The sequence below is a fragment of the Zophobas morio genome, unplaced genomic scaffold (assembly GCF_036711695.1).
Source record: "Zophobas morio isolate AGI-343-1 ecotype UQ-CSIRO unplaced genomic scaffold, CSIRO_AGI_Zmor_V1 ptg000133l, whole genome shotgun sequence".
NCBI classification, from domain to species: Eukaryota; Metazoa; Arthropoda; class Insecta; order Coleoptera; family Tenebrionidae; genus Zophobas; species Zophobas morio.
This window is the reverse complement of record NW_026972238.1, coordinates 50,656-111,603: the sequence shown is the minus strand read 5'-3', so window position 1 is coordinate 111,603 and position 60,948 is coordinate 50,656. Positions and strand designations below refer to the sequence as shown.

The following is a 60,948-nucleotide window of genomic DNA, read 5'->3' as shown; positions in this document are numbered from 1 at the left end:
ATTTCAAAAAAAAGTTAAAATATTCTAAAAAAGTTTAAATTAGTAAATTATTAAATAAATCCTCTTTTACTTTTCTGAAGAAAATACTTGAAGTTAGAAACCAAATTTTGAGTCGTTTGCCTTAAAAAAATGTTTAAAACTTTGGACCATTTTTAGGTAACACCAGTCTTCATACTGAGTATTTTGGTTGGATATAATTTTAAAAAATATAAAAAAAAAAAGAAAATTTTTTGATAATAAAATACAAATATATAAAAAAAGTCGATATTATATATTAATTTATTTTGTTTATAATAGAAACAAAAGATTACCGCTAAAAAAGGTCGTAAATTCAGAATCCAATTTTATTAATGGTAGTAGGCAAAGAGTGTAAGGATGTCTCGCTTGAATTAGAAAAAAAAGCAGAGGGGGTAACGGGGAATCGAACCCCGGACCACTCGTACCCAAAACGAGCATTATACCACTAAACCATTACCCCTCAAGCTCCACACGAGGTACATCTTTATATATATATAACTGTGTTAGATTTTAGATAATTTTACTAGAGCACTGACGCAACTCAATAAGTAAGCATTCTACTAAAGGATACCGAAAGAATTTAAGATACTAAAGCAGTGGAAGAAAGTGAACCTTATTATATTCTCATATTATTGTGGCGATCTGAACTGCAAAAATTTATTATGGAATAGCAGAATGGGGAATCCTAATGGAGAACTTTTCATCAAGTACGCCGAAGGGCTTAATTGTTTGAAGTCCAACCAACCCGATATACATTCTTAAGCGAGGTACCACTGATGTACTAGGCATTGCAATTATAAAAAATAATTGCTCGAAGTTAAATAGAAGATTTTATATTAGCTCTCATCAGATCGCCTATTTGTAGTTCTTAAAAATTGCTCTCCAGAAGTCGGCCCTCCGTCTTTATGTAAATTCACCATTTGAAAACTTTTTTAAGATTTACACGAAAAACTTAAAGACCACCTCTGACCTAATTCGCCCGTTCTTCTCAATGATTCAGTAGCTAACTTTCAAAGCACGATCAGTGAATTATTAGAAGTTCTCTACAACTCTGAAGTAAAACCTTCTCTGATAGCAGAAGTCGAAGTTCTCCTTCAATCCAAAAAAACCGGGAGAATAAGCTTCCTATTATCGAAAACAAAAGTAGCCATCGTTCTTATTGACAATTTATTAAACCTGCAAAAAACAGCACAGCTTCGCATTAAAATTGAAACCTGGGACTGTTTACTCCGATAATGAGAAAGCGAAAATCTTAGCTCAGTGTCTTCTATCCCAATGCCCACCCTTAATAATCTCTTCAGGTAGGATAATTACCCTCACACAACTCTTATCCTTCTCTGTAAGCAAACAACGCTAAAGAAACACAAAACCTTAATGAAGTACAATCAATTTTTAACACTTTAACTAAAGTCGCCAGGACCTGATGGTATAACGAACTTCATACTAAAATGGTTACCTGAGTCGGTCGGTCATAAAAACTCTTACTCTTATAATTAACGCCACTCTTAGTTTTTCCCTATTACCAATTGATAGTAAGTGGCTACTGTTATTTTTCTACCAAGTTTAAAAAACCCTTCCTCAAACCTCGCAGACTATCACCTTCATAAGTCTACTATCCTGTGCTGGCAAAGTAGCAGAGTCAGTTATACTCAAGCAACTACTGAAGTATCTAGAGCAAAACCATAGCATTCTTGAAAACTAACTGAATTTCAAAAAGGGTTATTCAACTACGCAGCAACTTTGGGGTCCCTCGAGCACCTGGTAAAGAGAACTGACAAAAAAACTCCACATGTGCTGTTCTCAGATGTTGAAAAGGCTTTTGATAGAGTTCGGCCTGCGGATCTCATAACCAAAATCACCATCCTAAGAATACCATATTACCTTCTCTCCCTTGTTGAATAATTTCTGCACCGTAGAAAGTTTTTTACTGTAATAGAAAAGGCCTTCTCAAGTTTAAAGGAACTCAGGGTAACGTACCACAAGGTCCCTTACTTTCACCCATCTTCTTTTCAATTTACCTGGCAGACATATCCAGACTGAACCAATACCTTAACATTTTTATTACAATTCCCTCATGACAAAACAAGCTTTGCTATTTTAAAGTTAGTTCCGCTAACAGTAAAAAATGTGCAAGCGCATATTAAAAGGACCAAACTCTGGTTTACCCAGTGGCATCTTCTGTTACCCTCCAAAGAGCGCAGTCATAATTTTTATTAATAGATGTGAAAGAGTAAATGTTCAACAAATCGTCATTAATGGTACGCTAGACTCCAGGCGCTCTAACATAAACTATCTTGGCACCATCATAGACAACAGACTCACTTAATGCAGCCATAATGGGCTTATCTCGAAAAAGGCTAAACTAGGGATCAAACTACTATACTTATCTGCCATTTCATACACCACAAGCCTCAACTTTATCTCACCGCTATCAGACCAGGGCTGACCTAACGTCTGTGGCGGAGTTATGGACACACTAAAAATGACTTAAAAAAGTCAAATTACTGGTATATAACTTACATTTTAGAAAATGAACACATAACATAGAGAAGTTAAAAAAAGGGTAAAGACAACGGTGTTGTTTAAGAAAAAGTATATGAGACAGACATTATTATAAAACTACCTATATATAGCTTAAGGATATATAATAATTTAAACTACATTGGCATACTCATCAATCATTTAAGTTATAAAAAGATTATTGAGGGTATTAAAAAAGGAAGCTAATCTAATAAAATAACTACTTTTATTTCAATTTTAAAAAATTTTTTTTTTTACCCCATTAATAGTTATCACAAAAGTAACTTTTTTCGAGATAGTAAATTCTCCAGCAATAAAGCTATGTAATCCTCACCCAACATGAAAGATATTATATATTTTTTATTTTATAATATTTATTATTATTACAGTAAGACATGATTATTATAACAGACAAAAAATTTGAAAAAGTCAAAAAAATTATTAAATTTAAAAAATCATTAAATCAGTTACATTATTTTATACTTCCTTTAGTTATAGTTCTCTAACATTTTTTATTGCTTAAAAGAAGAGGAGTGCATTAAAGTCAAATTAAGTTTAAGTTTTTTACTGTTGTAATTACTTGGGTAATACTATATAGCTGACAAGGCTCTACCTGAGCAATGCTGAATGTTAATTCTGAACATCTCTTATAGGCAAGTTGCGCGACTCAGAAATTTAATAAATTACGTAGTAATGAGATTTATAAATAATTTAAATATAAAAAAAAAGCTGCATTTGTTTATCGTCGTCAATTATAGTACTACGAATTTTATAAACCCCTCACTGCTATGCTTTTTTGAGATCCAAGATTTTGATTCTATTATTATATACTTGAAATTCTGTTTCTATTCATACTTAATTACACTTTGTCCATTGACCCATATAATTTTAAGCTCAAAGTTTTTTTTCTCCTAAATTACCTACTATTTACTAAACTTCCTGGACCTCTATTACTTTTACTGTTATAATCTACAATAATTATAGGCATGCTTAATGTTTTTATAAAACTTTTGAAGCCTCTTCATTTATATACTTAAAGGCCAAACCCTTACTATTTTTTTTTAGTTAAATCAATATAATTATAAAAAATTGTTTTTTGTCTACATAAATAGCAAATAAGCTATGTGTTCATAAAAATAAATTGTATATTAGACGCTAGTGGTAAATATACGCATATTGTAGGTTATGGCCTTTAAAAACCTTCGTAGAGGACATTACCTGCGAATTCAAAGTAAATTAAACGCACCCATAAAAGCGAAAAACTACCTTACCGCACATGTAAACCGTGAACTATTTAAATTTATTTTTATAGTTAAACTATTTAAAAAAATGTCTATTAACTGCATAAAAAGTTAAGAGCTTTCGTGATAATTATAATATACACTGGCTTAAAAAAAATCCAGAATATTTAATTAGAATAAATAAAACAAATGAATAAAAGTAAATTGGATAAGAAAAATTCAATAAGTGAAGATAAAAGATTAATAAAATGGATAAAAATACCAATATAAAATATAAAAAAAAAGAGAAAGAAAAGAAATTAGAATTTCTACTTGATCTTTCTTTTTTTAGCACTGACCTACTTCGGCTGGTCTTCTTGAACCGGTTTATCTGAAAACACCTCTTTGCAGGGGTTAGAGCAGGAGCACCCACCAGCAAACTCCCTTTAGAACTATAGTGACTTCCAGGAGGACTTAAAAAGCGGAAAATATCGGGCCCGGGCTCCCGTTTCGGCCTGGGATCGTGGGAAACCGCTAAAAACCACCACAGGAGGAGGCGGCCTTGAGCTCAAGATCCGAGGCCACCTGGAGCGGGCACCATTGTAAGCCAAACCTCCCAGATTATGAGCGCCCACCTAGAAGAGGCGGGGGGTCTAAAGATTTTTTTTCAACAATTTAATTTATATATTTATTGTTAATAAAATCTAGAATTAAGATCCCGTAAGAAAAATTATTAACGCCAGAATTTTATAGCTTATGTATAACTGGATGTAATTTTAATTATAAAAAATATTAAGATTTCCAAAATAATTGAACAGTAAGAAAAATTATCTTATTTTTTAGACTTTCATAATGATAATACTTTAATTTTCATTGGTTCTTTTTAAAGTATGGCTGGACAAAATAAACTCAACACAATTATAATGAAAAATATTTTTCCTATAATAATGTATGCCACAAACTTTTTATATAATATATATTGATATCGCCAAACTTTTATAGTAATGCAACTAAGTGGATTGGCTTATTAGTACCAAACTTCTTTTCAAAATAAATACAATACCATATTTGGTAAGAAGACGTAAATTTACCATTAAAAAGGTGTTTTTATAAATCCTTTAGAAAATATTAATAAATATAGAAAATAATATTTTTTTTATTATTTCCACAATTTTTTCAAAGACATATTTTTCTCAGAATCTTTTTGCATGACTTTACTGACTGCCATTTCAAAATCTTCCTGTGTCACGTGGACACGCCGTTCCCGTAAAGCAAACATTCCCGCTTCAGTACAGACGCTCTTAAGAAAGTTTTATTATCATTATTATTATTAAGCACGTTAAACGTAAAGCTCTACTAATTATTTAATTATTTATAGTATTAGAAATTGGGACAATTTATATAAAAAATGTATTGAGTCAATTAATGCATATATTATGAAATCTGCAACAAGTTAATTAAAGTGGTGCATAAATTTAGTAATACTGTACTACTCATGTAGATTTCTAAACAACATAAAAAGACATTAATTATTTAAGACTATAAATTACTTTTATTTCGGCGCCGCTTGCTCCAGGCATCGAATCAGCAATTTTGGACAAGTCAATGCCGCGAGTTAAATTCATTTTTTTGGAATGAATTTTTAGGATATCGAATCGGGCCTTGAAAAATATGAAAATTAAAACATTTTTTGAAAAACAATAGTATAAATAGTGATAGTGAAAAGACTATAAAAATATATTAAGCAAAAAAATATATATAAAAGAAAAATTAAATATTTAACAATACAAATATATTATTAGAAAAACAGAGGTTTAAACTTGTTGGGAGGTTGGCGCCAAAAAAATTTATTAAAAAAACAATAAAAGCACGTGGTGAAACCCTCTCGTATATAAAAAAATAATAGAAAAAATTTTGCAGGTGTGCAGCTAAGAACCATTTAAAAGAGTTTAAGATATATAATAGTTTTATATAAAACTTAAAAAATAGAAGAACTAAACTTTAATAATAATAATAATATAAAAAATATTATTATTAGTATAAAATTTAATAATAATAATATTGACAATATAATAATAGTAACAGCGTCATTAGGTGCAGGAAACTCAATTTTTCTATCAATCCGACCAGGACGGAGGAGGGCCGGATCCAAAATATCAATTCGATTGGTTGCCATAATAACCTCGTGTATAAAATAATAATGATAACTATAATAGTAATAGTAATAATTACTTTAATATTTTTAGTAGCTTCAAAGCCGTCCAATTGGTTAAGAAGCTCGAGCATAGTACCTAAATATAGTGAGAGTAATTAGTAAGAGTAATAATAATAATAATATCAATAATAATACGTTGAACTTCGCTATCGCCATTGCCCTCGCCACGGCTCGATCCAATCGAATCGATCTCGTCCATAAAAATGATGGATGGCGCGTGGTTTCTTTAAGTATGAAATATAATAATAATAATAAATAGTATTAATAATAAGTATAATTAACAACCTCGCCATGACAAACAGCTCTCTTACCATGCGCGAACCTTCTCCGATATACTTTTGCACCAGTTCCGAGCCAGAAACGCGAATAAACGTGCATTCGGTGTGATGGGCCACGGCCCTGGCCAATAGGGTCTTTCCTTTTAATCAGAAGGTAATATGAATGGATGACAAGGATAATAAATATATATATATTAGACCAGTGCCGGGCGGGCCGTATAATAAAACTCCCTTTGGTTGTGCGATACCTTTTTATAATAATATTAACAATAATAATTCATATATTTAACTTTCTATAATATTTATAACTTATAATTATAATAAAATAGTGAAAAGTTTAAAAAGAGTAATAATAATAACGATAAACCAAATATTTTTCTTATCATTATTATTAATTATTTATAAATTCTTTTTTTATAAAAAAGTAAAAAGTTGTAAAATATTAGTGATCATAGTGACTATAAACTAAATATTTAACTTTTCAATACTTCCATTGCATTTATAATTATCATCTAATAAAATGTTAAAAAGTTCGTAAAATAATAATTCGCATAAACAAAATTTATAATACAAAACTTTATTATTATTATCAATAATAAAACTTTGAAAGTTATAAAAATTAAAGAAATATTCAATAATATTATTAACACATAAACGTAATAATAATTATTTATAAAAAAAATACAACTTTTAAGAGTATAATAAGTAAAAAGTTTATTATTATTTAAAAAGATATCAATATATACATCTTCAAACTTTTTTATTATAGCTTTTTTAAGGAATATACCACTTGTTAAGTATATAAGTAAAAAAGTTTATTATTAAAAATATATATTAAACTTTTTATTACTTTTATTTTTCATATAAAAGTTTATAATTCTCATTTATATAAAAAATACAACTTTTATATTAAATAATTATAAAACATTTTATATTCTTTTTTTTTAAAAGTTTATTCATTTTTCTATTATTTACTTATTACAATTTTTTCTTCTTTCCTTACTATTATTAAAGTTTATAATTTTTTTACTTTTTATTATTATTTTGCAAAATATATGAATTAGTATAAAACTTCATTAAAATATATTATTTATTTATTATTATTCTTCCTTCTTTCCTTAGTATTATTAATAAATTTTGTAATAACTTTTACTATTTATTATTATTATTATTTTCGAAAATAAAACATTTATGATTTATAAAATATTTCCTATATCTAATATGTTTATTCACTTTATACTATTTTTCCTTTTTTGGGTTAATAATAATAATAGATAAATACAATAAAAATAAAAAAAACATCTTCAATATTTTTATCGGAGATAAAAAGTAAAAATAATAATAAAATCAACGCAATGAAGAGCAGACAAAATAGACTTCATTATTATAATAAAAAATTATAAAATATAATAATAAAAAAAGTTTATATAATTTAATAATAATAATTACAATTTTCTTTACTTCATATGCATTTTTATTTATTATTACAAAAATTATCATTTGAATTATTTAAACCTTTTAAAAATTGTCATAAATTATAACAATTATAATAAACAAATAATATCTTCAAATTTTATTGTCATTATTTTTATTATAATAGAAATAATAATAAAACCGAGCGCTTCGAAAAGTTCCGGATGCTTCACCGGAAGTTCAATAACTTCTTTTATTTCTTTTATTTGCTTATCAAGTCCGCCGACCATTTCATATGTCGAATCGGGAACCTTAAAATTGATAAAAACAAAATAATAAAACAATAAAAGTAAATATGAAATAAAAATAATTATTATATTTTCCTCTTATTTTTTTTTAAAAAAAGTATAACAAATTTTTTTATTCTCCATTATAATAAAATTTACTTCTGATTATTTTATTATTATAATGAAATATTTTTATATCTCTTATTTACTGCAATTATATATTATTATTATATTTTATTGAGTTTTTATAATTTATTGTACTCTCCACTGGATTAATTTTAATTATTATTATTATTACGATTCATATTTACTAAAAGTAAAATATTCTTCATAGGTATTATTTTATATTTACTTTTTATTATTATTATAATTTTTTTTACGCTTCCGAGAATATTATTATTTATTTTCTATAATAAAAAAACATTTATATGCTTTTTGCATTTTTTTTATATTAGTATTTATAATAAGGAATAAAATTCTTTTTTAAACCCATTATTTTTGCTATTATTAAAATTACTTTTCATATTTATTTAATAATAAAATATTATGAATTTATACTATTTTATTATACATATTATTTTTTTTTAATTTCATTGCATTTATATTTTATTACTATTATTAAATGTACTTTTTATATTTACCAAAAATAACTATTAATAATTTTTATTTATATATTTATATTTTATAATTATGTATAATTATTATAATAAAATACATACTTTATAATTTATTTTTTGTGAAGTTTATTATTATTAAATTTTCTTTTTATACTTATATAATAAAAAATATAAGTTTCTTATATTTAATGTAATAATTTTTATTATTATAATAATAAAATATTTTTTTGAACTTTTCATTATCAGCATTATATTTACTTTATATATTTATTTACTAACTAAATAGATTTTTCTTATTCATGTATTTATTATTATTTACTACGTTAATAAAAAAAAGTTTTATCTATTATTTACTGCATTTACTATTATTATATTTACTTTTCTTAATTATATTATAATAGTAATCGTTGTATTTATTTTTCTATAAAATTTTTTATATTAATAATTGTAATTATATTTACTTTATTTTTCTTATTATTAACTATATTACATTTATTAATATTTTTTTATGGTAATAACTATTATATTTATTTTTTTTACTTTTTTATATAATTAATTATTTTATATTTGCTAATTTTCACTTTTCTGTAATGATAATAATAATTATATTTATCTTTTTATATTTGCTTGATATTTATATTCATTTACATTTACTATTTTTAACTTTTATTCCAATAATAATAATAAGCAATTTTTTTATATTTTACAATAATAAGATTGATTATATAAACACTTTCAACTTTTACGTACGATATTAAATTTACTTATTATATATTTTTAAAGTAATAATAATTATACTTAATTTTTAAATTTTTTTATTAATAATATCAATTATGTTACATTTTTTTTACTTTTATACAATATAATTAATTATATGTACTTTTTTATTAATTATTTATAATTAAATAAAAATTATATTTACTAATTTTCACTTTTTTCTAATAATAATAAAAATTATAATTATTTCTTATTACTTTTTTTATAGTAATAAAAATGATTATATTTGCTTTCCTTTCTTTAGTAATAATGATATTATTAATAACTAGGAAACCTTCTCCACCATCATTAAGCTTACAAGAGGATCCACTTTCTTAGGAAGAATCTTATGAAGTGTGTAGCTATCATTGCGTAGAGCAACACGAAGGTTAGGAGTAATCTTTAATAAAAGTAGTAGTAATAATAATAATTTTGCTATAATTAATAACATCTAATCAGATTTGATATAAATCGTGTGCCCAATACTAATAAGAATAAATCACTCTAAAATCATTGGCGCTTGACAGATGAGAAAGTTATAACAGGAAGAAATTTAAGAATATAAAACGGTATTTGGTCGAAACGTTTTCATTATCCAATAATTTATCACTTTTTGGAAAAAATAAAAAACTGTTGTGACTTTTTCATTAATAAAAGAAAAACGAAATTTCAAATTTTGTAAATAAATTTTTTCTATAAGTTTTTGTTTATTGATAAATGAGAAAAATAATATAATAACTAAAACTTTAAAGTTAATTATAATTAATAACTTGAAAAAAAAAGAGCACCAATACTTATAATTAAATTTTTAATAAGAAAAACTTAATTTTTTTAAAATTTATAAATAAAATAAAAAAAAGATCTTAAATAGTTACTATAAGTCCAGAAAATTTTATATTTATATATTAACTTTTATCAATAAATTTAAATAAAATATCTCCATTAAAAGATATTGTAACAATAAAAACTTTAAAAAATAATCTATAGTTAAACTTTTTCCAGTTTACAAGAATAAACTTTTATATAAAAATGTAAAAGAATTTAGTATTATTATTAATAATAAAACAAACTTTTACTATTATTTTTATAAAACTTTTATATAAAAATAAAACTAAATTTGAATTAGTAATGATTATTATATTAATAGTAAAATTAAAAAATAAATTTTTACTATTACTTTCAAATAATTACTAAATTTATAGTAATTATAAACTTCTATAAATTTAAAAAAATTACTATTTTTTTAAGTTTTAATATTAATAACAACTTAAATAATAATAAATTATAAATAACTATACAGAAAATTTATAAAGTACATAATTATTTATATTAATAACAACTTTTATATAAATAATTTATTAATAACATTTTATTTAATAAATTTAAAAAAAAATCAATATAATTATTAATTTAATATAAATAAAATATTTCTAAACTTTAATAAATTTAAAATATTATACTTTTGTAATGTCGATGGATTTTTCAATATCAACAACGTATTTTCCTTCAGGATGAACTTTTACTAAAACTTTTGATTTTCCTATAATAATTTTTTTATATTATTTTAAAAGTTTACACAAAAATTAAAATCAAAAAAATTAATTATTAAAAATAAATTGAAACAATAATAATTCATAATTTTTCCCAAATGCAAGGCAGAAATTCAGGGAAAAGGTTTTTATTTTTTTCGTATTTATAAGAAAACAATAATTTTTTATAAATATTACTGCTTATAATTAACAAAAAGTTATAGTTAACAACAAACGAACAAAGAACTTTATTAAAAATTAACAATTTCTTAAGGTTATTAAAAAAAATTGACATTCTCATTATTAATGCTTGTACAGAATAAACCTTTCCTTTATAATTTTTAATAAGAAATAAGAGTTAATATAAAAAATATATCTTCAAAAAAATATGGTAATTTTGGTAAAATTAATGGCGACTACCAATAGCTTTTACCACTTCACCCACGTAAGAACCAGGTTCGTGTAGTAATTGCAACTCTTCTCTTAAATGACGAACTAAAAAATAAGCAAAAGCTATGAAAAACAAAAGCTTGAAAGCATCGTTAATTAAAAAAAACCTTTTAAATTTAAAATATTCCTTTGAGCTTCCAAACGGCGTAAATTCTGGAGTTTGGACTGAACAGCAACCTCAAGTTCCTCAATCTTTTATGATTAAAAAAAAAAAAAAGTAAACGTAATTTATTTAGTAACAAAATATTATTAATGGAACTGAAACACATATAGAATTTACTATAGAATTGTAATAGTTTTGAATGCCATCATTAGTAACAGTTTTATTGTAAGAAACTGGTAAAACTTCGCAGCCGGCCATCCTCAAAAAGTAAAGCTTAAAAAAAAGTTTAGAAGTTTATATACTCTCCCTCCCTCGTTAGTGTTTAGCGGCGCCGTCTTAAAACGTGAAGGGCTTATATTAAAAAATATATATATATTATTTTTATTATCATTATTATTATTATTGTTCATTCAAGTCAATATTTTTATATTGAAAATAGAAGCAGTTCATTACACAGTTATTTGATAGATTATTTTAAAAAACTCCTGTAATGTTTTTATTTTAGATTTTTTTTTTGTTTTAATCACAAATTCTGCACATTCATCTGCTGATGAAATTTAGCCAAAAAAATTAAAGTAACCTTTTTGTGTTTATCAGTTAGTTGTTCATGAAATTTATCTTCAACAAAAACTCTGTCAACTTGGTTTTTACCTTTAATATTTATTATTATTGTATACTTTTTCGAGTGCTGATGCATATTTAATCAAATATAAAAGTAAACAGTTTCAAAGTTTATTTTTTAAAAGCGCTTTAAACTTTTTTTTAATATTTTTTATTATTGCTGAACATTGTACTGCTGTTGTAGTTTTTATTGTCAATTAAGATTGGTAAAAGCTCTATCAATTTTATTATAATATAATTAGTTGTTAGTCAATTTGAGTTCTGTTGTACATTTAATTTAAAATAAAAGAAACCACTTCATGACTTCATTTAGTTATTTAATTAATTTATCTTCGATAAGGACATTGTAAATTTTATTATTACCATAATTATTTTTTTAGTCTTTTCTATTTTTTATGCGCGTTAGAATGCTGTTGTACATAAAATTAAAATAATAGTCACCTTTTCATGAGTTCACTTCGTCATTTAATTAATTTATTTTTGATAAAAGCTTTGTAAATTTTATTTTCAATGTAATCTTTTTTGCCATTTTTATTATTATTATCTCCACATCAAGTCACCATTACATAAACAAAACATTTAATTTTTTTATTATTTCATCTTTGAAAAAAACCGCTGTGAATTTTAATTTATTAAAATTATTTTTTAATCAATTTTACATAAAATTAGAAATAAAACTAACCATTTTATGAGTGATTATTTAATTATTCAACAAAGTTATTTTTAAAAAATGATGCGACGGAATTTCTTTTATTATAATCTTCCATTATTATTGTATATTAAAAAGCTGGTGAATATTGAATTAAGAGTAAAAGTAAAAAAAATTCAACAAGTTCGTTTTCAGTTATCTATAAAATTATATTTAAAAAAAGTTCAAGCTTTTTTGGAAATATTTAAACTTATTTTTTATTATATTCTTATTTTTTTTGGTACACCTTCGATTTTATCTTGGTCAATGAAAGAAAAAGTAATTTTATGTATGCGTTCTTTATTTAGTTATTTAAAAATTTATTTTAAAACTAAATTTTGATTTAACAGGAGAGCTGTAAATGTTAGCATTTTTTTTAAAAGTTTAAGCATTACAGTCATTAAATAAAATCTTTTTCAAGGTAAATGAATATTAGGTCTTTTTTAAAAAGTTCTGGAATCTACGAAAAGGTTTCATGCAGTGACAGGCCAGCTTTTAATAAAAACGGGCAAGAGTTATATTCTTTTTAACTAAAACTCTTTTTTTTGCTCTTCAAAAGTATATGTATAATAAAGATATACTAAATAAACATGTCATAATTAGAATAGGCTAACTTCTCTCCAAGAAAAAGCAATTTAAAGTTTTATTTAAATAATTTATAGGATACTAAAAAAAAAAATAATAAATTAGAGGTCGTATATACAAACTCTTTTATAGGTTTTTTGTTGTAAAGTTTTATTTAAATAATTTATAGGATACTAAAAAAAAAAAAATAAATTAGAGGTCGTATATACAAACTCTTTTATAGGTTTTTTGTTGTAAAGTTTTATTTAAATAATTTATAGGATACTAAAAAAAAATAATAAATTAGAGGCCGTATATACAAACTCTTTTATAGGTTTTTTGTTGTATAAAACTTATAATAATCCTACTCAGCTTTACAAGGAATATCTAGTTAGATGGCATAAGCGTTACAAATTTATATAAAGTCGTAAACAAGTTTGTTTATAAGCCCTTTGCAATAGAAACTTTTAATAACCAAATTCAGCCAGACTTGAAACAGTTATAGTAGCTTGTTTAATGCTCTACGCATTACAAAAGTTATTTATAAAAAGTTAGCTTACTTTCTTGTGACCAAAAAAGGCAATAAAAGTAAACTAAACACTATAAAATAAGAAATGTAGTTATATATATAAAAAACCCTTTCATAATAATTTTTTTTTCTTTCTGAAGTATAATATTTTTCTCTGTTAGAAATGAGTTTTTTTTTTTGTGTATAAATAGCTGTAAACAAGCTTACTAAATCCCATTGCAGTAAAAAAAATTATAGTAATGAATATAGTATAGCTTTACATGAAATAACAGTAACTTGTTTTGTACCAAAGTTATCTATGAGTTATAAGTTTACTTCCTTACGACAAAAAAATATCAAACAAAAATAATCTAAAAACTATAAAGAAGAATAAATTTACCTAAACAGTATTCTTTCTGAAAATTGCTTTTCTCGGTAAGCAATGGTTTCTTATATAAAAATAATGTTACACGTGACATAATCCACTTTAAATATATCAGGCAGAAACTTTTTTTGTTTCAATTTTTAGATTTATAAATAATAATGCTTTACTTTATTGGTTTTTTTTTATTATTTTATAAATTATATTAGAAAAATATATATCTTTTTATTTTTTTAAGGACTTGGACTATCTTCTGTAAAAGATATTACTGTTAGAGGGTTAGAATTAGTAAAAAGTTGTGATCGGGTCTATTTAGAAACCTACACCAGTATTCTCGGTTTTAACTAGTCTTTAAATATATATAAAAATAATCTATAATTGTTAAAAAATAATAATAAGCAACAAGTATCTAGTTAAAAAGTACTTTTATATATTTATTTTTTTTAATATTATTCTATATATTGTGTTGATTTATTTATTAGATCATCTCAAATATTTTTTAAATTTTACTTTTTATTTTTTTTAGGGGTTCAAAATGAATCATTAGAGGAATTTACTGGGAAAAAAATTATACTTGCAGGTTATTTTTTCCATTTTATTCCAACAACAAATTTTTTTTTATAATTTCTTTTTAGATCGTACCCTTGTTGAACAAGATTCCGATCAAATTTTAGAAGATGCGAATGAAAAAAATATTGCATTTCTAGTGGTTGGAGATCCTTTTGGGTATTATTATTTTAAAAAATTTAATATTTAAAATAGTGATCGGTTTTAATTTTCTTCAGGGCCACCACCCATACCGATCTTTGGATCCGCGCTAAAGAAAAAAAAATTCCCGTGAAAGTATAATTTTTACTTTTAATTTTTTATATAAGAAAATTTTTTTTTAATTATGAAGATTATTCACAATGCCTCGATAATCAACGCTGTTGGTTGTACGGGCCTGCAACTTTATAGATTTGGAGAAATTATTTCAATGGTATTCGCAGTGGCGATGTACACTCTAATTTTATATATATATATATATTTTTAATTTTTTTATAAATTTATTTTTATTTTTAGGTTTTTTTCACTGAAACGTGGAAGCCAGATTCTTTTTATGATAAGCTTAAAGCTAATCGTGCTGCTGGCCTGCATACTTTATGCTTATTAGGTTTTTGGATTTAATTTTTTCACTAGAACTTTGTGTAATGCACTTTTTATTTTTTTTTTAAATTTTATTTTCATACTTTTGGAGATCTAAAAAGGATTTTATTTTATTTTCTGTTATTTAAATTTGTACATTTTAAAAAAAATTAATTTATTTTTATATTATTTTTTTTTAAATTTTTTTTGATAAATCTTAAAATAAATTTACCTTAATACTATATTTCTTAATTTTTTAAAATTTTTTTCTTTGATCTAAAAATAAAATTATTTAAATTTTTGTTTTTCATTTTTATTCAAAATTTTCTTTAAATAGATAAAACACTATTTTGTTTATTGTGGCTTAACTTTTTTTTTTAACTTTTTTTTTGTGGATTCAATAAAAATTATATTTACATTCTTTTATTTTTTATAAAATCTTTTTGTAGATGTTAAGGCCAACACTATTTCGTTTTTGTTGCATAAATTTTTATTTTTTAATATTTATAAAATTTTATAATATCGAAGTAATTAATTTTCTTTTTGTTTTTTTTTTTTTTAATTTTTTTGATCTTAAATTAAACACAACATTATATTCTCTATTTAGTTATTTTATTTACATTTTGATTGTTTATTTTCATTTTTTTTTGATTATAAAGTACGTAACAATTTTTTTTAATTAATTATTTTTTGTAGATCTTAAGGTAAAAGAGCAAAGTGTTGAGAATCTCTTGAGAAATCGCGTCATTTTTGAGCCACCTCGTATAGTATTTAAGCGCGTCAGCTGTAGTCAGCGAGCCTATTTTAATTTAATTTTTTAAGGATTTATGAAAATTTCAGAATGTATTGAGCAGCTGCTTTTTGTGGAGGCCGCGCGTAAGGAAAACGGTGAACTCTTTGCTTTAGAATTTTATAATTTAATTTAAATTTTTTTTTAAAATTTTAAATTCCTGGTGGACAAAAGATATTTTTTTTGAGTGAACTTTTAGTTATTTTGACTTAATTTCTTTAATATTTTTACTTTGTTGGTGGAAAAAGTTTATTTTAATTTTTTTTTGGACTTTTAGTTTTTTTAATTTTAACTTAAAATTTTTGTTAATATTTTTACTTTTTTGGTGGAAAAAAGATTTTTCTCAACTTATATGAAGTGGACTTTAGTTTTTTTGTAAAATATAAATTTTTAAAAATTTATTTCATTTTTAATTATTTTGAAAAATTTTAAGAGCGTTGCGCCTCTATTTTTTTATTTTATTTACTTTTTAAATTTTTTAAAAATTTCTTTAGATTTTTTTTTGAATAAAGTTTTTAAATTTTAAGATTTTTCTTTAAAATAAATTTTTATTTTTTTTAATTTTATTTTCAATAAAAAAAATTTTTTTTACTTTTGCGCTGCTGATTTTTTTAAGTAAACTTTATAAACTATATTTTTTTAATTTTATTGGATTTAAATGTATTGGAGATGATTTAATTATTTTATATTTTAGTAAAAAAAAAATTTTTAAATTATATTTTTAATTATAATGTACTTAAGACGTCTAAACTTTCATACTAAGCACGTTTTAGAGAAGCTGCCTTTGGTCACAATATCGATAGCCTGCGTGACTAATAAAAATAATTTACTTGAACTATTACGCTATTAAATAACCAATATAAACCAGTGAATATAGACAGTTTCAATGCCGCAGGAAAGTTTACAATGAAAAAAAATACATATAGTACGGCGCACTTAAGACTTTAGGAATCCACTGCGGAGTTAAGAGTGTCCTAACAGCAATCTTTTATAATTTTCTTGTCAACTTTCTCGCTGCGATAAGAAATACAAAAGTATCATAATATAATAAAGTTATGATAATACTTTAAAACATAATAATAACTTTTACATACAAATAATAAATTTATATATACATAATAATAATAACTAGAGTGTAAAACTTTTTAATAAATATATTATTTTTTTAAATATTTAATTTTTTTTTTTCGTTGAACTGTTAAGGTTAAGCGTTTACCCCTTTTTTTAAATAATATAATTATTATTTTATTTTTATTTTTTTTATAAAAGTTTATTAGCGCATGCATTTTTCCTTATAAAAAAAAATTTTATTTTTGTTTTTATAGAGAAAAATATTTATTTGTATCTTTAAATAATATTAATTAATAATTTTTTTTAAATTTAATTTTTTTGTATATTTTTTATCACGAGTTAATTTATATTTTTATATATATTTTCAAATTCTTATTAATTTATTTAATTTTGTTTATATTTAGAAATATAATTTTTTTTCATTATAATACTTTTTATCTTATGTTTTGTATAAATTATAATTTATAATTAATTTATTTAATAACAATTTTTTAAAATTTTTTTGGATTATAATTATTACCGTTTTATTATATTTTCTTAAAAAATTTTAAATTTTTAATATTTTATTTATTAATTTTTATTATAATAAATATTTTTTAATATTTTTATAATTTATTTATTAATGATATTTTCAAATTTTATTTTTTCTCGATGTAATTAAATATTATTGGGATTATAATTATGATAACCGTTTTATTATTTTTGACTTTTAATAATAAATTTTTAATTGGATTATAATTATTATTTCCGTTTTATTTTATTTTTTAATGTAAATATTAAAATTTTATATTAATTTATTTATAAATAATATTTAATAACTCTTAATTTTTGGATCACTTATTAAATTTTTACATATAAATTTTTTAATACATTTATAATTTACTTATTAATTATAACTCTTCATATTATATTTATTTACGATATAATTTGTGTATTATATTTTATTAGTTTATCTAATAATTTCTTTACATATTTTTTTTTATAACTATTATTACTGTTTTTGTATAATAAAGTTTTTGTAATTTATTTGAAATGCAATTATTATAACGGTTTTATTATAGTTTTTATATAAATTTCTAATTTTTATTGATTTATATATTTTAATTTTATTATAAATATTATTTTTTTTGGGTTAAATTATTATTACCTTTTTATTTTATTTTTTATTTAATAACTTTTATATAAACTTATTTTTTTGAATTATAATTATAACGGTTATATTACATTTTTCTATTTAATTTTTTTTATATAATTTATTTTTTTTATATAAATGTTAAATTTTTATTGTTATTTAATAGTTATTGTTTAAATTTAATTTTTTGAAGATATAATTTATATTTATATGAATATTTATTTTTTATTAATTTATTTATTTATTAATAATTTATTTTTAAATTTAATTTTTTTTTTTGGATTATAAATTATTATATTACGGTTTTATAATATTTTTAATATAAATTTATTAACTTTTATACATTTATTTAATACCATTATATACTAAAATTAATTTTATTTAAATATAATTATTACAATTTTTTTTGTTTCCATATAAATTTTAAATTTTTATTGTTATTTTTCGATTTTACATATAAATTTAATTTTTTCTATTATAATTATTATTAAAATATATTTTTTTTATAAATTTCTAATTTTCATTACTTTATTAAATTTGAATTTATTTTTACTATTAATTTTTTTTCTAGTTACAATAATTATTGCGGTTTACTTTATATTTTTATATAAATTTCAATTTTATAGGTTTATTTATTTTTATTCAATTTTTATATTTTTTCGGTTTTTAATTATTATTATTTAATTTATATTTTTATTTAAATTTTAAATTTTTATTTGATTTATTTATATAGCAATACTATTTTTTATTTAAGTTGTTTTGGTTTATAATTATTCTTACGATTGAATTTTATTTTTAAATAAATTTTAAATTTTTTAATGATTTATTTATGTAATAATAATTTTTCTTTCTGTTTACAATTATTATTGTTTTATTATACTTTTTATATAATTTTTATAATTTGAATTTTTTTTTATTACAATTTAGTTATCTTTTGAAAAAATTAACATTTTCATTATATCTATACAAATTCTAAATTTTTCCTTTTTTATTAAATGTTGATAAATTTAATTTTTTTTTTTTTGAATTATATTTATTACGATTTTATTTTTTTTCGATATAAATTTATAATATTTACTTTATTATATTTAATTTCTTTTGAATTGTAATTATTACGCTTTTGTTATTTTTTTAAATGAATTTTAAATTTTTTATATTAATTTCTTATGTATTATAATTATTACGTTTTTATTATTTTTACTATAAATTTTAACATTTTTACTTTATTTAAATTTTTAAAAATTATAATAATTTCCTTTTTTTAAAATTTTTACTTTTTAAAATATTTTTTTTGAATTATCATTATTATTATTTTCTATACAACTACTAAATTATATGTTATACAACTATTAAATTTTTATTAATATACTTTTACTAATAAAATTAAAAATTCATAAAATAATAAACTAATAAATTTTTTTATTTCAATATCAATGAATGCTTTTCTAATTATTTTTTTAAAATTTTTAAAAAAAATTATTAAGTTACTTTATATTTCTACTTATTCGTAATGAAGTTATAATAAAATAATAATAATAAAAATATATTAGAAATTTTTATAAGAATAATATTAATAAATATAAAATTATTGAGTTTATATAAATTTATTTTTTTATTATAAAAAAGTTTACGAGGAGGAGACTTTTTATAAATGATATTAAAATTTTAAACGTTATGAATAAATAATAAATACTAAAGTTTATATAGAAATTATTAATATTATAAAAAAGTTTACGATGAAGAGACTTTATGCGTCGGCGTTGCGCGCCTTCAAAGTGACTCTGAACAGATTATTTTTGCTTCGCTTGGCGAACTGAAAACGATCGACTTCGGATCTCCTTTGCATTCGCTTTTGATTACTGGTTTTTTTTTTATTTTTTAGAAATAATTAAAGTAAATTGAAAATAAAAGTTTTTATTAAATTTTAATACTATTTTCTAAAATATTCAAATTATTAAAAGTTATTTTTAAATATCATCAAATTTATAAGTGGAAAAGTAAAAGTTATTATAAAATTATAATACTTTTTTAAACTATATATAAATCAGTAAGAATTATTTATTAAAAAATAATTTAAAGTAAATTTAAAGTAAAAAAGTTATTATAAAATTATAACACTTTTTTTTTTAAAAACTATATAAATTATAAAAAATTTTTATTAATTATGATTAAATTTATAATTTGAAAGTAAAAGTTTATATGAAATTTTAATACTTTTATAAAAAATATTGAAAATATTTAAGTTTATAAAAGTTTTTATTAAATATAATTAAATTTATAAATTGAAAAGTAAATATTTATATAAAAATTTAATATATTTTTAAATAATAATTAAATTTTTATAAAAAGTTAGTGAATACAAAATATAATTATAAAAAAATTTCATTTTTTTAAAAGTTATTATAAAATTATAATTCTTTAAATAATTTATTAAAAAAGGCAAACATTTTTATTATATATTATTACTATTTGAAAAATTATTTATTAAATTTTGTTACTATTTTAAAAAATACTTAAATTTTTAGAGTAAAAAGCAAAATTATTTATAAAATTTTAGAACTATTTTAAAAATAATTAAAATTTTAAAGTAAAAAGTAAAATTATTAATAAAAAATTTTAACTATTATAAAAAAATAAGTGTATTTATAAATAAAAAAGTAAAAGTTATTATAAATATTAATACATTTTTAATTTTTTTCTAACTTTTAAAAATTTATTGTCCTAAAAAGTAAAAGAAATATAAAATTTTAATACTTTTTTTATTTATTATTATTATAATTTTATAAATTAAATTATTACTAATATTATTACTACTATTGTTTATTATTATTATTATAATTAAGGTTATCAAAGAAATTTATTTTGTTATTATAAATTTTATACTAGAACGTTTATTATTTATGATTATTGTTATTTATTATAAAACTTTTATTATTAAATTTTAATTTTTTAATTGTTATTTTCTTTAAACTTTTTATGATAACTATTATAATAAAAAAAACTTTTATTTATTTTTTTTTAAGCTCTTATTAATCATTATCATTTTTTATTATTATTATATTTTATTATAAAATTTTATTATTATTACATTGACTCTTTATACTTATAATTATAAATTTTTTTTAACTATTTATTAAAATTATTCTATTAGTAAAACTTTATAATTTTTTTATAACTACTATTTATTATAATTCATTATTTTAGTTTATTATTTATTTATTTATTTATTTATTATAAAAATTCATTTATTCTTATATTTTACTATTTATACTTTTTTTTAAATTGACTTTTTACAGTAATTATTATAATATAACTTTTTTTTTTCATTTACTAATTATTATTATAATTATAGCAGAATTGAAATTAATTATTATAAATTTTTGAAAGCATTTATTATTTATTATGTTTATTATTATTATTAAAAAACTTTTTTTTAATGAAAACAGTTTAAAGAAATTTTTCAATTTTAAAATTTTTTTTTAAAGTCAAAAATCTTTTTAAAAGTAAAAGCTCTTTTAAATAAAATTAAATTTCTTTAGTAAAAATTTTTTTTTAAAACTAATTTTTTTCATTTTTTAATTAAAGTAACACTAAAAAATTACTATTTTAATTTTTTTCTAATGGAAATTTATTTTTTGTTATTTTTATATAAATAAATAAATTTTGTAAAAGAAAATTTTTGTAAGTTAAAAAGGATTAAATAAACTAGAAATTACAATTTTATTTATTTTTGGAAAATTAATTTTTTTAATTTTCTAACTTTAAGTATAATATTTCTATTAAAAAAACTTTAAAAGTTAAAGCGGATTATGTAAATATGAAAAAATATTACAATTTTAAATTTTTGTTTGAAAAATATTTTTTTTTTGTAATTTCCTTTTAGGAAAGTTTTATAGTAAAAAACTTTTTAAAACTTTTTTTTTCATTTTTTGATTATTTGATTACATAAATGAAAAATTCTAGTAAAAAACTATTATTAGTAAAAATACGCGGATCAAATAAAATTAAAAATATTAATTAGGAAATTTATTTTTTTTATTTCCTAATTTTAAAATGAATTTTCTAAAACAATTTTTTTAATTTTTTATCAAAAATAAGAATAAATATAAATTTATTTTTTATTATTAAAATAAATTTAATACAGCGAATTAAATAAATAAAATAAAAAATTGTCCATTTTAAATTTTTTAAGAAATTTTTTTTAAAATTTTTTCATTTTTGTATAAAGTAAAAATAAAAAAATCACATTTTTATAATTTTTATTTGGAAATTTATCTTATCCTTATTATTATATAAATGGAATATTATAGTAAAGTAAATATTTAAAAGTAATAAAAGTTGACTTAAATAATAATAAAATAATATATAAATAGGAATTATTTTTTCTACTTATTAGGAGTTCTTAACGAGAATGAACTCGAAATGTTGAAGTATTTTGCAACTGAAGCAACTTTAAGGAAGATTGAAGCTTTAAGAAAAGATCGAATTAAAAATTTTCTACATTAAATTAAATTTTTAATAAAATTTGAGATTTACTTTGTTATATTTTTGTAATAGTTTTATTGGATTTACATTTTAAATAATATTGTAATAAGATTATATTATATAAATTATTATTAGGGAATAAGTAATTTTTTTTAACGATTTCTTAACTTTATGAAATTATATAATTTTTTACCGGTTGATATTATATTTGTTAAAATTTTCGAATTTTTAAAAATTTGAAATTTTATGAAAATGTTAAGTTAAAAAAATATTAATTATTTAATCTGGAATCGTTCGTGACTATGAATTATTAAAAAAAATGATTCTCTTTTAGATTAAAAGGGAATTAATAAATAATCTTTTTACTTATAATCGATAAAATCCTTTTTATACTGCAACAACATTGAAATTGAAAGTTTATGAAGAAAAGATCAAAGTTAGGATTACCCTTTTTACTGGCTATTAGAATGACTCGCTTGAAAAATTTAATTGTGACCATTTTAAAAACCGCTTAAATTTTTTTATAAAAAGTGATTATTATATAAGTTGAATTGATTTTGTTGTTAGTAATTATCAGGGTCCACTTCTAAGATATTATTGAAACAAAAATTAATGAATATTGGATTTTTATTTATAAATTGATTATAAATATAATTAAGATTTATTATTTTTACTGATAATTTTTATGATCCCGAAAATTCGTGAACTAAATATATTGTAGGCAGTATACGGTAATATTTTATAGTTAATCAGGAGGGGGGGGGGGGAAATTTAAAAGGTAGATTGAAATTTGCGAGATTCGTGACTATTTACTTTTACAGTTTTCATTATTATTGAAGATTTCAATAGTAAAAAACAGAAGTAAAAAGTGTGTTTTCCCGCGCGACAAAAGTATTATTATAAAAATGTATATTTTCATATATAAAATAGGATTTAGTAGTGATAGCGTATAACACAAAGAAAGTTTTTTTTATATAATAGAAAATGTAAATGAAAATATTAATGAAAGTAATTATTAAATTAAGTTAAAGAAAAACGAGTACTATAGTAACTGACTAATCCAATAAACTTTGCATAACTATCAGTTGTGTTTCTCTTCTTAAAAATGGAGGAACCATTTATACCAAATAAGAAAAACTCGACATATGAATTTTTTCCTGCGTTTCTTAATGATAATGAACAAGGTTTTTTTTACATCGAGTTTCTCTTGCTACAAAATTGCAATGAGTTTCTACCACAGAGTAGAATCTGCTTCAATCTTGAAATGATCACATAAAAAACAAAAAAAGTTTGAGTCATGATGATATAACGAACTTGATACTGAAGAATGTTTCTTCGGTTGCAATTTTTTATCTTTCAAACCTAAATACTATTATTTAACAATAATAATAACCAAAATTGGTTTTTCATACTAAAAGCTAACTTTTACGGGAGTTACGCGAAAATTTATTAACCTATTAACTTATTTTTATCTGAACAAAATTACAGAAGCTGAAAAATTTTACTGAATGTAAAATTCTGTGGAAATCTACAAAACTTAGCGGTTTTTAAAAAGGACATCCTACAGGATTTGAGGATTGTGAAGATCTTTGATTATATTAACCTATTAGTTTATCTTTTTTAAAACTATACAAAATTATAGAAGTTGAAAACTTTCCAGATTATAGAATTCTGTGAAATCTACAATACTTATTGAGTTTTAAAAAGGACAATACAAATTTTATGAATCGTATTGAGGATAGTGTTACCCGTGGTTTTTTTATACACTAAAGGAGCCCTTGATAAATTCTGGTTTTGCATTCTTTTCTCATATAGAGATCATCTATATAATAAAAAAATTTAAAATTTATAATTATATTCACTTTTTCAAATTTTTTTTTTAAATTTTTATATCGTTATTTTTCATAATGATTATGCCCTTTGTATTTTCAGAAAAATTATTTTATGATATTAATATCTTAAGTGGTGATTTTATAAAAAAAAATACTTTAACATTCTCCCATATTTCAACACCCGGAGCTCCTCAAATCTCTTTACTGTCATTTTTATTATTTTCTGTTATATTTCTGTAAAATATTCGTTGCCCTGCAAGAGTTTTCTCGGTATTATACGCGTAGCATGCCGGCACTTTTCGTAATTTAAATTCAGTGACTTTGTCTATCAATTATGTGTAATTCTATTTTAAACGTTTTAAAATTAGTTACTGAATAAAATTTACTGTTACTCCTATTAATTGACTTGAGTTGCTTTTCTCAAAAATTGCAATGGACTTTTGACTATATTGGAAGCTCTCCGTTGGGCTTCTAGTTAAAAAAAAAGAAAATCTAAATTACAACTTGTCCGAAATTTATTTGGAGGCAAAAAAGTCGATTAAGGAGACTTTATATATACAAAACATTTGTTAAGACGTTATTTAGTTACTCTTTCTTTATGGCACGATCCTATTTCTCTACTTCGCAATTAACAGATTTTAGTTTTTTTAAAACAATCTCTCTTTAACTTTTAACTAGCGCACTTTGGTTTTTGCGAAATTTTTTGTTTGCATTACGATTGTGAGATCAAGTTAGTTCTGCACGACTTTTAACGAAGGGCCATAAAAGCTTATATACGAGATGATCTTATGATCTTTAATTTTTAAATTAACTACATCCCTGCTTAAATTATTAAATAGTAACAAACTTAACGTATTGTGAGCATACTTAAAAAAATTGATTCTTCTACAGACTTTAAAAACACTTACTAGCTCAGATAATTGTAATTATCAAAAAAAAAAGATAGCAAAGCTTTAAATTCATGAAGGATGCTGCTCATAAGAGCTAAGATTACTATAGTTTCATAACTTTATATTGTTTAAATAGTAAATCCATGTTTTTAAAAAATTCTTCTGTGGTTTTACTTGTCAAGTATTTGCTATCAAAATTATTCGTTTCTTTCAACTTTTTTAATTTTCCTAAAGATTTTCATATATTATTTCTAATTTTTTTTGAAAGTAATAATAATAGTTGCTTTAATTTTTGCAGAATTGAAGGAAAGTGCAATGGTCGAGTAATATTTTAATAATACAGTTTGCACCTTTTAAACACGAATCCTTAAAAAAAGTGTTATTTCTTATAATTAGCTTCTAAAATTATACTATAACTTTCCATGTCATCACCAATGTAAGTTTAAAAAAATTATTACCAACAAGGATGGCGACTAATAGCTAGTAACAAGTTTAAACACTTTTCATACCACTTCATTAAAAAGAAAGCCCAAAATAATAGAGATTTGTGATAACTTCTGATTATTTCTTTATTAACAAGCTTTTACTGATTTTACTTATTTTGTGTGTCTGTAATCTTTATTAGCTATAAGGAAGTGACCCAAAAATTCTATTGGATTTTCCGGTCTGAAAAATTAAAATTAAGAACATATTAAAGTTTCTTAAAGATTTACGAAACATACTTTTCTTTAATAATTAAAGTTAGTCCATCTAAAAGTAAAGGGACCACAGTTTGGTCTAAAAATTGCCGGACAGAACTGTTATAGTTGATCTTTGGAATTTCACAATGCACTGGCTTTTTGCTACTATTAGAAATCTCAGTTGCAAATTCCGAGCAGCTTGGTTGAAGTTTAGTAACAGTACCGCCTTCGATTTGTTCATCTAAACTTTGAGCTAATTCTCTCTGTTAAAGCAGAAAAATAACCTTACAAAAAAAAAAAAAAAAAAGTGGAGGCGAATAATAACAAAACGCTATATAACAATAGCCATTATTCGGTGGTCAGAACCTCAATAGTATATTAATATTTAAGAATTTTAAAAGTGAATTTATAAAATACACTATATAGAAAAATAGAGTGATGAAATATCTTTTATCATGTATTAGTTATATTCACTTAGTGTACAATAATCTTTTTCAAGTTAATTTTTATAAATATTATAAATTTTTTACAATACCATTAGAAATAAATATAAGTAAGAATACAGTAAAAAAACAAGTACAATTTCCGCAGGATCTAAGGAGATCATTGGAGCCTAACAACCATGCTTCCTGGAAATTCCAGCAGGAACTAACAATGAGGTAATAGCAAATTAGTTTATGGCAGTTACTGGGAAATAATTTTTTTCTCCCTCACCAGTCCGTAGGGGCCCCGATAAAGGTAATATCTAAGTGGAGCGGGCGCTTGACTTATAAAAATGAACATAAAATAAACATTAAAAAAATCTTTTAAATATTCTATACTTACTAGGAAAGAGGGCCTTATATCATTGCTCTGCTTGTTAAGACAAACGAAAAATACTAGGAACAGTTTGTTTCTTAATGCTAGCACCAATAGCTCGTAATTTACTATTAATTATTATTTAACTTTTTACTGTAAAGTCGCGCTACAAGTAAAAGAAAAAAAGGTTTATTGTCTTTCACTACGCTTAGACTTGGATCTACACACAAAGTTAGATGCGTATACTACACTCTAATTAATTGCAGCTAAAGCAATTATTTTGATTTCTTTTAACTTTCCATATTGACTTACAACCGCATCTTAAAAAAAAAAATGCGAGTTTGCGATTTTCCGGGTATATATATTCTTATCAGCGCGTTATTAATAACTTTTTGACGCGCAATTCCAAAGCAAAACCAAAAAACACAAATAGTGTTTTATTTACTTATGAGTAACTGATAGCGCTGTTATTTTAATGGCCAAATGATAGCTTTGGACTTTTGTTATTAATAATTTATATACGACTTTTGTAAAAGTTAAATACCTCTGAAACCGGTGCAGCTCTTTTCCATTATATTTTTTTAACAAAAAACCATTAACAAGCTTATATTATTTTTAATTAATATACCCTGTTTGTTAGCTCACTTTTTGGTTGATGGCTATTCTCTTTTACATAAAACCTTTTTACGCTTTTCATATTGAATATGATATTGACCCTGCTCTTCTCTCTGAGTACTACTGTCGTGTTCTTGCATAAGTAAGGATTGGTTCGTTATTTGACAAAATAGGCTCCTCCCTTCTGGAAGCCGAGTTACTAAGAACAATGCTTATTTATTAGCTACTATTGAGAAACTTCATAAAGGACTGCAGGCTGTGAAATTGAAGTTACAAAATTTCGAAAAAAACGTCTCCTATTAAAAACGAGACTAAACAACGAAAAGAGCCTGTAGAAAATTCTTCTATTGTAAATATTGCTAATCCTTACTCTACCCTCCAATTTCTTGACGATCCTTGGAAAGAAGTCTTAGAAGAGTGTAAAGGAAATACTTTTAAGGCCAAAAAAAGAATTATAACGATAATAATAACAACTACATTAGTAATAATAGTAATAATAATACAAAAGACAAAGTAAATAGTAGTCAAAGTAATGAATTTAGTAATAATACTTTAGCGAATATCCTTAATGACTGTATTTACCTTAATAGTAAAATTAGTATTATCACTAAAACTCTACTTTAAACAATAGCAAAAAAGATACAGATATGCGCCATAGAGGGCACGAAGATAGCTTTGAGTTAGAGATGGGCAATACTTCTCCTAATACTCGAAATACCTCCAGCGACTCTGAGTCACCTTCCGCGGCTGCGCCTCCTCTTAGGCGAAACAGTAAGATCCCGCCTGTTGTCCTCAGCGAAAAACGAAAGTGGAATCACTTCGTAAAACTTCTGCCAACCAACGGCGCCAACAATACTCGAAGTCTAGGGATGCCCGTCAAGGAATTAAAATATTTCCAGCAACAGTAGATGAGCACGGAGCTATCACTAAGCTTATGCGTGATGAACCCCGCTACTCATTTCACCTACTAACAACCAAAGGGCAAGCCTTTAAAGTTTGTTCTTCCTGGAGTCTATTGCGATCTGGACGTCCAAACCATCTAGGGAGCCTTACGTAAGCAAGGCATGCCGCCCCTCTTCGCGGTCAGGATGCACACTGAGGACCACTCTCGATGGGGAACGCACGAAGCTACCTCAATCGCTGGTATTAGTGCATATACTGATTTGTGACCGACAAAAGCTGTTGGAATTAAAGACGGTTTTCTATCTTCAGGTTAGGGTGGTGGGCTTTGAAAGAGTAATCGAGTAGGACAGTGCCATTGCTGTCAGATATTTGGACACAGCGCATGTTTCTGCTCTGCATCCCCCCGATACGTTAAATGTGCGAGGCCACTTGGCTGCACAGTGCACAAAAGAGCGAGAAAGTCTTGTCAGTTGTGCTAACTGTAATGAAGCGGACACAGTCAATTATCGTGGCTGCAAACATTATCCCCGAAGACCTACCCCACCCAATTAAACTGCTCTACCAACACCTCAAAAACAGACCCTATTAGTGTAACCCCGACAATTTCTCATGCTGCTCGCTTGGCCACAAGGACAACTCCTTAGACGCCCCCTCCCAACAACGGCAACCAACACTTCGACAACTTTCAATATTAACAACTAACCTGTCAACAATATTAGAGACGAAAAGAGTTTAGAATCCGTTTCCAGTGGTTTTTAGACTACAAGTGCGTCGTCATATCCCTCTGTTCTGATGCAGATGGCGTTCTACACAGGTAACAAGAATTGCAGGAATTGATGCAACGCGAAAGAATTGATCAGTTTGCTATTAGTGAAATTCCTCTCCTTCCCCACGTTCCATTCAACCTCAGCAACTTTTCGACTAACGCCAGGATCGCCTTGGTAAGATCAATGGGCGCAGCTAATTTGGTTAGACGAAACATTCAACACAGCATGATATCTTTGCCAGTCCTCCAGCATTGAGGGGTGGTTGGTGTTCCCGATCACTTAACCAGCCAGGGGCCCTTGTCGGTTACAAGTCCCCCATCATGCCTCAGATTTTGACGCCCTTTTCATAACTCGTCCCTCACTTATCGTATGTGGGGCCTTAACTGCATGCATCCCGCCTGGAAAAGCCGTGTCGACAACCTAAACTGTCGAATCATCGAAATCTTACACCGACAGACGCGGACTGCGTGTCTTAAAACCACAGTACTCAATGCACATGGCGAGAGAGGGATAACAGAAGTATTATCGCCGTTTTGAAATATATTTATATTCAACGGTAATTGATGCTCTTTACGAACTCTCGTCAGCCATCTGCTTGATGGACTACGAAAAGGAGTTACAGAGGTCATATACCAGAACTTTGAAGGACTGGGTCCAATTCTCTGTTGCCCTTATAACCTTGTCAACATTTTCCGTCTTCATTAAAACGCCCGCCACCACAACACATGAAGTTGAGTTCCACTCTAACCGCTTACCTGATGAACTGATTCCCTTATGCCCGCAGCGACGACGGCTTATTCGAGTGATCACGATATCGCGACGCCCCGAAGATAAATTAGCGCTTAATAGACTACACCGGCGCATTGGGGAAGAGCTGTTGGCGCACCATAATCGATTGTGGGAAACAAAGTTGTAATATATCGGAAAATGACTGTGACGATCGCGTCTCTTTCTGGAATTTCATAAGAAAGCATTACCTACTATGTGAAAAAGCAATTTTGTGGCGGAAAATGATGCTGACAAGGCGACAAATTTTGACGATTACCTCGCTACCCAGTGTCTGTTGCCAATTATTTAGTTGCTGATGAAGTGTTTTGTGAATCAAACCTCCTCGCTGATGCCGAGGGACAGCTTGAGCCAATCACTCTAGTCGAAATCGTAGAGATTATTAAAGCTTAGCCGAAAGGTACCTGGCCCCGACGGTATCGCCAACGTAAAACTAAAGCAAATACCAATGGTGACTGTAGGATGCCTATGCTGCCTCATCATCTCTACAATGGCTCTCGGCGCCTTCCCATTGCGCTGGAAGACGGCAACTGTTGTGATGCTCCCGAAGACACCACGACCAGCATCTACTCCAAGCAAATACAGGCCTATTAGCCTCTTGTCAGCCGTTGGTAAAGTAGCTGAGGCGGCCATACTGCGCCTCTTGAAAGCATTTGTTAACGCAAGCCACGCCCTGCCAAAGTTCTAATTTGTATTTGGACAAGGACCCTTCACTGCCCAACATCTCCGCCGCTTAACAGAGTGGGCGACCGTGCCTTCAATTTAAAGAAGCCAATTGGCGCAGTCTTTTTTGTTGTAGAAAAAGGGTTTGGCCGAGGTTGGCACGAGGGCTTGCTTTACAAATTACGCGCCTATCCTTCCTACTATTTTTTTTAACGTGATCAAATCTTACCTTGACGGTCACGTCTTTAATATACGAGTGGGCGATGCGCGCTCACCTCTAAGACCATTAACAGCCGGAGTCCCACAAGGATCTCTTTTAACACCCTTACTCTTTGCAATTTACCTACGCAACGTGCCACCGCCTCACGACCCCACACGCGGATTGCCTTATATGCGGGTGACACGGCGATTTACTCCTCGTCAAGGTCATCTGCCCTATTGCGCCAGCATTTGCAGTACTACCTAGCGACGCTTCCAACTGGTGTCGTCGTAAGAAAAATTACTATTAATACGGAAAAGAGCAACACCTTTTATCACAAAGAAGCGCGCTAAACCACTACCGCCGCTGACCATTAGAAATAAGGTAATTCCTTGATGTCCTCAGGCGAAGTACCTGTGGCCATCTTTGACAATAAGGTGACGACCGCACGTAAACTATATCGCGGCAAAGGTTAGGGCGGCTGTTCAAACCCTATCTTTTACTTTGCGCTCGAAGCAAACTCTCGCTGCACGACATGCTTATATTTTTTGTGCATCCGACTGATAATGACAAAAGCGTCTACTACCCTGGCCTACAACTCATCGGCAATAGTCTCTTCGCTTCAAGTGTGACAAAACAAGCTACGCCTTATGACGGGCGCGCCTTGGTTTGTTCGCAACGATGCGTTAATGAAGACCTCCAGAATGAACCTCCGGGTAACGTTTTTCGACTCAGTTTTATCGCCAACTACTATCGGCTTGGTCAGCACACTAATCGATTACACACAGATGGAGGGCAACTACGAAATCTGACCTGCGCACGCTATTGCCGTCAGCGCGATGGACTCTAATACATACACCATCATGCAAAATTGTTTCAATGTTTTGCATTTTTTCATTTAATATAGTATACTTTTCAATAACGTAACGGATTATTTAAAATTTATGCACAGTAAGCTTCTATGTTCTAGCTACATTTTGTTAATAATTGATCTTAATTGGTTAATATTGGAAAGACATTACCGGGATCATTGCTTGTATCCTCTTTGGCATACTGGTAATCAGATTGTAACATTGATCCAGTGTTATATTTTTCCATTCTGATTGTACACGTGTCTAAAGCTTGTCCAAGTTAGCAGGAGCTGATTCGTATGATCCCAATTTTCTCTCCAAGATTCACATGCATGCCCAAAGGGAATGAGATCAGGAGATTGCGAAGGCCAGTCTAGCACTTGGAATGACCTTAACTGGAGCCATGATCGTACCGATAGTGCAGTGTTACATGGGGCATTATCCAGCTGAAAAACCATTCCAACAAGACCATGACAGTACCAATCGCCTGTTCTGGGTAGGTCAAACTTAATGACATCCGTATACGTGCTTGCGGTGGTACTCCCTGTCACTTAGATATTATACAGGACCAAATCATAGTGGGTCCCCCACCTCCCCCCTATTTTTGAAGCTATTTGTGCAGATTTATTTGCACTCAATCACTTGTCGTACAAGTCGAGTTACATCCCGATTTTCTGAGATCTTTGGACGCCCAAGTTCACTGCAAGGACGTTGTGGATCTTATTGAGCTTTGAGCCGGGATACTGTGGCCTTACTGGCACTACATTCACAAGCAATTTCAGTATAAGTCTTGCCTTGATCTTAGGACATTTTACATCATTTTCCTTATCTTTTGAAAGTTTACGCTTTATTAAATTTAGGTCTCTAAGTAATCTATCCTCTATAGTGACTCAAACGCTTTAAAAAAACCCCCTATGAGGGAGTGATCATGAAAATTTCGTATAGATTGAAACAATTTTGCATGAAGTGGGGTAACGTGCAAAATCCTTTCCGATCTTAAACTTTAAAAAGCGATAAATATTTAACAAAGCAATTCCACTTACAAACTACATTAAATAGATTTTAATCTAAACTTATATATATATATATATAAGGATCAATATAAACCAGTTATTAATTAAAGCGTGATAAAATTTTTACGTTAAAATTTAAAACAAGGAAACATTGTTGAACAATAGTGTATATATATATGCGATTACTTAAACACAAGCTTAAAGCTACCGTGTACACTATCACCCTGCTGAGAGCTCGTAAATTCGGTGTTTTCTTTAAAGACCCGATCGAGCCCCAGGAACATCATTAACTAAACAAAAAGATATAGTCATGAGAATTAACCTTTCCAAGTTTTTCACTGTAAATTTCATGCATTAACAAATAAGTTATTTATTAACTTGGTGATATTTGTAAAAAAGAGCCATTTCGGACAGTTATCTAGATACAGCTTCTTTATCCTATTTACAGTTATGCTATCTTTATAAACAAAGCAGCTTTTTTATAATATAATCTGTTTTACTTCTTTGGGTTCGGTCTTCTTTTTCATTTTTAAGGAAGCCTTACAATTATTTTTAAACTACGGAAGTAGTGCTGTACGACATCTCGTTAAAAATGGTTTATTTGTTAAAAAATAATTTGGCTTTGTGAATATATCTTGTCAGTATATAGTTTTACTTGCTGAGTCTTTAACGCACTCTGCGTAATTTCTAGTTTACGTGTTTTTTTGGGTAAAATTGTCATATAAATTATAATTGTGTGCTCCGTGAAGGATGATTTAGTTTCGTTTTCACTTGGGGTGGGGTATTTAAGTGGTGGTCTTAGCCTTTTTCTAAATTAAGTTTCAAGCCAATATATTTTTTGACTCTAAAAGATTGTGCGGTTTTTACTTTCGTAAAATGATGTGTTCTTTAAAAGAAATCCATTAATAGTGTGTCTTCAGATTTAACTTTTTTAAAGATGTTTAATTATAAGATTAGCTTTAGTTTTTCCGAATCTCTGCCTAAATCGTAGTTGAGCTAATTATAAGTAGGTCTAGCAGTTTCATGTAAGTTTTATGCGTAATTAATGTTTTCATTTTCACAAGCTTTATAAAACAAAAAGTTTTAAAGATTAATTCGTTTACCATGCATGACGAACAAAATTTTTAATATAAAATAGTTTACGTTGTACGACCAACTTTATTCGCTCTTTTCTCAATCTACATATTTATAATGATCTTACTTTTAATATCTTAATACTTTAAAAAACGTGTATAGTGTTCTAAAAATAATTGAATACAACAAATTCAACTAACTACTAAGATTAATTATGAAATAGTTACTTGGAAGGCTCACGTATTATAATATGGAAATATACTGAATTTTAACAAATTTTCTAGAAAAAAGATCTTAAGATCGAAATCTTAGCTATTAACTAATATAAAGCTCAGGTTAGAATAAACTGTTTTCTGTTTAATAATTGAAATTTTTTTTTTTTTGTGTGTGCAATAAAAATATTTATAAAATTACATATTTTAAGACTAAGGCTAATTATTCAAGTTCAAATAACTTAAAAGACTTAGAAGACAAATTTAATTCAGTGATTAAGGATAACCAGTACTACGATTAGTGGGGCGATGAATAGCTATTATAACGAAAACTTTAAGCTTTAAACATGTAATTTCTTAAACCACTTTTATTACTTTGGTTGTTACTATTACAACATTATAAACAGTTTGTTTACTATAAGATGGCTATTTAATTGTTAATCAAGTTTATGAATGAAAAAGTTATTTATTGTATATTATTGCCTACATTTCATATCTATAAAGAAGAGGACTGAATAGCAGAACTAGAGAGAATTTAAGCAGAATTACTAATTTATAATTATTTGTTAAAGATAAGTAGCGACGGGAACTTAAAGGAACGTTATTTTATTCTTAAATACTAGTAACGAAGGAAGTATTATAAGCTTTTTATTTGTAGTAATAGTATTATATTAAGATTAAAAAGTAAAAAATGCCATAAAAACTATGAAATAGGCGCAGGGCTAACAAAAAATAATTTTTTACAAACTAACTGCAGACAAAAAAAAGTTTTAGATACTTGGGCTTAGCATCATTCTTTTATATTTGTGAATATGTGCGTAAACAAAAAGAGTAAAGGCTAAATTTTATTCAAAGAGAGATCACGACAGGCTTAAAAATAAAGATTTAGGCAAATTAATATTTTAATTCTTTTTTTTAATTTCTTCGCTAATAAGACTTTTAGTAATCATTTAATAAAAAATTATACTCTCCGTGTTTACTTTAAACCTAACCTTGTAAAAGAATTACTACGTAAACTGGTAGCCTATTTAACAAACTTTGGTATGTATTTAAAATTTTAGTAAATTGTGAACACTAACTTTTGGAAAGTAAATTTTTTTAAATTTTATAAGATCGAACAAATGTGTTGCCGGCTCCTTGAAAAAACAAGGAGCTTGAGATGATATAAGGGCGCATAGAATTGTAGAAAAGATAAAACCAGACAAACTAAACAAGAAATTGTTTAAAGCGATTGTTAGTTTCTTTATACTGGCTTTTAATTTTTAAAATAAAGAATATTTTTAACTTATTTAAAAGCAGGATGGATGTAAAGACGTTAATAGTTCAATCAATAAATATTGCACTACAATGCTTCCTATATTTTACAGCGTAAATAAATTTCCAGGCCTACGTCGAAATTTTAGTGAAATGCTTTTTTAAAAATAATTTTATTTAAACATGAAGTTTGGCTATCGTAATAAGGAGTGGCAAGTCTGAATCTTTTTTTTATCAGGTAAATAAGTTTTATTAATACGCATTTATTTTTTGGGCTTATGAGCAATGTTATGGTTATTTATCAGTCATCGGTTAATCTACAAACATTTATGTAAAAGTAAAAAAGCGGAGAGTGTTATATTTTAGGAAACGTTGAAGGAGTAATAAATAAATACTCTTTTGTGGCGTCAGAACTATTATTGTTCCAACTAAAGTCATTTTTAAAATTTTAACCTTTTTTAACCGTGAGTTAAAATTAAAGTAAAAAATGAAGTCGCAAAAAATAATTCTGTTCTTATATCTTGCAAAGTACAGATCAGGGTACAGTTAAGGCTATATTACAGAGTAAACGACAACACTTTAACCCAAACGGATTGACTTTTTGGGCTAGTTGTATATTAGGAAAAGAAAAGTACTTGGCAATTTAAAATAAGTTCATGGTAAAAGCAGACATTTGTGCCAAAGCACAAGATTAAACACAGACGTTAAAAAAAAAAAAACTAATAAAAGTTTGTTAGTATTCACCCTGCACTAATTTTTTAACAAAACTTTATTAAAAAGTGAATTCAACGTGCTATATAATGTTACTAAATAAAAAGTTACCCCTGTAACATTAATTGTAATATGCAAATCAGGTTTTAATTTTATTTTTATTGTTTTTATTATAGAAAACCATATTATCTAGCTACTAACGCTAACCAAAACCAACATAAAGCCTAATTTTTTAACGTTCTTGTTAAATGACGTCTATAATAGGAATATAAATTTAAAAATACAATTTAAAAAAACTAAAAAATGCTTTATACTTTACATTTTGGTGCCATATTAACTATTTTTAGTATCATCTCTTCTTTTTTTGGTTGCAACAAAATTAATTTTTAAAAATTTCGCCTAAATTCCGGGAAAAGACAAATTTGGTAACTATTAACTAAAGAAACGTGATTTCAATAAAAATCAAAAAAGGGGTATAAAAGAGTATATAAGCACGGGACTCCCGCTAGTCTCTGTTTTAAACTGTTCTCCTCTTTTGCTCTTTTTTTTTTTAGGAATTTAACGATATGGCGGACGATGAAGTTCAAGCTCTAGTTGTGGACAATGGATCTGGTATGTGCAAGGCTGGCTTTGCCGGTGATGACGCTCCGCGCGCTGTGTTTCCCTCGATTGTTGGTAGACCTCGGCACACGGGCGTAATGGTGGGTATGGGACAAAAGGATTCCTACGTTGGTGATGAAGCTCAGTCTAAAAGGGGTATTTTAACTCTCAAATATCCCATCGAGCACGGCATTGTAACGAATTGGGACGATATGGAGAAAATTTGGCATCACACCTTTTATAACGAATTGCGAGTTGCCCCCGAGGAACACCCCGTTCTTTTGACGGAGGCTCCCCTCAATCCTAAAGCTAACAGAGAGAAAATGACTCAAATTATGTTCGAGACTTTCAACACCCCCGCCATGTACGTGGCCATTCAAGCCGTCTTGTCTCTTTATGCTTCAGGGCGAACTACTGGTATTGTTCTGGACTCTGGCGATGGTGTTACGCATACCGTCCCAATTTACGAGGGTTACTCCCTTCCTCATGCTATTCTTCGATTGGACTTAGCCGGCCGCGATTTGACTGACTACCTTATGAAGATCCTGACGGAAAGAGGATACTCTTTTACCACCACTGCAGAACGCGAAATAGTCCGTGACATTAAGGAAAAATTATGCTACGTTGCTCTCGATTTTGATAACGAGATGTCAACGGCTTCTCAAACCTCGTCTTTGGAGAAAAATTACGAATTACCAGACGGACAAGTTATTACCATTGGAAGCGAACGTTTCCGATGCGCAGAAGCCTTGTTCCAGCCTTCGTTCTTGGGAATGGAATCGCAAGGAGTTCATGAGACCACCTATAATTCAATAATGAAATGTGACGTTGATATTAGAAAGGATTTATATAGTAACACCGTGTTGTCTGGAGGCACTACTATGTACCCGGGCATTTCTGATCGTATGCAGAAGGAGCTTACAAGTTTAGCACCTTCTTCAATGAAGATCAAAGTTATTGCCCCCCCCGAGCGTAAATACTCTGTGTGGATCGGTGGCTCTATTTTAGCCTCTCTCTCCACCTTCCAGCAAATGTGGATTTCTAAGGACGAGTACGACGAATCTGGACCTTCTATCGTCCACAGAAAGTGCTTCTAAGCGTAGTATTTGATTTTGTGGTCTGCTTTTATTAGTGGCGGTACTAATAAAATATAAATTATTGAAATTGTAAGCATTCTTTCTTTTTTGTTCTTGATCCTAGCCTTTACCCTTAAGATTTATTTCCAAAAAGTTACTTTAAAGTTCTTTACTTTATTGCAACTGCGACTGTTTATTTATGCAATTGCTGAACTCTTCTAAGCCTCAGGTTTTCAAGCTTTTCGTAGGGGGGTTTTAGTGGATGTCGGGTGTTAGAAATATTAGTTCGGGCTAAGACTTGGTTAAATTTTTATTTATGTATTTCGTTGTATATAACAAATAGCTAAGTAAAACATGTGTTGCAACATTTATTCCTAGATAGTTTCTTTAACTCGACCGTTTCGCACCAAAGTTTTTAGGAAGTGCTTTTGTTAGCTTTTTGGTATCTAAGTAATAAGTTTATGAGATTGTTACTAAAATTATTTTTGTAAGGAGTCTAAAGTATACCAAACCTGCCTATTTTTCAGTATAAGCTTTCCTCTTCATTTAAATTTCAGGTTAGAGTCGATGATTCAGAGGATCTAAAGGTTTATTTATTTGTAGTTTTGCAAGGGGCAAGTGTTGGGTGTCTGCTAACAGTTGTTGTAATCTCAATTATAAACTATGTTAAGACCTTAATAATCTTTAAGCGAAAACACTAGGAAAATGAGCTAAATCGTCCGTTCTCAAGAGGAGTTTAATTTATAAAGATAATATTTTCAACTGCGCTTTGCATCTAATATAAAAAGTTAAATTATAATATAAAATAATGATACTTTTAGGAAAAGCTTTCGTATATTGACTAATATTGTTTAATAGATAATAATTTTTCATTTTTAAAAAGATTACAGTTTCCTTTTTTCTTATAAAGATGGAGTACACTTTACTATCATTTTCATATAACTTGAGTATTCGGAATAATTTTCAGTGGCACTTTTAAACACATTTTTTATAATAAAAATTATTTGTTTAACTGAAGGGGAAGAAGTATAATTTTTCTTTAACTAATAACAGTTCCTGATTAAAATTTTGTCTAAAAAAATGGTCTTTCCTCACCATATATTATTTGAAATGGTCCTCCTGTATTATAGAGTTGATTTGCACCCAATTATATTCTTTTTTCCTAAAAAACTGATGTGCAGTGAATTTAGTTGAATACTATACCATCTCAAAATAAATACTTCTTAACTGTAGATTTTTTTTTTTAAAAACTTATAACTATTTCATAAACAATTAATAACAGATAATCAGCGTAGCATTCCGGTATTGCTTGTATCAAAATTACACAATGTAGTAATAAAAATGTTTAAATAAAGAGGAATTTTTTTAAAAAAAAAAAAATTATCGTTTGCAATAACTACTACAATGTATTGACTCGGAAAAAAGTAAACTTCCTTTCCCTTAAAATTTAAGCCCATAAATTATTATTACAAAACAAAGTTGTCTAAATACCTACAAAGTTTTACAACTCCCAAAAAACACTTTAACCAATATATTTTACTTATGCCTTCCTGCTTTTTTAAATAGCTTATTAATCTCACACCACGATGGCTAAGATCATTATATAATTAATGTATAATAATAAAAGCTTTGAAGATAAGTACTTATAATAACACATAGCAGCCTTTCTAACATATTTTCTTAAAAGGTGGGATTGTCTTTTTCAAACAGTCGGAATCTGTTCCCTCTTCCCTTTAAGAGAGAAAAAATATTTTTTTACTCTGCATAATATGCCTGTCTTCATCCTTAATAATTGCTTAAATTAAAAAAATTAACGATTTTCCTTCAGAAGACTATCAAATCTTTTATTAAACTAAATAGTTTACATTAACCTTTTGTAAAACCCTATAATACTTTGCTAAAAAGTGGTTTATAAAATCTGAATATTTGTGTGAATGGCGGCCTCCTGTTAAGCTAAATACTAATATTTAAAGCATATTTGTACTTGTTAAAAAGAATTTCTATTAAAATTCTCTTATCAAAATAATATTTAGTACTTAGATAATAATATATCTTATAATATATAACTATGTAGGAAAAGAAAGTATAATAGAAGAAATGCTATGGTAAATAACCCAAATTTATTTGTTTTAGACTTATAAATTTTGTTCGAGAAATGAATTTTTTTTTTTTATCCTCCCGAAAGGAGGAAAGTTCAAACTTGACACTCAGATACCTTACGATTGCCAAACCTAAGCAGTAATTTGTCTGCAAAATTATATTTTTTTTGTTTTTCACTTTTCTCTTTGCAACTCGCGAGTTTGCTTTATGTCTAAGCGATAATTTAGTGTCATAAATACTTTATGAACTTTTTCTTGATGTTCATTAACATAAATTTAAATAAAAATTTATAACGCATTTTTTAAGCCTTTTCTATTTGTTGTCTGTTGTTATCTAGAAATTTTTTTTTCTAAGTTTTTATATACAAATTCACTGTGGTTTCGCCATATTTTGACTATTTAACATAAAAGTAAGTTCTATTTAATATTAATATATAGTTTTTCTGCATTTAAAGTTCGGTCTAACGTTGTTTCCTTCAGTCCAATAGAGCAAACATTCATATTCAAGGTTTATACTTTGTCATTCAGTTTATCTACGGCAGTTAGCTTCCTTTCTAATTCTCTAAACTTCAACTGAAAGTGCGTGAATTAATGGTGAAATGAAAGATGGTTGTAGTAAAAGCCAGCCTTAATGAGAGATGTATTGCGTATAAATTAATCTAAAACTCATAAAATAAATCTTCATAGTTAATTTAAAAAATTCTAGAGGACTGCCTCAAATAGATTTTTTTTTACATTTGAGTTTATTACAAAGTTGTACAGTTTAATTATTATTATTGCGATGTAAATAAGATTTGAATAGAGATATGAACGAGATATCAGCCGTTGCCATCTTTACGTATAAATTTAAACTCTAATAATTAAAAAAAACTTTAAACTAGGTAAAATACCTTGTTTGTAAATAATATAAATACTACGTACGGTAAGTGCGTAAGATTTTTTTACGAACTAATTAATAAAACAACTTAAATGTAGTAAAAAAAATATTTTAAATAAAAAATATTTAGCGCGACTGAAAAAACTTCAAACGAAAGATACAAATCTTACTACTGTTTGCTGTAGAGCACTTTAAGGATGCTTCCTAGAATAAAATGGAGAGTTGTTCGTAGACTCGCAAAACTTTTAAGAATTAATAAAAAACACCTTTAGAAATTAATGTGACTTTAGATACATTTAGCTCTTAAAATATAGATCCACTGTAATAAAACTAAACAGCTTTGTTCAAAATTGTCTTTGTATTTAAAGTTTAACTTTTCAAAGAACAACGTTGATAAAGTTAAAAGTAGAAGTTAATTTTCACGACATTTTGGGATGTATAAAATATGTTGCTAACGATTTTAGTAGTCAAAATATAATTTTAAATTTTTAATTTATTGACAGAAAGATGAAACTTAGTAAACAAAATTATAACTTTAGGTTATCTCAGAGTTTTACCAGTAAACTCTGTATTATTTAACTTAGACCGTACTCTTACGTTTTTTAATTTATATATATAGTCTAATATATTGTTAGCATAAGTCTTCTAATACTGAACTTAGATCTACGGTACTTTAGATGAAATCAATCATCTAGTATAACTAAAATAGTTAAAATAACCGGTATTATGCGCGAAGCTCTTTAATATATAAGCTATAACTTTTCTGTTTTTGTGTTCCTCATTGCTAGTTTTACATGAGATTTTTGAAGATGACTAGCATAACATAAAAGTTGAGCTCGTAATTTGTTTAAGAAAAATAAAGAGTAAGTTCAAAGTTCTTATCGGAAAATAGAAAGGAGATGTAACTATTTCGAAAGATGAAGTCTTTGCTATAAACGCTTCATAAAGGAGAACATTAGGTAAAAGTTGCAATGGCGTCAAGGGCCGATGTTATAATTGTTAGTAATGCTAAGGCTAATAATATATAAATGAATACTTTTTATAATGAAAATTAATAAAGCATTTAAAGACGTCACATGAATAAAATAAATACCCCGTAATAAAACGTTTTTACGTTGTTTTCTAATATAGCAGCTTTACTTAATCTACAGTTACTTACCGAAAAGACGTAGTTTCTTTTTAATTTTACTTTTTTAAACAATTCATTAAAAAAAGGTTACGGGACAAAGTTTTAATAGAAATGGTTAAAGGTCCAAAGATTGAGATTTTTTATAGTTATAAGGCTCAACGGGTTTTAAGACTTTTTTCTAAAAAACAGTTTTAGCTAAAAAAGCGAAGCTAAACCAATAAATTTGTTAAAAAAATTTGCTAAAAAAGGATTAAGATTTAGTTAGTTTACTTTTACCATATAAAATTTAAATTTCACTCATCTCTAGTTTCTTACTTATACTTTATATGGATGTTACTTCGAGGAACTTTTTTATAATTCCAAATTTGAAATCAAATAAAATTATGCGGTGTAATATACTACGGGGCATTAATAATTTTTAACTACTTTTTTTCAAATACTTTTACACTAGCTCGATGAATTTAAAACAGCAGTATTATCATATTATTTAGCAATCTTATTTATTACAAATTTTCATACTTTTCATTCAGCTACAGTCTCTCTATTTACTTGGCACAGTAATTAATTATAATTAAATGCTTTTGTCAAGTTGTTAACAGTAAGCATTCCAAAATGATCTGTCCCAGAGCATCGAGGGAAGCTGCACCACGTAGCGAAACTATAATTATTAAATTCTTTTTTTCACTTAAAGAAGCTTAGAGCACTATCTTCTTAACGGTTGTAGCAAGCAAAAAGCTATCAAAGTGATTTAGATAATTAAAAAAATAAGCCCCAACATTTATCGAAAGTTATAAATGTTTACAGGTTAAAATATCTGCTATATATAAATTAAGAAAGTATAGGAGAAGTACCACGTTGCGGAAATAAAGAGGTAAGAGTAGGTAGCGTTGATAGAGTACCGTCTGCCAATATTCCAAGAACTTTACCATCTAGCTCTGACTTGAGCATTCCCGGGTCACACTTTGTGGTCCGCTTCTCGAGCGTTAAAAAAAAGCAGCATCCATTGTCCTTCGCATTCTAGGCCCAGAAGGCTTAAGTCGGTTACTTTGTAAGTGGAGGAGCTGCTGAAGCGTTAAAGGTTTTTGCTGAAACCCAAAATTAAATAAGGTGCACTAATAAGCGACTTTTGGTCGTGCAGTAGAGCTGCTCGACTTTGCTGACGGTCAGTGCCAAGGGCGCAGATGAGTGAGTATTAATCGATCGCAAACGCATAGTCGCCGTTTTTCATTGTGTCGTAGTCCACCGATGAGGTAGCACAAATATTCTGTAGTTACTGACGGTATTTTTATATACTAACACCTTCTAGGTAGATAAGTATGGGTTTTAACGCCTCGCCTTGTTGCTTCTGGCTGTTGACGCTGGCGAGTTTACTCAGATTATTGATAAGAGCTCGGCTTGGGGAATGCCCTCGTAGTAGCTAAGGAAGGGGAGGCACACCGTGCAGGGATATAATATGAGATTAGCACAAATTGTTGGTGAGAGCTTACTTAATCAACTATTGATGCCGAATTGAAAAAATCGAACCCACGGCCTAGAGTTTGAGCGTAGGTGACAAAATTACTGAGCTACGACGAAAAAACTTCTAATCTTATAATACTAATGACGCATCAAAGCTGTTACATACAAGCAATTTTTGTTAAATTTTTTTAAAAAAGGAATTGGTATTACGCGACTTTATATAGATTTCCACTAGTAATTCAGATGCAACATCAGCTTTTCCTATTGCACTGGTCTGATTGGTTTAACAGCGGATTGCTTCTCGTCGTGAACTTAGTGTGGCTGTTGCACTATAGCGCCAAGTAGGCAAAAGTAACGTTGAGCAGAGCAAGGCATAGCCAAGTCCAGTTTAGTTTATGTCAATATTTTACCTTTCTTTCAAGTGTTTACCTGAAAAACCATATTCTTTGTTTACTGAAAGCTGTTTTAAAAAATTTCATGTTTCTTTCTTGTAAAAAAAATTGTAACGCTCTGGTGTAAACTCTACATCCCTAACAAGAATTAATTTTTTCTTTGTAGTATAAAAAAGTTGTTTTCTTTATTAAAAAATTTATATCAGGAAAAATTCCAATTTTAATTGGAAAAGAAGATTGACGGGTTAAGTCTTAAGCGTTTTTGAATTGCTTTTTTTATCAATAGATTTCAAGCTTTCCAATCTTTTTCGGTTCCTGCGTGATATTTGTATTGTTTCTTTTCACTTGATTTTCATTCAATAAGTTTTTTTGGATAGAAGACTGTGGTAACTCGGGCGTGTTAGTTTTTATAGTAACTTTTTGAACATTCTCTTTCTCAGCGGGCCGGAGAGCAATTATAGACTTTGCGTTATTTTCGGAAATGTTTTTATTTACAGAAGACTGAAGTGTTTCTAAAGAGTTTTTCGGAACTAAAACCTTCTTTATTTCCGGACTTTGAGGCGTCTTTAAAGACTTACTACCATCTATAGACTGAACGACTCCTGAAATGCTTTTGTTGGTATTGACCTGAATATATTCTGAAGTATTTTTTGGCGCAGAAATTGGTGGGATCGTGAGTAGGATAGTATTTTGGTTACAGTTTTCCTTACTAAAACCTTTATACTCTACTAAATCTCCATCGTGGGTGCAGTTGCTCTCAGTAAAATTAAGTTTGCATTGGTAGATTTTTCTTGAGGAGCATTGAAACCTCGTAGACGGCTGTATTTTGCTAATAAAAAAAAAATTTATATAAAAAAGCAATTCGGTGTACCAACTACTTACAAATTGGAATAGTTAAAATCGTCACGGACGACATTTGGCCCAATTTCAGTAATAATATTGACTCTCAAATCTCTTTATTTTAATAAATAAAAAATTTAGTGAAAAAAACCTTTAGCAAAACTTCTACTTAAAAAAAACTTACAAGTACTGCAACGTTTTCAGTTCTTTAAAGCAACCAGCAGGAATTGCTTGCAGGTGATTATCATGAAGATATCTAAAAAAAAATAAGAAAAAAAATTTTTTTTTTTAAGTTTTACTATTTGTTTTATCCAAAAAAAGTAAAACTTACAGTGCTGTTAATTTTAAAAGGCCGTTAAATATTTTATTATCGACTGAAGAAATTTGGTTTTTCCCTAAATATCTTTAATGAAAGAAAAAAACATATAAATAAAAAGTAGCTAAAATTAGTTTTTATATAAAATATTCGAATATATATATATATTTCTGCTTCGAGTATTATTATAAAAATCTGATAAGCGAAAATTATAGAATTTAATTATTAAAATTCTCTTATAGGAAAGCCTTTTAATTAAATTATATATTATTTTTAAAAGTTTCTATTATGTTATATTTTGTTTATTTTTATACAGTTTCCTACAAAAAACTTAAATCTTGCAGGTTTTTAAAAGCATCTTCAGCAATAGAAGTGATGGCATTCTCTTGAAGATGCCTTAAAAAGAATAACAAGAAAAAAATTATACAAAATATTTTATTTTATAATAAAATATTATATTTAAAAACAAAAAAAAACTTACAAAACTTGCAGCTTTGAAAGATTTTTAAAAAAGACATCATTTATTGAAGTAAGCTCGTTTCTCGACAAATATCTTTACGTGTGTTAGAAAATAATAAGAATTATTTATACAATATAAATTTATATAACCTTTGTTATAGTTATAATGTATATATTTAACCCCTTATAAGTTACTGGTTACCACTGGTCGCCTAGGGCTCAAGTTGCAAGAGTGTGTCTATAAAAAATTGACCCTAAAGACCAGGCTCGGTCGCTGAAACAACCTCTGGTAAGTTTGAGTACCATTCTAACGAATTAGGCAGCAACCAACAAATATAAGAAAGTGGTAAATTTAGTTACCAGTGAATATAAAACAAATCTTTTTTAAGTCCCAGTTTTGCCCGTTAAAGGGTTAAATATATATAAAGAAAAAACCACAAACAAATGTTACAAATTATTACAAAATTTCTAGATTCGGTAAGCCACTGAATGCATAGTCAGCAATTGAGTTAATTAAATTATCCCCTAAATCTCTGCAGGTTAACAGAATTTTAAACACCAGAAAAAACAAAAAAATATATAACTTGCTCATTATTTTGTTAATAAATAATTTTTTCATTATATATATCTGCTTACAACTCAGTAATTGAGCTAAACTTGCTGAAGGCATGATTTTCGAGGTGTGTTAGCTTGTTGAATGAATAAATTCTTGTAAAGCAATTTAAAGAAAAAATACGCTGACAGTTATAATATTAGCATACAAATTTAACACAGATGAATAATCTACTGTTTCATATAAAGCTATCATTTTTCGATTCGAGAAGTCTCTATAGTTAATGGGTTAATAAAGTGATTAAACACTTGATTCTGTTAGAAGAGAGTTTGAAAATTTACAAAGTAGTAAGGTCGCTATAATAAATATCTCCTGGCAGAGGCGATACAGCTTTTCCCAGAAGAACCGTCAAGAACAACGTTATCAAAATTACACTCATCTAAAAAAAAGGTTGAAAAAAAACCAAAGTAGTTAAAAATATATATAGTAGTTATGAAGATATGGTATGAACAGGTGAATAAACAATACGGAAGTCTTTCAAGCTGTAATGAATTTATTTTTAAACAAAATTTTTATTTTTTTTTAATACGCTCAAATTTTTTGTGCCATATATAGTTAAAATAAATAAATTAACTTGATGGAATGCATAATTTCTACTAATAATTGACTGCTCTATCAGCCTTGGTGTGCAATTTTTATTAACTACATTGTTGCATGTGAGTGGTCAGTACTTCTAAAATTAGTTACAATTTTGATATATACGTTTTCTGTTAATTTAAACACGTAACTCGCATTATCCAAAGTTAATTATATTTTTCTTTGCTAAGTCTTTTATATTTTTTAATTTTTGGAGTCAAAAAAGCCTTTTTTATTATATGAAAGTTAATCTTAAAAAGTTAAAAGCCTAAGTAACGGTGCATATATTTAAATTTATCGTAAATTTTTTTCCTCGGTGGTCATTACCTCAAAAAATTGTTTAAAATATTTGGCAGTGATAAGGTTTAACATTATAGTTGCTAGCATTATTTTAAGTTTTAAAGTTCTCTGGTTTCTAGGTTTACAAGTAAAAAGTTAATACCATTTTATAACTTTTTATAAAAAAGAGAAAACTTTGGCACATATTACAACTTAATAAAGTTATAATCCCTAATACTTCACTGTGATAATTTATAAAATAAACTAGGTAGTTTCGAATAAAATGCTTTGATCAATTTATTATACGCTTTAAGATTTTTATAGCTTACTCTTATGCAAATTCATTCCATTTATATTATACAAGGAGGAATCGGCGTCAGAGGAAAAAAAGGGATAAGTTCTCAAATTATAAAATATTAGTTAATGTACAAAACGTTACATAAAACTATGGAATAATTGTACGTATAAGGTGTACTTTTCAATGTGTTTAACGTACAAGGTTTTTTCATTAAACTCTGAACAGGAAGGAAAAAACTAAATTAATTAGTTATCGGAACAGATGTTCTATAAGCTTTCTTGCACGTATTTTTTCAAAAAAACAAGATAATAAGCTCTTTTATAAAATTTTTCTCAATAATTTAGACTTTTCTAATAAAAATTTGATACAAAAGTTTTTATCTGCATGAAAGTTTAAAAGGGGTAAAAGGTAGAGTTAAAATTTTTTACAAAAAATAATAAACTTAAAGTTTATAAAATAGTGTTATACGCTTCAAATATTTGTAGTATTAAGAAAAAATTTTCTTTAAATTTTAATTAACTATAGCATCGTCAATTTTTATTTTTGTAAGTCAAAAATCTCCGTCTTTACAAAAGAGGCTGCCATCTATATATTATAATCGATTATAGTTTTCTAAATATTCAAAGTTTAGCGAATCTAGGTCTAATATTATTATAAATAATCATTTTTTCTATAATTCTCCTGTTTGTATAACGTTTAGAGATAATTTATAGTGGCAAGCTGACAAGGAGGTGACACTTGAACTTTTAAATATTTTCTTCATCAAGGCTTATGAAAGATTGCGATCCAAATAAAGCTACTCGCCTATTTAATTTTTTTATAATTTATATCTTTTTGATAACCTTGTAACTAAAAACTACTTAAATAGACTCTTGCCCGTTGAATTTTGCTATGCTGTATTTATTCTTTTTATTTCCTGATTAGTATTATTTCAAAATTTTTTTGAAATAACTTTAGATTTTTAGGTTTGTAAAAGAAAGGACAGAGTCTACGTCAAAAATCAGATAAATATCAATTCTTTCTTCTTAAAAAGCTGATATGAAAATAAATGTAACATTAGGAAGATGGAGTATTACTTATATATTTATTCCTTTCAGTTAGTCTAAATAAAACAAATTATTTTTCGAATTTCTAACTTTAACCAGTTCCCTTCTAACTTTTATCATTATCTATAAAACGGCACTTAACGAAAAATTATTCTATTAAACTTTAAAAGTTTAAGATTAATATTTTAATAGGTCACTATTATATTATAAAAATTTTACTTGGAAACGCAGAATCCTTAATTAATTCACATATATAGGCTGACTATACTAACTTTATAACCAGCACTTAGCACTATATTTTAATAAGTATAAAATTTATTCTAGATCAACTGAAGTGTTAAAAAAGTTAGGTTCAGAAAAGTTAAATAATTATAAAAAATGATAAAAATAATATATGAAACATTTATGTTCATATATACTTCTGTTTACAAGCGTTCACTTATTCTCAGTAAAGCGTAGACAAGAGCACTTCTACGTGCATTTAGCTCTACTAATACCTCTTTTTAAGAAATTAAGATTTCTACGCAGATATTCAAGAGAATCTTAAACTATTGAAATGATCAATGAAAAAATATATATAACAGTCATAAAGATAAAGAAACAGTCACGGATAAATATTAATTATTGTGCTTCTAATACGGAAAGAGCAGTTATAAAATTTACTACTAAAGAGGAGCAAGCTATAGAAAGCATATAAGTTGTAATTTTTTTTTAAAGATAGCGCATCACTTACGAAAAAGGTGATATCTCTATTATTAATAGCCTGAAAATTGAATAATAACCTAAGATAGAGATTGTAAGATTAAAGCTAAGTATTAACTTAGGTAGCTCAATAGGTATCGCTCTCTTACAAATTCGTTAACAATTATATCATAATTGTACTTGTAAATTTAAACCTAATATTCTCCTTACCATACTAAATCTTCATTGTATTTAAGGAATTCTGATGAGAGTTTAATAATTTGAAAATTTAAAATTTCTCTGTGCAACGTCTGTGTCATTAGCACGACTTACTATAAAAACGAAGATTTTTCATTTAAGTTGTAATAACATTTCATTAGAAGAGATAATCGATTTGATTACTCTTCTCTTGGGCTTTGACAAAACCATTTCGGCTCTAATGCGAATACGGTTTTGTAACAATTAAAACGGCCTGTTACTACATAGTATAGTGTATACGAAAAAATCGTATATGATATGAGCTTTGTAAGAGGTAAACTAATAACATTTAGAGTTGGACGCTGTAGTAAGCTTTAAACAGTAAAGAAAAATTCTGAGAACTACTTCAGGAAAAATCTTTTTCACAACAAAGCGCTTATGGCAAAGACACGTAGAAACTTAAAACAAATATTATATAATCTCAATCACAAGTTAAAAAGAAAATTTTGTAGTTAACTGAACTAAGTTCTCATTTAAGAACCAGAAGCACTGTAACTACCTCATACTATTTTTGTCGTCACTTCTAAATAATAAATGTTTTCTTCTCAGTTACTTTAATACTTGGAAATCAAGAACTTCTAAATACGAGGGAAAAGCAATGGTGTCTGCAAAGCATATGGAATAACTATACAAATCTCCACCCTCAGCAATAAATTCGACTAAAAAGTTAGGCTGTCAATGAGCTTCAAAGAAATAAGAGGAGCGTAATTTCTTGAAGGTTATCGAAAACTAAATAGTAAAAGGCGTTATGAATAAGCTTAACACCCGGAAAATAGCTGTTTAAAGCAATACGTCGAAAAGGCCCATAATACTGTAAAAAGACATAGTTCGTACGAACTACCAGTATAATTATTCTGCTTCATACTTCACCGTCACCCGTCTAATAACTATCAGCATGCCTCGGAAAATTTTCCGTTTATAGTTATATTACTTAGAACTTAAGAGTTTGTACTTTTTAATTGTTAAACAAGCTACTAAATGTTCTAATTTATTAATAAAACAGGTCTTGAAAAAACCTTTAGAAGTGTATATTATGCCGTTACTCTATAAAAAACTTTTTCGTTTTAACTGGCTAGCAGTCATGAGTGTGATCCTTAAATGCCTTCTTTAAAATTGAGGATTTATTCTCGAATGCAATTATTTTATATTGTGCACAGAAACATGGAGTAGCTTAAAGCCTCCCTGGCTTATTTTCAATTCGCCGATTGTACTCCTTATTTGCCCTAAAAGCTGTCATCACACCAATTTAAAGTATGCAGCACCGTCCTGCTTGCTGGCTGATGCTATTTAATTGGATTTCCACCAAGGGTCAAGCGCTTTGTATAGTACCCGTGAATTGAATAATTAGATAATGACGATTTTGAGCATTTGTAGTGTCCACACTAGATATAAGTAGAAGTTGAGATTCAATCACCGAAGGCTGTAGTACATATAGTGCATTCGATCAATCAAAAAGTAGACGTCGCCGCCCTGTCCTACGACATATCGGCTAGTTTTTCATGTGCGTCCAAATAACTGCTACACTTCTAACAAACGATTGTAATATGTGCGCAACTATACGCTGTCTCTCTGAAACAGGTCAAGCAGTTAACTACAATCTTAAAAGTAACGTAGTGGCACCTTTAAAAACGAAATGATGGGCACGCTAACTGTCTTATAACCGCTCACCTACGAGTCATGGAACGCGCACAATATATCAAAATATGTATTCAGTATATAAAATGAAAGTATATTAAGTATGTTGAGTATAAGAGTTTATGAAAAATTTATATATAGATGTGTGTTCAAACTCTACCCTTTACTTTGTGCTTGAAGCAAACTCTCGCTGCACAACAGATGACGCTTATATTTGTTATGCATCTGACCGGTCAAGTCATAAGCGTCTACTGCATGGGCCTACGACTCATCGGCAATAGTCTTTCGCTTCAAGTGAAACAAAACAAGTCGCTACATTTTATGACGGCGCGACGCGGTTTGTTAGCGGCTATGTCTTACATCAAGGCCTCCTGATGGAACCTCTGGATATCTTTTTTCGACGAAATGTTTTTGCCACACGAGCAGCTCAACCAGCACACCAATCAATTACTGACAGGTAAGGTGAACTATAAAATTTGGGCCGGCATGGCTCTAAATATACAATATGGGTTAGGGATAGAATTATTTTTAATATGTATGAAATTGCTTTAACACAAGCTTAAAGCTGATAACCCTGTTGAGAGCTCGAAAACTCAATGTTTCTTTTACGACCCGGTCGAGCACCAGGAATATCATTAATAAAAAAATATAATATATATTAATAAGCACATTTAAGTTAAATAAGGAAGTGTATATAAATAAAAATATATAACAAAGAAAAAATATCCGATCGGCTTTCAGTCTGTATTTATGCCTTTACAGAGGTCATAAATGCTTTAACTGATACAGCTTAGCTTTTATAAAATTTTACTTTATTTAGTTTGTATCCAATAAATATAGCGTTTCAAATAATTTTGTATGCGGTAAAATTTAATTTCACTTTTCTTGTGTTTTTAGTTGCCTGTTTTCATGTATTTGCTTGACTTCTTCACGGATCATTTTGTTTGTAAAATTTAGGTGGGGTTAATGTATTGTTTAGTTGCGTTTTTGATTCCTGTTTGCGTTTGTATTTTAGGTTATGTTTTTTTTTGTATTTTGTGCTTTGCATTTATGTGTTTTATGTCAATGTATTATACGCTTAATATATCATACTATTTGTTTTTGTTCTACGTTTTCTTTTGTCTTGATTCTTTAATAAGGTTTTTCTTTTTTTGTTTAGTATTTTGCACTTTGTGTTTTAAATTGTGTCTTACGTGTTTTGGTATACTGTATTATTTTGTTACGATATCATTGTTCGGGAAGGACGCATAATAAATATAAATAATACTTAATTTGTACTGTTAGGCAGTTGAGCCTGTATACGAGCTCAAATATTCGTGATTTTTAACTTTATGGAAAACTAAGAAACGTCATTTAAAAATTGATGTAAATTACAACTTCCTTTTCTTTAATTTAACTCCAGTAAGAGAAGATATAACTAATGGTATAATACTTGCCAGTGTATTGATTCATGCTACTCTTTTCTACATTTTTTAAAACAGTTGAAAGGTGGCACGTGGTGTGCCTCATTCCTCAAGCGGACCCCTCTTAATCGCGTAATTGTTGCCAGATAAGTCTTCTTTAAGCTACTGACAAAATAGACGGTAGCTATCTTAAATCAAAAAAATTTTTTTTAAAACTGAATTAGATTATTATCGAAAAACAAATTGAATTTAGAAGAGGGTCTCTCTGCTACACAATAACCGCTTTTCTCTAAACACCTTACACAAAAATTTATCTTTTTAAATTTAAGAAAGGTTGTTCTTGAGTTAACTTTAGAGTTGAAAGCGTGAGGCCCACCAGCTTGCCTACTCTCTCTAATTAAATTAAGCTGCGATAGAGAATATTTGATGCAACCGTTGTACAGGCCTGCTCGGGTAAGCAATAATTAAAAAATAGTTAACCCTGTTAAAAACATAAAGTTTATTTAAAAACAGTCTCGCTTTTACTAATGAAAAAAGTATGAGAGTTATAGAGAGAACGATTACTCATTAAACACTACAACTCACCACGTAAAACTCTTCAGCCTTTAAAAGTATTTACCTTGCTTGCTTTAAACTTTTAAAGGACTAACATTTATTACTACCAAAAAATTAATAAGTTGAGATCCTACTATCAGACTTTAATATGCTCTCTTTTGTGGTGCAACTTAAATACTGCTACTTCCTCTGATAGATGTCATTATGACCACCAGCAATAATACACTTGAGTATAGTGGTCTGTTTCACATAAAGTATTTCAAAATATAGTTCTTATTACTGTAATATAAAATGATAAATTTAAAGTAACTTGCAACAAAAGTTAAGAAATGTTATTAAAAATATGTTTATACTTACTGATGGCAGAGTAGCTTAGTCTAAGAAGCAATTAGTTCATCTTGCAACAATTTATTGGTTACAACGTTTAATAATTTATTAGGTTCAAAAGAGGATAAAGCATTATAAATTTATCCTTAAATCTTGCCTAACTTACCGACGTCAGGCTATCATTAAAGAAGTCACGCAATGACTAATTTGAACAGTGTATAAATAACTATAATATATGCTACAAGAAAAATATTTATTTTGTAACATTTATATGAGGCATAAACTCGCAAATAAATAATGATATTTATACAATTAGTAATTTAATTTCTGCTTTAAAAAATTCTACTAATAATAACTTATAATTATATAAGGTCATATTAAGTAAAGTTTTAGTTTTGTATCATCTTGAAGTTTAAAGTTGTATATGATGAAAATGGAACTTTAAAGAACCCCTCGTTAGCATCACTTAGTAAATTTCGTAATATACCTAACTACTTTTTAACTTTTATTATTACTAAGTTAGTTGCTTACATTATTGCGTTATAAATAGTAAATTATGTAAATATATATTTAATGCAATTCCTAAAACATTTTATATTACAAACATAAGCATTAATCGAAAGATAGTTAAATTGGACAAGAAAGAGCGGCATGCTCACACCTGGCAGTTAAAAAAAATAGTGGCAATGTGCCAAGATAGAAAGTTATTCATTTTAATAAAAGCCTAACTAAATATACACCACTCTAATTTGTTAATTGAATATAACTTTAAAAATTATGTAAATAATCTCACTTAACTAAAGATTCTTTTTGTTTTACTTTAAATATATATATAATGAAAGAATTAAAAAGATAGAGAGCATAGGGATCTTTTAAAAAAAACCAACTGTATACCCCTTTATTATTTTTCTAACTTATTGTGCTTTTAATATGATGGATTTTAATAATTAAAATTACTTAAAAAAGCTAAACTATCATAAGGGAGCATCTAAGTTGTAAAAAATTAAACTTTCGTTATACACTTACTTGTGCTAAGATAATTAATCAATCTTCAGACAAGGACCCCCTTATTTTAAAATTAACTGTAAACGAATTATAAATGGAATTATGCCTACTAACTTTTACATAAAGGTTTTTTTAACTATGTTAATAGGCTGTTGTGGTAAGAGATTCTGTTGTTAATTTCTTTTATCCAGCAATACTTCTAATTATGTATACAAATATTCTATTTTTATTTATTATGGTAAGGATTCTGTTTAAAAAATTTATTAAGTTTGATCTGAGAAGTTTATCCCACGCAGTAATATAAGCTCATAATTTATAAAGCACAAAAAAATTATAAAAGTTAGGAATAAATTTAGACCTTGCTGATCACTGGCTTCTTATCAATAAATTAACTTCTACGTTTGAAGAAGGATGCAAAACTAATAAAAGTTAAATAAGTTTGTAAGTTTTCCACATTATGATAATATAACTAGTATTTTATAGGAACAAATTCAATTCGTAAGACTAGCCTCCTGCTATAGTTAATTGTACAAATCCTTCAAATCTAAAGGAGTTTAAAGTCAATCATGTGTAAAGGCTTTAATAATATATCATCTTTATTTTTATTTATTTTAATAGAAGCCTCTATAATTTTAAGAAATTTAACCAAAAGGTTAATGAGTTATCTTTCTGTGATTGATTTTAATAGCTTACGTCAACTGACAGACCTGTAATCATTTACATCATAACTTTTAGTAGTTACATTCTATCTCGTATTACTTTATATTTTAACTTTCTGAAAAATAAAGAAATCTGGAAGAATATAGTATTTTTTCTATAAACTTCCCCGTTTTCAAATCTCTCACCCGCTTACAAACCTCGTGAGTTACCTAAGTTTCCTTAAAATATAAGCTTTTATTAATATAATCATTATAAGGTCTACATAGTAATGCTCTAAGGCATCTGTGTTCTAAGGTTTTTGAAGGACTTTACAACCTTATAAAGTCGTGAGTTTTACCGATATTCTTGGAAGTCTTAGTAATTTTAATATTTCTATTATGGTTACATATATCAAATTAGTTTTCTAACTTACTATAGTCTTAAAACTTTTTCAAATACGGGATCTGAGTGCGAACTTTTTAAGCAGTGTTCTTCCCAGAACTTTTAGCCCTTTAATAAATTTATTATATTTTGTATGTTTAATAATTTTTCTATAAGCAACTTTTATTTTGGCATTATATAATATATTTGATAACGAAAACTAAATGACAATTAAATAATATCTATCATAAAGTCAACTATTAGAAAACTAGCTTACCCAGAGTATCATGTAAGTTATAGATACCTACAATTAAGTTATAATAAAGTTCTGCGATTTTAATTTACGTGACTTTTCTAAAAATGACTTAGGTTATATATTTCCCAGAACTTTTGACGTCAATACTGCATTGGTAGAGGTGTGAGTTTTATTATATTTGGAAATAGAAGCATTTCTGGATATAAATAATAAACAAAGGCGTTTTGGTAACAATAAATTAACTGTACTGGAAGATGAAGCTTTTAAAAATCTTGAACATCTTGATTATTTGTTAGTTGTTTAGTAATATATAAATGTTCTTGTTGGTTAATTTCCTTTTATAAAGTTTTAATTATTTTTAACGAAAAATTTATATTGTACTATTTTCTTTACAACTTTCTTGACAGAACAATTATTATTAACTCCTTTCTTTAATGTCTTCGAAAGCTTTTAAAGATTTTTCAGCTTTTAAAATATTTATTATTACTGTTACTGGTTAAAGAAATAAATTTTTAAAAAATGAAAAAATAAAATTAGAAAGGAGGCTGAGAAGTAATGGATTTTCTTTCGTTAACGCAACCGTCTTTTCGGAATCTACATCTTTTCAGTACTTGTAACACTTAAACCAATAAATTCAAATTAATTGCTTAATAATAGTTTCAATGTATTTTAAAATTTGTATATAAAATTGTATTACTCTTATTTATAACAATATTTTGGTTATCATGCCTTATAGCGTTATTACTGCTATTTTAAAATAAGGAAAACTTTAAAAGGATTTACACAATTGCATTAGTCGGGTTAATGTTTGACAAATTTTTTAAAATAATATCTTACCAGTTCTAAGGTTTAAATAATTTTATACCACAATATTCGGCAGGGACTTCTGGTAACTTAGTTTCATCTTTTGGATAAGCTACTATTCCACAATTTTCTAACTTGGACATGCTGTACTGATTTCTTAAAGATTGTAAAGTTAAAGCTTTTTTTTTAAACTTTTTTAAGATATTTAAGTGATAACAAACTTTCAGAACTTGGAAAAAGTACTTTTCAACAACTCCCAGTTAAAGCTTTTGGGAGCACTTTTTTTAAAATTCTATTTTAAGCGCTCCCTAATTTATTTATATTTATTAAAAAAAAAAATTTCAGCGTTATTTTGAAACTATTAATTTTTTTAATTTTTATTATCTTTACAGTTAAGGTAAACGGTAATTACTAATTTAAGTAGCAATGTTTACTAAAAGTGAAACACAAAGTAAATTCAATTATGAGTATTATACAAGTTATTGTAAGCGAAAAAAAAAAGTTAATATTTGAGATGTTAAAAACGGACTAGGGGATTGTACAACGCCAGCTATAATTCCATATATTCTCATCCAATTCGCGTATCATAGAGATATTTCCAGAAACTCCTTAACAACTTTAAATGGGAGCATCTTTAACCAACTTAAAAAACTAAAAGTACTGTAAGTTGAACTAAAGAAAATTAACAAAGTTACACTTTAGAGATTTAACGATTGAGTCATTTTTAATCTCTAGAGCTCCTTCTTCTAACTTCGTTGAAAAAATAACTTCGGACACGAACCAAGAACACTCTTTTTAAAATATTGTAATTACACTAGGCTATATTTACAAATATATTTATATAATTTTTAATAAATATAAAATTTTGGTAAATAATGATCACTCTATTAAATCAAGCGTATATTTAACCATTGTAAAATAAGGATATTGTAATTCATATTATAGCTTTCTACTACATTTACAGTTTTACTCTAACTATTTATTACAAAAAAATGACTTTGACAGAAAAAGTTTCTTGTTATTCTATTTACGAAAACAATGAAGTTTTAAAAAATTATAACATACAAACTCCTACTGGCGCAGCGGACCTCAAAATAATGAACTCTTCTATGAAAAGGTGCCCTAACGCGATCAGCGATAATTTAATTAAAAGAAAGGGTTAACTTTTAATAACTTTAATAAATTAAATAATTTTTCTATAGTTTTATTAAAAATAAAAGTATTAAAATTTTGGTTCAGAATATTTAGAATATTATACCATCTATTTCAAGTCAGAACAACAATATTATACCATCTATTTCAAGTCAGAACAACACTTTTTGTTGCAAAAATCATGTGCCGCTCGTACTGCAATAATTACATTTCGAAAGTAATTTGCGAACAGTTAAACTAGTTAATCTTAACTGTAGATTTACTTTACTTAAAATCATTGTAAGATTAAAATATTTGTAAACAGCTGGAGTTCAGTCAAAATAAGTAGTAACAAAAAATTAAGAAAAATGTAATTTAGAAAGGTAGATATGAACCGTGCTCCAAAATTTTTGAAATATAAATAGTAAAAAGACTACTTTTACCTTATAAATAAATTTTTAACAGTTGATTTTTAAAAAAAATACTAATAAAGCGTCATAATTTGCTTATATATTTTTAATTAAGGTTTAGAAAAGGGATATTTTGCAAGTATAGTTACTTTCCTTCACTATCATAGTAAGTCTTTTTAACGGTAGATATCCATTAAAATTAAATTAAGAGAATTGAAAAATTTTAAAAAATCTTTACTGGAGAAAATTATCGGTAAGCTGTGAGTATTTGGGTTCTTTGAGACTAACGCTGCCTTTTAATCATCACTAGAGCAATACTATATATATTTTGCCTTTGTGCTTAGATTGGCAGACTTTTCAGTTGGAAATGACAAGTTACCACTTAGAAAAAAATAAAAAATAGCTCTGTATTTTTTTTGTCTTAGAATGCGAGCGCCAAATAGTGTAGTATACTGACCATTCTGAACTATAAATTTTACTCCGACACATTTTCTTTAAAAATCTTCCATAACCAGTGTTTTTAAGCTTTGAATCTTACAAGTTTCAAGTTATTAATAAAGTAAAGTAACAGTTTAGGTTATAAGTAAAACGAAATATAATAAAAGTTATCTAAGTTAAAAAGTACAGCATAATTTCTTAAAAAAATAATAAGCTATGTTTAGAAAATAAAAACAGCACGCATTCCCCCTCTTCCCCTTTTTACCCTCTTTCCCACCTCCGCAACTGCAATAAATAGAAAAAAATTTATATTGAAGGTTGAGGGAATTCTATAGAGATTCTCAGTTCCTTCAGAAGAAATTCTTGATTAGCACCTATAAACAACGATAGGGGACATACTGCCGTATATAAAGCTGAAGTATTTGCACAATCCTTTTCTTCCTATTCTTCACGAAGAGGGATTAATGCCAAACAACATTTAATATTAATTTAAAAGCTTAATGTTTTACCACTTATGAAGAAATAAAGCGGTGTGGCTAGCGGGATAAATAATCTAATTACTATTATTTAGCTTTAGCCTTTATAAACGCGCTAATTAAAAGACAGAAATTATTCGCAATACCTAAATTCATTTTGACTATCACTTGGAAAGTTTTGAAACTACTTAGAGAAATCGAGTGTACATGCTTCGGGTTGTTAGACCGGTAACTCTAAGCATTCACAATGAAAATCAAAAAAAATTATAGTTTCAAATAATGCAGAAGACATTATAATGTTTATCATGCTCTGCTGTAGTTATAACCGAGAAACTTTCAATAGATAGGCCATAATATATTTCAAGGTCGCTTTTGTGAGTCTCGGCTACTGCCATAATTTGTATTTTTTACATGCATATAAAATGTATACACACATATTTTAGTTAATATACTGTATATTAGTAATTTACTATATATGTAGTTACCATATGAAAATGTAACGTGTACATAATATTTATATAATATTATTAAACATATTAATCATTTAATTTAAGTAACTTAAATATTTTTGTTCATCCGCATTTTGTTATAAATCTCACCAATTCTCATATAGAACCAATATCCTCTTTATAATTTCGTGGGGTACATAAAGAAACGATGAGGTGCTATGCATATCAATAATTGTATGTTAACGAATTCAAATAATATAACCTAAAACGTAAACCAAATGGCCCCTGCATTTAAGTTATAAACATTTTTGCAAGACTTTATTTCTGTGCAGCTATATGAAAGCCTAATTGTACCTTTAATCAATTTAAAATTAGTTCAGCGTTCCTAACTTATTTTATATGCATCTATTTCTAAAGTAGCGCGTACTACAAAGTTAAAGTTAAACCTTACTTAGAGTAAACATTGCCTTTAATTTCTTTTATTTATTAGATATCACCTGTTCTTTATGAAGCTTAATTCCTATCTTACCCTCATAAGTGTTATAAATTTAACTTTTCTAAGTTATACTTATCTAAATTCATAAATTAAAAATTGGTTTTTTAAATTCTGTAATCAAAAATAACAACAATTTTATAAAATATGTCAATTATCATAATTAGATTATTAAAATTGAACTGCACTTAATCCTAGAAGTTCAGACCTTTTTGAGATTGGAGGCAAAATATAGAAAAAAAATGAACTATTATTGAAGTCAAGTTCTTATGATTACTCTCGTATATTACTTTTTAATAACCAATATTAATTTTTATTACGTGTATACTTCCAGCTTGTTTAATATATTTAATATAATTAGGTAGCACACGAGTAATTTTCTTGCATATGCTACAACTCTGCGTGAGTATAATGTATATATCCTAGTTTACAATATGTTTATTATAACTGAAAGAAAAATACAATTTAAGGTAGCTTCAATGGCAATAACTTATAATAAAACTAATTAAAAAGTGTTATAAAAGCCTTGCCTAAAGATTAACTAAAAATTTAAGGTAAAAACTCTTGTCCTTGACGAAAAGTAGTTTACATGCACTCATGTGTTTGGAACAACCCCGGCTACGATATACATTCCGTGCCCGTCGGCACTAGGTGAGTGAGTTGCGCAGAGGAGAGGTCCCACCCAAGCTGTCTGCGCAGGCCGCCACATACACATACTCTCGTTTTAAGGCCATACGCTCCTACTCAGATGCCAATAATGATCTCACAGCATATCCTGTTATGGTTAGGAACCCAACTGTGGAATGCGGTTTCTAAGATGACCTCACAACAACAAGCGTCTAGAGTCAAGCCCAGCTTATGTCAGTAGTGACGTCGTGCGCAAAACTGATCGGCATCACTAGGAGCGGCGCGTGTTATGTGAGCATGCGCGCGCGCTCGCTGCAGCCTTGATTCTGGTTGCAGAGCCCACGGTTTGGCGGTCATAACTCCCCTAAATTATTGTGGTAGAGTACAGCACCAGCAATACTTGGCCAGAGTGTAGAAGCTAGTTCCGCATCCTCAAGGCGTTCAACCGTAATAAGTCGGAACACGGCTAGCGCCGCCACATTATAGACCTCGATCATAATTGGTAAAGTTGAGCCTGGAACTACCGACGTTGCGCTCCACACCACACCGAATATGTGCGTACTTCTAAACAGCTCCCCAACGCGTTGATGCGACACCGGGCTCTTAAGGTATCCTGAGTACCTTTTCATTATACAATGCCGAGTAGTACAGCCTTCATAATCTCACAAAATTATGGTTGCAACCGACGTGAAGCATTGCAATCTTGCGTATATTGGCATAAAGGCGGAGGTCAAAGTCGTTGTTCGACTAGGTTGTGCCAGGTGCCGATTGTGGCTAACGCTGCCACCAAATTCATTTCCGTTATGCGGTGACAAGGGCAGCGAAAGAGGTGCGAACTGGAATCCTGCAGTCCTTTCGACATCTTCCCTGCACCATACTACAGGCGTTAATGCCGGCACTTT

The 60,948-nt window shown here is 27.1% G+C and overlaps 3 protein-coding genes, 2 long non-coding RNA genes and 1 other non-coding gene across 6 annotated transcripts; 2 read left to right on the top strand and 4 right to left on the bottom strand.

Moving 5' to 3' along the window:
- Positions 1-406: 406 nt before the first annotated feature.
- Positions 407-478, bottom strand: Trnap-ugg (transfer RNA proline (anticodon UGG)). The gene has a single exon. It is a non-coding gene; the product is annotated as a tRNA-Pro (tRNA).
- A 4,439-nt stretch (positions 479-4,917) lies between these two features.
- LOC135145211 (26S proteasome regulatory subunit 8-like) lies at positions 4,918-11,692 on the bottom strand. Its single transcript, XM_064077321.1, has 13 exons — positions 11,584-11,692; positions 11,411-11,495; positions 11,274-11,348; positions 10,785-10,864; positions 9,620-9,724; positions 7,867-7,975; positions 6,452-6,499; positions 6,259-6,391; positions 6,109-6,197; positions 5,991-6,049; positions 5,842-5,940; positions 5,309-5,419; positions 4,918-5,058 (listed from the first exon to the last, which is right to left on the bottom strand). The coding sequence occupies exons 1-13, from the start codon at positions 11,662-11,664 to the stop codon at positions 4,918-4,920; spliced, it is 1,215 nt and encodes a 404-aa protein (XP_063933391.1). The 5' UTR covers positions 11,665-11,692.
- A 2,638-nt stretch (positions 11,693-14,330) lies between these two features.
- Positions 14,331-22,793, top strand: LOC135145218 (diphthine methyl ester synthase-like). The gene is made up of 11 exons (XM_064077334.1): positions 14,331-14,346; positions 14,408-14,506; positions 14,696-14,749; positions 14,805-14,895; positions 14,955-15,012; positions 15,068-15,148; positions 15,232-15,322; positions 15,991-16,056; positions 16,117-16,182; positions 20,018-20,149; positions 22,684-22,793. Exons 1-11 carry the CDS (start codon positions 14,331-14,333, stop codon positions 22,791-22,793), a joined length of 864 nt encoding a protein of 287 aa, XP_063933404.1.
- A 3,300-nt stretch (positions 22,794-26,093) lies between these two features.
- Positions 26,094-26,934, bottom strand: LOC135145230 (uncharacterized). The gene is made up of 4 exons (XR_010283376.1): positions 26,889-26,934; positions 26,755-26,822; positions 26,217-26,437; positions 26,094-26,160 (listed from the first exon to the last, which is right to left on the bottom strand). It is a non-coding gene; the product is annotated as an uncharacterized LOC135145230 (long non-coding RNA).
- A 9,606-nt stretch (positions 26,935-36,540) lies between these two features.
- Positions 36,541-37,790, top strand: LOC135145229 (actin-3-like). The gene has a single exon (XM_064077342.1). The coding sequence runs from the start codon at positions 36,587-36,589 to the stop codon at positions 37,715-37,717; it is 1,131 nt and encodes a 376-aa protein (XP_063933412.1). The 5' UTR covers positions 36,541-36,586; the 3' UTR covers positions 37,718-37,790.
- A 6,122-nt stretch (positions 37,791-43,912) lies between these two features.
- On the bottom strand, positions 43,913-44,875 carry LOC135145228 (uncharacterized). The gene is made up of 4 exons (XR_010283375.1): positions 44,823-44,875; positions 44,676-44,747; positions 44,534-44,605; positions 43,913-44,480 (listed from the first exon to the last, which is right to left on the bottom strand). It is a non-coding gene; the product is annotated as an uncharacterized LOC135145228 (long non-coding RNA).
- Positions 44,876-60,948: the final 16,073 nt, after the last annotated feature.

Excerpts from the sequence above, each read along its gene's own strand:
- LOC135145211 (XM_064077321.1), bottom strand. The coding sequence starts at position 11,664 with ATGGCCGGCTGCGAAGTTTTACCAGTTTCTTACAATAAAACTGTTACT. Across the intron at positions 11,349-11,410 it reads GAATATTTTAAATTTAAAAG|TTCGTCATTTAAGAGAAGAG; the intron begins GTTTTTTTTAAT and ends CTTATTTTTTAG. Across the intron at positions 10,865-11,273 it reads TGAAGTGGTAAAAGCTATTG|GAAAATCAAAAGTTTTAGTA; the intron begins GTAGTCGCCATT and ends AAATTATTATAG.
- LOC135145218 (XM_064077334.1), top strand. Across the intron at positions 15,149-15,231 it reads TTGGAGAAATTATTTCAATG|GTTTTTTTCACTGAAACGTG; the intron begins GTATTCGCAGTG and ends TTTTATTTTTAG. Across the intron at positions 20,150-22,683 it reads GCATTCGCTTTTGATTACTG|GAGTTCTTAACGAGAATGAA; the intron begins GTTTTTTTTTTA and ends TCTACTTATTAG.
- LOC135145229 (XM_064077342.1), top strand. The coding sequence starts at position 36,587 with ATGGCGGACGATGAAGTTCAAGCTCTAGTTGTGGACAATGGATCTGGT.